Below are 72,089 nucleotides of genomic sequence, written 5' to 3' on the forward strand. Positions count from 1 at the left end.
ATAGTTTGCATTCTTCAATTCTAGGCCTTAAGTCCGATTGTATGACGAAACCGTTATCCTTGTTATAATACAAGATTGTGGGAATATTTCTTCCCTTCGTTGCACAACAAGAACAAACACTTATTGATCTTTAGAACAAATTGAAGTATTGAGTGTCCAGTGGATTGTTTAATTATGGTTGAAACACTGATTAATCATCCTTTCACCAACTTCTCTACAACTGACTTTGGTGAATGCTCGGCATCTGGATGCCACATGGTCGATCCATCACCATCATGGACGGTCCCTCTCATTGATGGTTGGTGTTCTCTCCATCATTGGTAGACAATCCATCAATCAAAATTAGGGTTATGAATCTAATGCTCTGCTGAGCATAGTTCTGAACAGGTTCAAATACCAATAATTTTTATATTGATCCAGCAATCGATATTTCGGTTAATAATTTAATATTTGGTCCAGATATCATTATTTTATTAATATTAATTAATTCACATTTAATTAATGTTCATTGATCAAGTAATATTTGCTCTGACTATCAATTGCTTTATCAAGCAATATTTCAGTTACATTAACTAGCAATATTGGAGAATTTCATATTGATCCAGCTATCAATATTTTATTGGTCCATCAACCAATACTCAATTGGTCCATCAACCAACTTTTGGTTTGTCAGTCAACCATTAATTTAGTATTATAATCTTTCCTTGTCATTCAACTGACTCACGACACATGGATATAAATGAACCTTATATGATCATCGAACAATGATTATTTTCATACGACTTCTTGTTGTTAGAGCATAGCTCGGTTGAACCCACCAAGCGTTGGTATGTCAAGTTTGGTTGTCATATTTTAGTGAATCAAAACTCATGTTAAGAGTCGCTTGATTATGTACTAGAGTCAACTTCGTATAGGTTAGCTTGGAAGTATTAGGATATTAGACATTACAAGTATTTTGAAGACTTGAAGATGTGAAGAAGAAAGGAGCTACAACGACAACAATCATCCTTCCAATTGAGGTTAGTGATATTTGACTTGAACTGTTTCATTCCCCAATGTCTCTTTCAAGTCGTGCACACTGAAAACAAAACTGCGAATCATGAACACTCTAGATAGACATAGTATTAAGGAATACAATACAAGGTTTATTGCTTAACCATTAAACTTTGTAGATAAGACATCGACATAATCGGTTGAATGCTATTATGATTATGTATGGGTATAAGGTGAGGATTTCATCCTAGGAAACAATGTTTTACATGTGTTTTAAGGAAGTAAGTTCATAAACTTGTTTTGTGAATCGAAAAGGAAATCGTCAGGCGTTATTGGTATTGTTATTCACTGCATATCTTGTGAACAATTAAAATGTGTGATTTAGTATAACCGCTCATGACTTGTTTGTGTTCTTGGTAAAACTATTCAGAAAGGCCTGACTTATGTATTGGTATGACTTTTATTAGTGAAACCGATCTTAAGTAATCACCTGAGATGGTATGATCGAGTTTGTGATTTTGTGTATGACCGACTCTGGGTAAATGCGAACCGATCCTAGTAAGAGGTGAAACACATCACAAAGGGGAATCGATCCTTGTATGAGGTGCAACAAGTTTGTAGCAGAAAGGGGAACTGATCCTATGAATATGTGCAACACGTTTTTAGGAAAAAGGGAACCGATCCTATGGACATGTGCAAAACATACAAGGTAGATATTATAAATATGTGGGAACCGATCCTATGGACATGTGCAACAAGGGGGAACCGATCCTTTGAACATGTGCAATCGTCCACAAAAAGTCTCAATCAAATCCGAGGACGTTTTGTGTTTTTGACACAAAAAATTATCCAATCGAATTTTCTATTATTCTAGAAATATTAGAGATACCAAAAATATATTTGGTTAATGGGGAAAGATGTCGACATACTTTGAACATGTGCAGTAACGTTTATCTTTAACTGTTCAAAGTTATTCCTTAATAGCTAAGGGAAGAGAATCCCAGGATCGAAACATAAATAAGTTAAGAATATTTTAATAAGGTTATTAATTTCATTTTTAGGAAAATAAGAATTAGTAATGTGCATTTACTAATTAAAGATTTTTTGAGAGGTTTCGATCATTATTTTTGGACAGAGCATTTCCGGGAATTATGGAAACCGAATTTGTGCTTTAATCATATCTTGAGAATATTTTCGGTTTTGGAAAATCCTTGGTCTCCAAACTTCCTAGTCTATAAATACTGAAGTTTGCATTTCTAGCAAACTAATCCTTCGTAACAGCAAACTACCTCTTGTTGTACTGGTGAAGCCGCCTAGTCGGAGAGGAGAGTAACCTAATTAGGTGAAATCTCTTAAGACCGCTCGGTTTAAAGTCTTCATTGGGATTGAGAATCTCTAGTCAGTACCGTTGGTGGGAAACTAGATAATTGCGGGTTATCTTTTGTTTTCATTGATTTGATTGACTAACGGTGGTTGAACTTTGATTGCACCTAGTTTGTTTATGCTTGAGAATATTCTCTTCTGATATAAGATTCACTCAAACTAGTTCAGAGTTTCGACATGGATCTTTAGACTGTTGTTAGTTCTAAAGACGATCTTGTGATAATCTATTGTTAACATACTCCGTTTTGTGCGTGATTGATCACAAGAGATTCAAGTGATTGTGTGCATGTAGATGGGGAAAAACGATTTGCTGATTTTTTACGGAATTGAGGAGACGACCGTGCGGAGGAGACTCCTTGAACAGAGCGAAATGTTTAACCTCACACAGATGCACTGCAAGAAGGGAGTTCTTAGATCCGAGAGATCAATCTGTAGGACTCTGGCCTAAACCAAGACAATGGCCGTTTCAGAGTCAATTCGGTCACAAGATAGGATGGGTCGATCTGTATGAGGGAAGCTGAGAAATGTGTGAGATCAATGGTGATCAAGGATTGTTGGTGTGTTGTGTATTTTATGTGAAAATAGTTTCTGAATGATTGAGTTTACTCAATTTAGAGTAATTGCAAAGACAATGAGTTCGTGTAGACGAATTTTCTCTTGTTTAAACGTTCTCTTGTTGGTAAGAATTGTTCTCTTTTTCAATCATCAGTTCAGAGAACTATTTATGTTGCAAAAGTGGTAGACACCATGATCCCAGTAAGTGTGACAGTTGCTGAAGTGGAAGAGTGGGAAAGTGGGGAATCGTGAAAAACCAGTTTCTCATCGTGCGGAGGTTTGGTTGATTGTCCACCCACTACTTCGTTAACTTCCTCAACCGCTTGCACGACTTAGTCACATTCTCATCGTGGATGAACACACGTGTCGTAGACCTCCAGACCAAAACCCTATTTAATATCCCCCAATGTGGCACGATTGATATCTCGTGGTTTGTGGAGTTTGCAAGGCAGACGTGTTTTAATTAGTCAGTTGTTGACTTGATGAGAGGATGAGTCTTTGTATTGATAAATCAAACATGATTTGCAAATGTTCTAGGATTCATCAATTGAACATGTCTGTTGAGACATAGGTATAATTCTCGAGTAAATGTTGATAGTTAAGGTGAGCAAGTATTGCTCATTCGATGAATTGTTGAATATTGATAGTTGAACCAATATTCCTTAGTCTGAGCGAATATTGTTCATTTGATGAATTATTGGTAACAGAACCAAATAAAATATTAATTAAAATACTGGCAGCTGAACCGAGTATAATTAACTAAAATGTTGATCATGAGATCAACGCAAAATTATTAGTGTTTGAATCTGCTCAGAATTATGTTTTGCAGAGCTTTGGATCTGAAACCCTAACTTTGATCAATTGATGATAAATTGATGATTTAATGAAAATCAACCATGGAGTGAAGGAGGGACCGGTTACATGGGATGAGGATTCGACCATGTAACGCCCAGATGCTCGAGTGAGCAAATACCAAAGTCTCTTGAAGACCAGTTGGTCAAAAAGATGATCAAATGCTGGTTTAATCATTTATTAAATTAAAGCTCCTCTGAGCGTTAGGTAGTAAAACCTAATTGTGGAGAGGTGAGGTCCGACCAAGGGGTCCTGAAGCCGTCCCTTGGTGACCGTGGGACCAGTTGCTGGTCGCTCGAGCAAGTCTCAAGTTAATTGAAGAGAGTTTGGACCCAATGACCAATTGATGGAAATTAGGTCAAAATTGTGAATAAGTGTGGGACCGGATTCTTACAATCCTTAGGGACGGCCATGGTCGATCATGGAGGCATGCCCGTGTCACCATGATGTCCGTGTCTCAGTCCTGAGAGTTTTGGTATTTTCTGACGAGCGTTTGAGCAACATTTTGAGAAAATACGAAGAAACCAGGGTTTTGTTGAAACTGGGAAACTTCATAAGATGAAGGAAATAATAATAAAATAAAGGATCATGGAATGTGGGACCGGATATGTCCAAGGCATGGCCACCCGACCAATAAGCCCTGTCTGTGACACTTTCCCTAATTTTATATTATTTTTCATGATTTTATGAAAATACCATGAAATCAAGGAGTTTGTTGAAACTAAGGGGTTTTCCTTGAAGTGAAGGAGTTTCCATGAGATGGGGGAAACAATAAAATTAATAATGATAAAATAAGGAGTATGTGGGACCGGCCATCGCTAGGGCATAGTCGGTTGGCTAGTGGCCCGGTCCCTGAGCCTTCCCTAATTTATATTATTTTCATAATTTGAAGGAAATATCATGAAATTAAGGGATTTCCATGAGACGATGGAAATAATTATTAAAATAAAGAATTACAAGGTGTAAAACCGGTCACGTCTAGGGCATGGTCTGCCGGCTAGTGACCACGGTCCCATGACACCTTTCCTAATTTTATGTAATTTTTGTATAATTTCCTTTATGTGAAGGAAATACCATGAAACGAAGGAGTTTCATAGGATTAAGGAATTTCCATGAGACGATGGAAATAATTAATAAAATAAGGAATTACAAGGTGTGGGGCCGGTCACGGCTAGGGCGCCCGGCCGGCTAATGACCACGGTCCCGTGACACCTTTCCTAATTTTATGTAATTTTGTATAATTTCTTTAATGTGAAGGAAATACCTTGAAACGAAGGAATTTCATCAATTGAAGGGATTTTCATGGGATCAAGGAAAAATAATAAAATATGATAAAATAAAGGAAGAAGCATGGGACCGACCACGACGGCGTAACCGACTGGCCGGTGGACTTGGTCCCATAGATGCCTACTTAGATATTTTATTATTATTTTCGCCATGGTTTGATCGTTCCTTCGTGTTATCGAATGTTCGTTCGTGCATTCAGGTGCTCATTAGTGCATTTACTGCTGAATACACTTGCACCATTTCCTTGGGGCTTACTCGATGGTAGCTCAGATGCCTGTACGTTGAATATTTTTTACTAACCCGTGGAATTCTGCTGGGAAAAGCCATAAATTGAAGTAACGAAATATTATACAGAACGTACAGTATTTTTTAGGAATTCAATTGATGAATATTACGACTAGATATAATTAATTGATGGCTCTATACTAGCAGGCATGCTGTCTAGGGGCATTATAATTATATCAGAAATCGAGGTATAAGCTAGCTGAAGCAGAACGCTCGATTTGAATGTTTATTCTGTAAAGTCAGGGAACATTGCGACGTCCTGAAGATGTAGTGCTCTATACTAGTGAATAATACAGCTAGGAGCCATCCAATCATTTCGATTCTATACAAAAGTGATTACTGAAATTGCTCAGTTAATGCAATATGTTGTGGTCTCAGCTGGGAGACTTCATACATATGCTCTAAGAAGTAATATACTCGATTATAGACTTTTGAAGATATTCTGAGAGGCAGTACGCTCGATCAGAGGTGTGGCATGAGCTTTCACGCTTTAGCGAGAGACATGAGCCTCAATACTCATCTGATTGTTGGACCAGGAATATGTATGGTTTTACGATTTTAGCCTTTGTCAAAAATCCACCATCTACATTAAGTCCCCTGCTTAGTGAGGGACATTCATGTTCCTCAGTCAGCACTGAATGGTGATTTTCTCATTACAGTTACAGACGAAAATAAGTAGTTGAACTTAGTCGTAAAATAAGATGTTACTGGATTATTGATTGCATGAATGGACCATGGATTGAAAGAAGATCCCAATGGCATGATAGAGCATCGTCTAACGAGCATAAATTGATGTACAACCGCTGATTTGGTGATGGAACCTTGGTGGGCCCGAGCCCAAAAGGAAATCCTTATGGAATTAGGTTTTGGAAACAATATTTGATATAAAAGGGATAAACACCTCTCTTTTTTTATTTCTTCTTCATAGCCGGCCATCACCTCCACTCCTTCACCACCCTCACGACAGCAGCAGGAGGAGCGGAAAATTTCGTCGGAGCTTCACCGTCCAGCCGGAGCCGCCACCGTCCGGCCGACGCCGACAGGTACGTGAATTTTTTTTTCAAGTTTGTTGTTTGCTCAGGAGTTTTTCATCATAAAAATCATATGTGTATATACATGATTTTGGACGTGAGTTTTGTGAAAAACCCTTGTTTTAGGAACGTACGTTCGTTCGATCGTTAGTTTAAGAAACTAGCAATAATCCATGATTTAGGAGAGATTTTATTTCAAATAGACCCGTGTCTAATGATAAAATTTTGTTTATGAGCTTTCATGAGAACCAAAATTTATCTTAAAGGCGTGAGCTTTCACAAAACTAGCATAAACCTTCGTTTCGAAGACAGAAGATCGTATGAAGGAATATTTTTTTTTATTATGAAACCGTGACATGTTCCATGAAAAATATATGACATATTTTATTCATGTGAGTTTGCTCACGTTAAATAAAAAAAAATTGAAATTTTTTTACGTAAATAATTCACGTTTTTTATTATTTTGTTAAAATCAAAATATAGGTTTTGAGCAACCCTTGAAGTTAGACAATTTATTTATGATGAAATATTGCCTTGGTGTGAGTTTTATAACTCAGTTGTGTATGTTCACACTATGAAAATTATGTTCATGATTTTATGGAAAATCAGGTTTCAACTTTCAAATAATAAGGCCTCGCTCGTTCTTGCAGGTTTTAAGGAACGAGCAAATTTTGGGGTGCTAACTCTTATATCACAATCACTACTATTAATGGAATCGTAAAAGGTAAGAGTTAACAATTACCATTTCGTAGATGCTAACATGAGCGTTTCCATCGTCTTATTGCACGATTCCATTGCTTTGTTGAGTTTTGTATCCTGTATTGATGATGTACTGAAATGGAGTATTGTGTGAATGACACAGCTGTTTTGCAAGGATGTTTGACTCCCAATATGATGATATATCCAATAATAACGCATGTATGGACGAAACTTCCATCGGAGAAGAAGAAGAGGAAACTCCCAGCATCAAAAATATTCCGAACACGGATGATACGTTCTTCGTATTTCAGCACAGACGTGAGAAACGTCTTGGGACTCCAGCGTTCCATCTTCTGATAAATCCTAGGGGTGTTACTCAGAAGAAATTAGTGACTCCTCGTGCAACCATCCGATTCTGCCTCCAGAAAGGGAACCTTTCTGGTTCAATCATAGAATTCAAATTTTCTCGACGACCTTTGGAAAAATTCTCCGGATGGGCAAGACATATGCTGGGTTTTCCTCATGTTCGAGCAATGCTGGATTGTACACGGGTAACAAGAGCTATTCAAATTTCTAGAGACTTGTTTATATATCACGATGTCCGAGCCATAGTAGCTCTGCTTGGTCGCTGGTGCATTCCAACCCATACTTTCATATGTAGATGGGGAGAATTCATCATCACTTTAGAGGATGTAGTTGCTCCATTGCACCTCCCAGTCACTGGTAATTTCCCCGAAAATCTTTCTACCGAGGAGGAGATAGAAGTTTCTAGCACCTTGACAGCTCAAATGGAAGAAAGTAATAAACTTTCCAGCAAGTATTATTTTTATCACTGGTTAACACATTGGTGGCCTCGAGATGGAACTCCTGATAGACTTGATGATGGTATGTTGTCTATCGCTGCTCGCTTATGTTTGTGGTTATCCAGAGATGTGTTTGAATAAACAGGGAATTTGTTGAAGCCTTTTGTGATTCCCTTTGCTATTAAAATGGCTCAAGATGAGCAACTCCCGATAGGTAGTTTATTCTTGGGTACTTTGTACTCCAACTTAGACTCCTTAGTTATAGACTCTAGCATCTCTAACAGCTTCATGAAAATCGAATTTTATGCTAATACGATGTTTCTCCAAGCTTTGATATGGGAACGCTTTAAGAATTATACACCCATTCCTCGTAATGTCTTACAAGGACCTAATATTGATGCTCGCCATGTTTTCTATGAAAAAGATAATGCTAGGATGATGCGCTGGCATACAAAGCAACCCCGAATGAAGCCACGTCTTGTCGATGTGTTAGACGATGAGTCTAAGTTAAACTTTCATCCATGGGTGTTGATTCCTCCCTGTGTTTCTCAGCTGAAAACTTTCAATACCGAAGAAAGTATTTCCCTAAAGTATGGTGCGGATCGAAGTGATGGAGAGAGATCTTTTATGTTGAGTTGCACTCCTGGTTACTTAGCATCGGAAATATATGGAGTATTTTTTGTGGAAGAATATAACATTGATAGAGCAGCCTGACAGATGAGTATGGACCAGTGTGTTCCAAATTTTCGGAAGAAGAAACCTTCAGTCGAACAGCTCATGCTCCATTTAGACCGTACCCTTGTAGAAGGAAGCAATTACTGGTTTCCTTGTTCTGGGCGAGTCGTGCACGTAACCCCTGGACATATAGACTTTTGGAACCAGCAACTTGACCGTTTGAACGATTTTGTGATGATTGTTCAGCCTTTAATCAAAGAACCTCCTTCTCTTGAAATGAGCTCCACTCGACCAAGATTGAGGTCCCTCTCTGGTGGCGATAAACGAAAGTCATCTCCAGGGTGTTCACCGGTATGTGTTTCTCTTGCGTTCTTTAAAATAAATGATAATTACATTTGACTATCTTATTAATTCTGTCGCAGAATGGTCGTATCGTGAGACCTCGAATTGATGTAGACTTCTCAGAGATGGAACAAGTCATTCATGGTGGAGAAGGCAGGAGCAAAAATTATAGGATGTTACCTAACACCATAAAGTCCCTGGTCATTTCTTTGGTGAGTTGTCAACATCTCTTTTGCCATGACTTCTTCTTATCCGTGTAGTTAGGATGAAAAAACCAATATTTGTTACTCCGTTACAGACTTTTTCTCCATCAAGTATTGACGGTCTTCGATTCTCTACTGCTGAACAAGTCGTTTCTGAATCAATTGTTGGTGAAGAAGTTGATGTAAGTATTCATTCACATTTTCGATTATAAACGTTTCGTGAACAAAGTATTAAACTTTGTAATATATTCAGAAGGATGTCATCATGGAAGCGGAAATCAATGATCGTTCTTTGGAGGATCACGACGAAGGGAACTCCCGAAGCTCAGTACCGAATAAAGATAGCGATGCTCCTGCTGATACGAGCAATTACAGCTCCTCAAATGCTTTGGATACCACCCAAGTAAGCATTCTTCTTATACTTCCCTTATAGAGTGATAATATTTATGATTTATGGATGAACGTATCATAATCCCTATGTATAAGTGAAAAACTGTATCGAAATACGTCATCAGAAAATTCAGAACTCAGTTTTTTAACAAAAATGATGTAGAATCTTCGTCCGATGTCGGATTTTCGTGGTCTACCCATGTATTTTGGTTCCCACGAAATTTCCAATCTTTAACATAGAAGATTTTTTGACTTCTAAGCATGTTTAGGACCCGAAACAGGCAAAAAGTAAACTTCCAGGAGACTTCCAGAAAATTTTCAGCTGGCATGTGATCCGATGTTTTGATCACATATTTTTACTCGTTCATCCAATTGATATGAAATTTTGAGATGTTGTAGATAACATCCATACGAAGATAATGGTATATAACTAGACTTTATATTATTCACCAATTGCTCCCAGTTCGTCTTTTTCTACAGGGTAGTGTAAAATCCTCTAAGACGAGCTCGTTGTAAAACGTGTTTTTATAAATTTCACGCTATTTGCTCATGTCTTGAATGCATAATGATGAACTTTGATGATGTTATACCACTTGTATGTTTTAGTTTATGATTCCATTTGGTTTCCATGTTTAGATTGCTCTAATCTCATGTAATCTTCGTATTAGGTACTAAATGCCGAAGTTGAGAATAATGGAACCGATAATGATGATTTGAACAACCCTGTGGTTATGAAGGGACAAACACCTCTGTACTTCAAGTCCGTGAGGGTATTGCTACTGAAACTAATAAGGAAACTGAGACTTCAATTGTTGTTGTTCTAGTGGCGGATGAAGCCGAACCACGAGTGGAAGAAACTGTCGCCCTGACTGCAGAAATTGCTCCGGTAATTGAGAATCGTATAGTGGTGCATGAATATCCGAGTGCGGGAGTTTCTTTCGATCCTCCATTTGATACACCACTCCCATACCACGAACTAGTTGGTGGATTCAGCGTTCCTATTGGGTATGCCGCCTTGTACGAGAAGATACAGAGGAAATTTGGTCACATCATCGTTATCAGAGATCCAAAGCGTGCTTATTATTTAACAATGCAAGTAAGTGTTATCTTGCGTGTTGTAAGCGATATAACAGTTACTCCATATGTACTCTTTGATTCGGAGTTCAACTTGGAGAATTCTGAGAGACTTGGCTTCAACGTGAAGTGGCTTCGTAAGAAGATAGATGCTATCAAGGACTCATGCGAGAATAACATACTCTTTCCCAATGATGCTGTGATGAAGAAGAAAGCGAAGATTGATAGGTTGACTGAAGAGCTGAATACGGAGAAGGCGGCTTTATAAGTCTTGAAGGATGCAGAGGAGCGAAAATATTTCTTTATTGATTTTATTTGATTTCCTTTCCATAATATATTGAACTTCTGAACTTCTGAGAGATGTGAGGTTTTATTTTGGTTTTGATTTTTTGATTGGTTTTGGACTGGTAGATGATTGAGGATTTTCTTTTGGACTTGATAGAGATTTTCTTTAAGTAAAATGAACTGAATTTTGATAAATTGTTGAATTCAAATACTGAATGCAAGTATTGCAAACGTTTTGGAGAGATTGAAATACAATGAAAGAAAATCCTAAATTCCAAATCCAGACGTCATGAATGTTCAAACGCCTAGTACCTCAAATGCCCAATAATTTCAGGCGTCAAATGCTTTAAGCCAATTCTCATGTATTATTGGCACGGACCTACCATCCGTGTTGATCAGCCTGTAGTATCCTTCAACTATGGATTTAGCAACCACGAAAGGTCCTTCCCAATTGGAGTTTCTTGCAGAATAAAGATCGCGCTTAGTTGCTTTGAGAACTAGGTCTCCTTCATGGAATTTGTTAGGTTTGGTCGTCCGCGCCTTGAATATCTTCTGTTGATTCGAAATTCCTCGTGTGGTGGGATTCCATGGTTGTGGCACATATGGACACTCATGCAACGGGGAGTATCCAGAGTACTGTCTGTCATGCTGAGCCATGTCTTCAGAAATAAACCTTTTGATAGAATGCTCAATTTGAAAAAGATTTGTATTCAACCATTTGGTGTAATATTTCCGTGGTGAGGCTATCCACTCATAGCACTTTGCGACGGCCAAGTTTTCAGTGGGAAGAAGTCCCCGGACCAGGGCACAATGATTAAACATTGGTAGTATAGGCGCATGAAGAGGAATCAGACTTGCCTGAGTACGGAACCTTTTGATGAAAGAATGTGCACTTTCTCCAGGTTTATGTGCTAATTCCACCAAGGCTTTAACTTCTTCCAGATGCTCGAATGATGGAGTATCTTTTATTTCTTCTGAATCAGAGCTTTCTTCGACCAAAGGCATTAGAGTCACCTTTCCAGCATGAATCCAAGGTCGTCCAAGAATCATGTCATATCCTGGATCTTCCCGGATTATATAAAACTTGGTCTCAGTGCAGACCGAGTTTTCTCTGACTTTGAGGGTGATGTAGTCGTATGAATCTCTGAGTGTCCCTTTATGGTCTCTGATTGACATGGGAGCATGTGTAGCTTCTTGTCGAGTAATGCCAGCGGCTCTGAGAGTTTTCAAAGGAATGACATTGATGGTTGTCCCAACATCAACGAACACTCTTCTGAATTCATTTCCCTTGAGATGCACTGTGGTGAGCATTCCCCGGTCATACATATCTTTGTCAGTGGCTGGAGGCTCAGGAGGTACTTCTGGGATCAGTAAACGTTTACCGGATACTATATGATTCAAAGTTGTGAACATGTCTCCCCTTTGAGCCTTCGACAGATAAATCAATTCGCAGACATGTTCGATCAACGACTGAACCGCCTCTTTGACTGGTTATTCAGAGATAGAGAATGTCCTGACTGGAAGAGGGTATCTGTGTACTCCTTCAGTCCCCAAGTTAAGTTCTCCTGATTCGACCTTTTCGTTGAATATACGCTTCAGGACCCTGCAGTCGCTGGTGGGATGATTGACGAATCTATGGAAACGGCAGTAGCGAGGATTCTCCATTTCCTCTTCAGTTGGTTCTTTTCTGACATACGAAAACTTGATTGAACCGTTTTGGATCCAGGCATCCAGCAGTTCAATGACCTCTTCGATACAGAGAGGGAAGTCAGGTTCTGCTGGATCTGTGTTTTGGGTTGGAGCTTGTGCGTCTCGGGTTTGATTACCCTTTCTCGGTGCCTTTGGAGGAGCTGAAGATGCAGTCTTGCACTGCGGTTCGGCTTTCCATTTACTCCCTTCTGCAACAACATTTTTGGAAGGCTGGATGTTGTACTGTTTGTTAATCAGACGCCTGCTACCTCGAGTCTCTCGCGGTTCCTCAGCTTTTATAGTTTTTTCTCTTTCCAGTAAAGAAGGTGTGGTGGTCGTTGATCTCTTAGCCGCTTCATGAAGTTCTGAAAAGGTATGGAACCGGAGATTTTCCAATAAATCCTTGTAGATCGAGATCATTCCATTGATGCACAAGTCTACAAGTTGCTGCTCTGTGACATTCGGATCATGAAAATCCAGGGCTTGAAGCCTGGACCTTTTCACATAATCATTAGGATGTTCGTTGCTCCGTTGAAACATCCTTCCAAGATCAGAGAGAGTGAATTCCTCTAAAACAAAGAAGTAATTTCTATAGAAAGCATTAATCATCTCTCCCCAACTTTTGATAGACCCTGGTGCGATATTGTTGTACCAGGTAAATGCCCTGCCTTTTAGAGATTTTGAAAATTCCTTAAGGCGGACAACATGGTTGTGATCATGTTCGCCCAACGCTTCCAAGAACCGAGATACATGTTCTCGAGCATTTCCTGTTCCATCATAAAGGGTGAACGTCGGAGAGACATAACCTTTTGGTAGAGGAATCCTTTGTGTAGCAGTAGGGTATGGAGGTTGGTGACGATGGACAGATGAAGTTTTATCTTTTCACGATCCTCCAATAGGCGCTCCAAGTCTTCACGAGTGATGAAACTTGATGATTCCTTCGATGGTGGATCGTATGTAGCTTTGCGGACTTCATTGTCATCCACCTTATGAACTGGAACAACTTCAGGATCAGTATCTAAAGACGTTTCTTTTCCTTTTACCTTTTCTTGAGTTTTCTCTGACATCTTGTCAGTGAGAGTTTAGAGATAATTGCACATCTCCTTCTGTGTTGCAGCCATGTCAGTCTGATTCTTGGAAAGGGTCTCTTGCACCTTCATGAGATCAGCTATGGTAGACGGGTTTTCTCTGATCTCTTCAGGGAAACGACCAAACAGGGGATGTGCTCCAATATTGGTCTGAGAAGGAGTGATATCACCGTCATTGTTGGAAACATGAATGGTTTCTGGAATACCGTCATTAGTGTCGTTGCTAGTGCTAGCATCGTTCGTGTTAGGATTTGAAACTGTACGCGATCTAAGATCAACCATCTTTGTGAGAATTGAGATTGCAACCGAGAGAATGATCTCTCACTTTGGTTGCCAATCTGTAGATGGGGAAAACGATTTGCTGGTTTTTATCGAATTGAGGAGACGACCGTGCGGAGGAGACTCCTTGAACCGAGCGAAATGTTTAACCTCACACAGATGCACTGCAAGAAGGGAGTGCTTAGATTCGAGTGATCAATTTGTAGGACTCTGTGTGAGATCAATGGTGATCAAGGATTGTTGGTTTATTGTGTATTTTACGCGAAAATAGTTTCTGAATGATTGAGTTTACTCAATTGAGAGTAATTACAAAGACGATGAGTTCGGGTAGAAAAATTGTCTCTTTTTTGAACGTTGTCTTGTTGGCAAGAATTGTTCTCTTTTTCAATCATCAGTTCAGAGAACTATTTATGCTGCAAAAATGGTAGACACCATGATCCCAGTAAGTGTGACAGTTACTGAAGTGGAAGAGTGGGAAAGTGGGGAATCGTGTAAAACCAGTTTCTCATCATGATGAGGTTTTTGTTGATTGTCCACCCACTACTTCGTCAACTTCCTCAACCGCTTGCACGACTTAGTCACATTCTCATCGTGGATGAACACACTTGTCGTAGACCTCCATACCAAAATCCTAGTTAATATCCCCCCATGTGACACGATTGATGTCTCGTGGTTTGTGGAGTCTGCAAGGCAGACGTGTTTTAATTAGTCAGTTGTTGACTTGATGAGACAATGAGTCTTTGTATTGCTAAATCGAACATGCTTTGCAAATGTTCTAGGATTCATGAATTGAACATGTCTATTGAGACAGAGGTATAATTCTCGAGTAAATGTTGATAGTTAAGGTGAGCAAGTATTGCTCATTCGATGAATTGTTGAATATTGATAATTGAACCAATAATCCTTAATCTGAGCAAATACTGCTTGTATGAGCAAATATTGCTCATTTGATGAATTATTGGTAAGAGAACCAAACAAAATATTAATTAAAATACTGGCAGCTGAACCGAGTATACTTAATTAAAATGTTGATCATGAGATCAATGCAAAATTATTAGTGTTTGAATCTGCTCAGAATTATGTTTTGCAGAGCTTTGGATCTGAAACCCTAATTTTGATCAATTGCTGATCAATTAATGATTTACTGAAAATCAACCATGGAGTGAAGGAGGTTCCGGTTACATGGGATGATGAGTCGACCATGTAACGCCCATATGATCGAGTGAGAAAATACCAAAGTCTCTTGAAGACCAGTTGGTCAAAAAGATGATCAAATGCTGGTTTAATCATTTATTAAATTAATGCTCCTATGAGTGTTGGGTAGTAAAAACTAATTGTTGAGAGGTGAGGACCGACCAAGGGGGCCTGAAGCCGTCCCTTGGTGACCGTGGGACCAGTTTCTGGTCGCTCGAGCAAGTCTCAAGTTAATTGAAGAGAGTTTGTACCCAATGACCAATTGATGGCAAATTAGGTCAAAATTGTGAATAAGTGTGGGACCGGCTTCTTACAATCCTTAGGGACGGCCATGGTCGATCATGGAGGCATGCCCGTGTCACCATGATGTCCGTGTCTCAGTCCTGAGAGTTTTGGAATTTTCTGACGAGCGTTTGAGCAACATTTTGAGAAAATACGAAGAAACCAAGGTTTTGCTGAAACTGGGAAACTTCATAAGATGAAGGAAATAATAATAAAATAAGGTATCTTGTGACACTTTCTCTAATTTTATATTATTTTTCATGATTTTATGAAAATACCATGAAAATCAAGGAGTTTGTTGAAACTAAGGAGTTTTCCTTAAAGTGAAGGAGTTTACATGAGATGAGGGAAACAATAAAATTAATGATGATAAAATAAGGGGCATGTGGGACCGGGCATGGCTAGGACATGGTCGGTTGCCTAGTGGCTCGGTCCCTGAGCCTTCCCTAATTTATTTTTTTATTTTCATTATTTGAAGGAAATATCATAAAATTAAGGGATTTCCATGAGATGATGGAAATAATTAATAAAATAAGAATTACAAGGTGTGGGACCGGTCACGGCTAGGGCATGGCCGGCCGGCTAGTGACCACGGTCTCGTGACACCTTTCCTAATTTTATGTAATTTTTGTGTAATTTCCTTAATGTGAAGGAAATACCATGAAAAGAAGGAGTTTCATAGGATTAAGTAATTTCCATGAGACGATGGAAATACTTAATAAGGAATTACAAGGTGTGGGACCGGTCACGGCTAGGGAATGGACGGCCGGCTAATGACCACGATCTCGTGACACCTTTCCTAATTTTATGTAATTTTGTATAATTTCCTTACTGTGAAGGAAATACCATGAAATGAAGGAATTTCATCAATTGAAGGGATTTTCATGGGATCAAGGAAAAATAATAAAATATGATAAAATAAAGGGAGAAGCGTGGGACCGACCACGACGGCGTGACCGGCCGGCCGGTGGACTTGGTCCCCTTAGACGCCTCCTTAGATATTTTATTATTATTATTTTCGTCATGGTTTGATCGTTCCTTCGTGTTATCGAATGTTCGTTCCTGCATTCAGGTGCTCGTTAGTGCATTTATTGTTGAATACACTTGCACCATTTCCTTGGGGCTTACTCGATGGTAGCTCAGATGCCCGTACGTTGAATATTTATTACTAACCCATGGAATTCTGCTGGGGAAAGCCATAAATTGAAGTAACGAAATATTATACAGAACGTACAGTATTTTATAGGAATTCAATTGATTAATTTTATGACTAGAAATAATTAACCGATGGCTCTATACCAGCAGGCATGCTGTCGAGGAGCATTATAATTATTCGGAAATCGAGGTATGAGCTAGCTGAAGCAAAACACTCGATTTAAATGTTTACTCTGTAAAGTCGGGGATCATTGCGACGTCCTGAAGACGTAGTGCTATATACTAGTGAATAATACAGCTAGGAGCCGTCCAACCATTTCGATTCTTTACAGAAGTGATTACTGAAATTGCTCAGTTAATGGAATATGATGTGGTCTCAGCTGAGAGACTGCATATATATGCTCTGAGAAGTAATATACTCGATCAGAGACTTTTGAAGATATTCTGAGAGGCAGTACGCTTGATCAGAGGTGTGGCATGAGCTTTCACGCTTTAACGAGAGACATGAGCTTCAATACTCATCTGATTGCTGGATCAGGAATATGTATAAATATGATTTTACGATTTTAGCCTTTGTCGAAAATTCACATAATGGTTTATGATATCCAGCAATCTCATTAAACCTATGTTTATCAACCCAAGTCATTCAACTATCATTACTGCTTCAGATAGCATAATGATATATCACGGTCATCAGTGACCTAATTCAACATTCATGGTCCACAAAGCATATTACTATCTCAGCAGATACTTCATGCTTCATCCATCATAATCGTGAACTATGAACTATGTTTAGTTCATCAGTTATAACTCATAGTATAACCAGGCCAACAATTAACCATATAAAATACATATGCATAGCATACTTTCACATGAGACACCAATGCCTGTCACATGGGGGGATATTTACTAGGATTTTGTTCTGGCGGCCTACAACACGTGCGGTGTGCAATACATCCATGATGAGAAATGTAAGTAAGTCATGTTGACAGTTGAAGGAGTAAATGGAATAGTGGATGGTCAATCAACCAAGTCTTCCATGCAAAGTGGAAGTGGTTTATGCACGTTCAACACTTACCTATTCTTCCACTCTGTTCGACCGTCACCACTTACAAGAGATCGATGTGCTGCAATAAATAGGTTTCCCAACCTATGATTTGATAACTAAGACAACTGAATCGAGTAAGACTCAACACACAACTGTCAACTATCAAACACTTACAGAGGATTTTCCTCGTCTACACAGAGAAATATTCTTCAAAGAAGTTCAACACATCACATCATCAATTGATCAATCTCCATTGATCTCCACACATTCTCAGCTTCCCTCCCTACAAACCGACCCTTCTCCTTCCTTGTGACCTAATTGAATCTGGAACGTCCATTGTCTTAATTTAGGTTAGAGTCTTGCATACTCCCGTGCAGTATATTTTTTAAAGGTTCAGACGACTTGCTTCATTGATTACTTGCCTCCTTCACCATTTTTTTTCCAGAAAACCATCAAATCGTTCTTGGCCGCAAACAGTGGGATGTTATAGGAGCTAATATTGGGCTCTATCTTCTCATGGTCGGTCACATATATCATTTGGAGAACGAATTCTCGTATGTTGGACCCTTTATTGAGCTTGTGAAGTTTAAGGAAGTTTATGCACGTTTTTGCATAAGCGTGTATGATTTAGACCCAATTTGCTATCCATGAGCGTGTTTGAGAAGATAAAAAAGAGTCATGTGCCTTGGGTGGGGCCTGTAACAAGACTATTCGGATGAGATGGTTCAGCTCGGATTATCATGAGAACAATTGAGGCTTAGCTCATGAGATTGAGTCTCTTCAAAGTCAGCTAGGATGTGTTCGAGATGGATAGTGAGGCTTGCGGGCCAAATAATATCTACATGAAACCGTGGATCACTTGTGTTTGACCGGTGTATCTCGCGGGGATGTGCTAGTCCGTATTATGGGGTCGATATGATCAATGTGTCTCACTGGGATGTTCTAGGAATTATTCAGTAAGTCGAGTTGGGGCCTAGAGTAGTCATGACTAGTTGTTATCTCGCCGGGATATACTCAGAATCAATCTCTAATCTCAAATAGGGGTGAGTCTTTCTTACAGGAGAGAGAGAGAGCTTCACTCATGCTAGTAAGTCAGTCGTGGACATTTTATGAGGCTGTAGAGCCTTTACGACCAGTGTGTCTCGTGGGGACGTTTGCTGGGAATCATGGATTCCCAACAAGCGTGTCTCGCGTGGACTTATGCTAGAAATCATGGTTATAAATGCCATGCATACCAAGTCTGAGTCTCTCTCGTGGGAGTTCAGTTCAACGAATTCGTCTCTTTTGGCGAAAAGGGATGAAGCTAAGGCTGAGCTTGTATTATGACGACTAGTGCTAAGGCTAGGGTTGAGCTTGTGTTTCGAAAATGAGGACTGAGCTAATATTGAAAATCCACTTTATATTCATTAGACCTTGATCATCTATGATTTGAATTTGCCAAACCTAAAAAATGACTATTTTTTCCTTGGCTCAAAACGTCATGAATTTAACAATCCACCCCCTAGTAGTAAAATTATCATTTTTCCATGGTTCGAAGTTTTGCTTGAAATGATCATTTTATCCTTTGTCAAAATTTCACCATCGACACTTGGTCACAACTTTACAAAGTTGTAGTATATCGCCTTAAATTCTGAGAATAGTCAAAACTATACTAGCTATCGGGGTTTTTCTGCTAGGAAGTTTTCCGCGTTAAAAAAATCTTTTGTGTGGTGTCCTTAGTTTTATTTTATCATCATAACGCGGAAAAAAAACTAGTGAACAAGAAATCTTAGACTTCTCGGATTGCTCCATGAACCTAAGTACGATCTAACCGCATATATTGTAAGTCATAAAAAAAGCAATAATAAATAAAGTACTCACGGATTTTACGTGGTTCAACGATATAATGTGTGTGTATTATCTACATCCACAAAACGGCTATGACCTATTTATTCATTATAGAATCAACTTAGAATTACACATCCTGATTGACTAAAACAATCCATCGATTCACCAAAACGTGGCCGAGCACAAGAACTCTCACAAACGCCCTACAAATCCAAAATAGAGTCTTCACCATACGAGATAATGTTTACCATATTATCTACCATAACGAGATGATTTTCTCTGCACACCCTGACATAAATTATTCTTGGACGCCTTCTGCTCAACACATATAATTTATTCCAGCACCACCAAGGTGATCTTATCCTCACATACGATGTCGTAAAAACACTACAAACGAATACTCCATAACGATATATCTTCCGACATCGATAAATATTCCATAAACCCATAATGATGTATTACTTTCACCATAATGGTTTCTCACATCCACCCCAAAAGGTGGAATGAATTCCTCACATCTCTAATGATAATTTTATTGATAATCATGGCTAAAATTCATAGCCTAAACCTCCTTTTATAAGAGTCACATTACTTATCCTACAAGAATAGGGTTCCTTAACTTAGATATTAAGATCTTAAACTTTAGATTTAAGTAAACTAATTAAAGTTTATCCCAAACTCTAATTATGCCAATATAATTAATTATCGACTATGTTTGGGTTATCCAAACCCAAAACTGACCGACGTTAACAAGTTTAAGTTTATCTTAAACTCAAACATCTTACTTACATTCCAAAAATTCTCTACCTTGGGACATGTATTTATGCATGAGACGATTAACATATAATCCTTCATCTTCTGAAAATCGATTCCACTAAATGCTTCCTTACGCATCCTTGCTACGAGGAATCAAACCGAACCTAGTTCACCCATAATGTTTTGTAAAACCTCCACCAGAAGAGACCAAACCAAACTTGAATGTCACTATCTCAATAGTTAACAATCCAACCTATTGGTGATTGTACAAATCTCCACCACAAAGAAAATTCCTGACCATATCATCACTCATCGTCATCCAATCACCTGCTATGTAACATCTTGAGATACTTCTTACTCCTTAATGTTCACAACTCCATATTAATTGCCATCATTCTAGGTGTAATGCATTCCAAATCAATCATACCATACACGATCATTGTCCATGTACCTTCGAATTTAGTTCAGTCATTATACACCTTTAGGCCTTTCATGCCTTTTCAAACTTGCTCCAACATGAGCCTAGATCCATATTGGCCTTCCCTTCTCCACCTAAGTTAATGTTCCGTTCCACTTAAGCCTTACTCCAACTAGTGCATCGTACCTTATGAGGGATGACATCCGTAACTACCCGATCAACAAATGAAACTATCACAGTATCCTCCGAGAGAACTCCTAAGCACCCTTAGCAGAACCATAACCTTCATCAACTCCAGCTAACTCAATCAATTTTTCAAAAAAATGATCACACACTTTCTCCTCTTTCGCCAGCATGTCCACCAAATTGAGTTAACGAAATACTTCAGGTTAGTTTATATAAAACCAACCTTCGTGTTAGCTTCCAAGAAACCAACCATCTTGTATGTATTAGTGCATGTTGAGCATGACTCCAATTGTGCACCAAATATAAGCAATCCAGGAATTGTTGTCACTGCGTGCCAATCTGGAGTTCATCTCTATGAATCTTGATTTACCCGAGCCTATCTCCGATTGGATCATGATTCTATGGTCATATATCACCAATTGAGTTTTACTTATCCATAAAAGCTCACCATACCTTGAACAATTGCATATATACCAAAAACAATAAAATGTGTCGTGATTCAAAGAGACTTCGACAGCTGACACACCATAGCTTTTGGCACCACTTCAGCAACCTCAACGGGCTTTGACATAATTTTCAATGTAGTCTTTTACGAATGTATTAGCAAGCATGTATTTTCGATTTCGCGAATTGTGACTAGCGTCGAAGAATTCATTGTTACCGTTGTAACAATGCATAACGCAATACATTATTTCTTGTGCATATCCCTTTCCCAATCTTGCTCCAAACTTACACCAATGTTTCGAAATATGATAATTTGTCTTTCACACAAAGACCCAATTACACCAGCCATATTCTGAAACTTTTAGCAACTTCTTCAATCTCCAAGCAATTAAAGACGTTGTTATGTTTACTTTATCATGCTTTGTAAAGAAAATAACTTGACGTAAAAAATAACGTTGTCTCAAAAAGAATCCCTACCTTCATCTATACGGGCTCTGTCACTATTGAAAACATAATTTTAATAATTGTAGCAGACAAGAAAACCCAACAGAAATAATCTCTACCTTCATCGCTATAATGTAGCTCTCTCCAACAGAAAGTCTCATACTGACCATCGGGAAATTGAACAACTAATGGATAATAAAGGTTGACGGAAAAACACGCCGCAATCGTAGCCTTTAATTCTCATATTCATGCACCATGTTTTCTCCAAAGTATTATGCGCAAGCTTACATAGACACACCACCATACACATTGAAGTATTGTGCCTTTTATTCTTTAAACTCTTGAAGTGTCCAAGCGATACCTTATTAATTCACGAAATAATTTGATCTATGGACAGCGTCATTGTGGTAAAGGTCGTAACGCCAGAGGCATTATTACCGCAAGGCATAGAGGGGGAGGTCATAAGCGTCTATAATTCCTCACAACGGGTCTTTACCAAAATAAGAACGTATCAGCAATACAATAGACCAACCTGTTTCTTCAAACGGTCTTGCACTTCAACCAGCTCTTATCAACTTTAAATGGTATATAACCAACGTACTCTTCGACTGAACATTATTGAAAAGAATCAAAAGATCACAAATTATCTAGCTTCTCTATCGGAAACAACACGAGAGAAACTCTAAAAAGAACATTGATTTACCAACAAAATGTCATATTCAACACAGAAAAGCAAACCCTACAAACTGTGTTGGAAAATTGGTTCTTATACAAAAATAAGAAACTATAGATCCACCACGACTAATATCGCATCTCTTCAAATGATCATTGTCCCGTGCTGCTACACATTTCAAATACTAAAACTGAAAACAATACTCTTCACATCTGGAACGTATCAAATATTGGCCAACAATCAACACTTCCAAAACGAACCTGCTACGATATTTTCTCAAATCCTTATTGTAACAAAAAACTAAGGAAGAACGAGTATGAATTCGTCTTTACATTCTTTAACTTCATGTTAAAGACAAATAACAACATGATCCAACTGGTGACGGTTGATATCGAAATTATTGTTTCCCTTGGCATGGAACAATAATGAGACTTTAACATTCTAATATTTCCATCTTTGCTTCTACCAATACACAAACAAATTTGTACCCTACTACGATACTTTTGCTTTATTTTGTCTTTCCAAGAAAATGCCAATTAACTGAAAAACCAATCCGCGCAGGTGTTTCAAACAGTTCACAAGAATCTCATACGGTGGGAAGTACAAAGCGTAATCACTTAACCTTTTAACTTTATAATATGGAAAAGAAAACTTACTTGAATCCATGTATAGGATTTACGCTCCAATAAGTATCAATGCCAAACCTCCAATGTAGAGCAACACAAAATCAAGACTGTACATCTTGACCATATCGAATGCAGATCACCTGATATAATCTCATTCCTTTAAAAATACGCTTTACTTTGCTTTGTATTCAAACTCTGGATCTTCGGTAGCTGTAATATCAAATCCACACATAATTGTTTAAACCAAATCCTTCGTTTATCAAAATTTCTGCCAACCAGAAAACCCGAAACTTCTTTCTTCGAATCTTCTATCCAACCTCAAGCTCTGATACCAATTGTTGGAGTTCAGAGCCATCTACACATGCTAATAATGCAGAAAACAAACTAGCGCACAAGAAAATCTTAGATTTTCGGATTGCTCCATGAACCTAACTACGATCTAGGATGAGAAAAAGAGAAAGAGAACCACACATATTGCAAGTCATATAACAAAAGCAACAATAAGTAAAGTACTCATGGATTTAATGTGGTTCAACGATATACACAATGTGTCTATATTGTCTACATCCATCAAATGGATACGACCTCTTTATTCATTATAGAATCAACTGAGAATTCACATCCTGGTTCACTAAATCAACCCATCGACTCATCATAACGTGACCGAACAAAAGAACTCTCACAAACGCCTATAAATCCAAAGTAGTGTCTTCACCCATACGAGATATTATTTACCATATTATCTACCATAACAGGATGATCTTCTCTGCACACCCTGACATAAATTATTCTTGGACGCCTTCTTCTCAACACCAATAATTTACTCCAGCACCACCAAGATGATTTTCTCCTTACATACAACGTCGTAAAAACATATACAGACGAATACTTCGCATAAATACTCCATAAACCCATAAGGATGTATTACTTCCACCGTAATGGTCTCTCAAAATCCACCCTAAAAAGTGAGATGAATTCCTTACATCTCTAATGAGAATTTCTTGAGAACTCATGACTAAACCTCGTAACCTAGACCTCCTTTTATAAGAGTCACATAACTCATACTACAAGAATAGGGTTTCCTTAACTCAAATATTAAGGTCTTAAACCTTAGGAATAAATAAACTAACTAAAGTTTATTCCGAACTCTAATTGATACCGATACGATTAATGACCCACTATGTTTATCCAAACCCAAAACTGACCGAACTTATAACAAATTTTAGGTTAGGGTCCGCGAGTTATAACCCCAAAGGTGTCACTATCCATCCACAAAAAACCCATCAAAACAAAAGAAACACAAAAACCCCAAAAAAACAAAAGTAACACAAAAACTCCAAAGAATTTGATGAAGCCAAAATTGGTTTCATCATAAAATTTGATGAAAACATCATAGAATTTGATGAAACCAATTTGGGTTTTATCATAAAATTTGATGAAACCAATTTTGAAATTTGGGGTTTTTGTATCAATTTTTAAAAATTTGAGGGTTTTGTATCAATTTTGTTTAAGATGGAGTTCTAATGGATCCCAACATTTGAATGGGGTTTTTGTACCACAAGTTTGGTCACCTTGGGATTTTATGACTAGTTTTGTTAAGGTTATCTTAAACTTGAACGTCTCACCTACCTTCCAACATGTTCTATATGCCAAAGACCTGCTTGTCTGGCTATTAATTTGGGGTTATTGCGAAGGAACAGTCTTGCCTCCAAAGGAGCGGATCTGAATAGAAGAATTTCCGGGTTCTGAAGATTGCGAAGGAACAGTCTTGCCTACAAATGAGCGGATCTAAGCAGAAGAATTTTCGAGCTCTGAAGCTCTCAATCAGAGAAAGTTGAGGAAAGAAAACAAAAAGTTGAAGAGAGAGAAAAGCTAGTTGCGGCTAACCCCACCGCTCAAGGATCCATTACAGAGATCAATTTATCAGCTACAAGATCTTATTTTTCAGAGGTGACAAAATGAACCACAACTATTGCAAGAAAATTCTAGTTCCAAATCTGAGGTCAGTTTTTATTTATAGTTCGAAATGCAGCCTTTTCTATAGCTCATCTAAACTTTTTGGGTTGGAATCTTTGGATTAGATGGTAAGCTATCTGAGCAAACCCATTTAGGTTGATAAATACTGAAATATACGATTATGTAAACCCAACCTATACGAATTCCCACTTCCTTTATTACACTCACAAGATTTACAGATAAACCTCTGTTTGGATCACAAGTATCAATTCATATAGACAATCCGTTGCTTTCAAGGCTGCATATTGAGGATATATAAAGACATTCGCAGTGCATCATCCAAAATATACAGTTCTGTTTTATCCTTCCATTCCTCAGCAGTCGTGCTAAACAAGCAACTATTATGTGAAAGGAGTGAAAGAATGGTGCAGTTTCAGAATCGAACACAAAGTGACAGACCAACATTGTCAACATTTACAAACTCATAAACACTCAAGCTAAAGATCAATTGAAAAAAATATCCTAAAACCAACCAGAACAATTAGTACAAACTGGAGAGGAAAAAAATACAGTGGGCTTACATTTTATACAAGGATTTTGAGCAGTACGTAACCAGTAGGAGCAGAAATGATTGAAGACAGCTTTGTTGCTGGTTCTTGACATGTAGTAACCGTGCTTGAAAACCCAAACTGGTTTAGCTTGGCTCTTTATCTCGATCTCCCGGTAATATACAAAGCTGAGGAACTGCATTAGACTAGGAACTTCCATGAGATCTCACTGATGAAACAGACTGTGCTGAGACAGATGCAGTCGGACTGTTGGGATCTCTATCTCCATTTGCGGCTCTAGTTTTTCCAGTCAGCCTCTCTATGGCTTCTTGAGCAAGGTCCATAAACCACTCATCCTCCGGCAATATCCTGATATAAGGGATTTCAATCTTAGCTTGAAAAGAAAATTAATTGCTATTCTAACAACTCACACTGGCACGTGTAAATCAGTATATGTACGACATATCTTTAAAATAATAAAACAGAGGATGAATTATTAATGACAGAAGAATGAAACTTACAGATAACACACTATATAACTAGATGACAAACAACAGGTTAAGTGGTCTCACTACGGCCTATGGGTGTTTGGTGAATCAATCTATAACACAACAAACAAACAAACAAACAAACAAACAAGAAGGACCAAAACTGCCCAAAAGAAAGGAAACTTTAAGGAGCCTGGGTAATGATTATGTTTCCATTAAGAAGCAACATAATTGTACACGTTTAGCTGATATCTATTGCAGAACAGTATATTCCAGCAGTATGACAACCATATTATCCCCCTCACCATCACAATGAAACTTCAGATCGACTATCAAATGTCAATCAAGAAACAGAGCACTATGGTAAATGGATACATTAGGTTATACGAATTGTAGTGGACAACTCTTGTGGGAAAAAGTTTCTCACAGCAACTATTGCACAGCTGACATGACAGGTGAAACTGCTAACAACTTTTTATATTGAATTACTGAACGCGCTGAAATGGGCCCTCACCTTCCACAAAAAAGATAACCATGCAAAATCTCTCATTCAGGATTTGCTTACTTTTTCCTTCATTTTATTACTATTTTCTTTTCGGCCAAACGGGATTTGACTGTTGAGCATTTTACCATGTTCCTTATTCAGCACAAGAACACATACATGCACACAATATTTTGACGACATCGCAACAGTGATTAGCTAGATATTTAGAGTTAGTTTCTTGACACATTCGGTTTAATGCTTTGAAGCAAGACAACATTCCCACTTTTGATATTCAAAGAGATTACCATAGGCAAAAGAAAAGACCGCTATCTGGTGTCACAAATTTCAATCATTAATCACTTAATCAACATACCTGTATGGATCCTTTCCAGTGGTAGCAAATGCTGCTGCAACTCTGGATATTATGTCATTGATAACTTGATTCAAATGCCGTGATAAGTAGCGTCCTTGGGATGAGAAATGAATGACAAATTTCATATCCAGATAGAACTGCAGATATAAATAAAAGGGGTTAGTATTCAATTATAAAGGAAAATAAATATGAAGGGCCGCCAAGCTAAATACCTGCTGAAGACCAAAAGCACCCAAAGGCCTTGGCCCTTCCTCCATATCATCCCAAAAACTTTGGTCATTTGAAAACCACAAGATGACGGTCTCTGTGAGTCTCATTAGTAGAATTGTAGCAAATCTTTCACGGCCTACAAACATCTCTGCTGCTATGGTAGCCATTTTGTTTAGCTTTGCAAAAAGTTCCTACATAACCAAGGAAAAATGACTATAACAAACAAAACAAAACAAAAAAAAGAGAATCGGCAGCTAAAAATGATGCATGTTCAACATTCAGTGACTACTAATATTACGTATCACAAAAACATTTTTTTGGAGCTATAACAGCTTTACGTCCAAAATATCGTAGACGGCAAAACATGTGGCAGATTACATGAGCGTACTTTCAAGTGAAATGAAAAGAGTGAAATGGCACTACTGTAAGGAGCATTCGTGTTTGGAAATATTTAGAATGATTAGTGCATGAATATTTGTTCTGAACTTGTAAGGTTCCTGGTATGATAAATACGAGCACAAGAAACAGGGACTGATGGGATCCGTTCCTCCTGTTCAAGCCATTGATAGGTTGATCTGAGGATAATGAGGGTCACAACTAAACATAAATGCATGAAGCTCGCCATAAATCAAGATTAAGAAAAATAGTACACACTCTAACGATGCCACCCATAGAAATGTGATACTATTTTAAGCCCACGTGAGGCAATTTTTAAGCATAGAGGAGGAAACGGAAGGCTATCTTATTCAGTGTATCACTTGAAATTACCTGGAAGATGGGAGAAGGAAACCACTCAGGTTCATCAAGACTTCCATCCATGTTCAAATACATCTCTGCTTTAAGGTGGGTGTCACCATCTTCTGTGAAAATGAGATTAAGAGCATGCTGTTGACAGAAAGCATCTCTTAACCTATCAACAGACCGTTGCAGCCGTCTTTTCCATTCTCGTTGCTCTGGGTGGCGATTCCTATCTGGTGCTCGTTTACGAGGATCATCCTTGATATTCCCCTGGTTCATCGGGGCAAGCTTCATGGCAGCACGTGGGAGCATCTCATCTGCTAACAAGGATGCATTAGCTAGCAATGCTATCTGCTGGGATTCTGTCTCAGCGAGCCGCACGATTTTATTTGAGGAACCTTCCATGTTTCCTTCATCCTCGAGAGATCCAGGTAGTGCATTTATGAGTAAGCTGATATATGAGTTGAATACTTGAAAGAGACCTTCCAATGTAGGACCTCCCAACTGCATACTTAGCAGTGGTCCTACATCCTCAAAGAAATCCTACAATGGAGACACAAAGCTATCAAGAGAAAAGATCACAAACATGCCAAGAAGAGAGAAATTATACCGGAAACCAACTAACTTTCGATATATATACATAAAAAAAAACGTAGATACTTATGTACTTTTTTATGAAGTAGGATTCCAACATACGAACAGTGAAATCTAAAGTTTAAACAAAAACGAAAATACTAATGGAAAGGCCAAAGAGTTTCTACAATGGAAACCGACTTCAATCTCTATCAATTAGAAAAGAATATACGAGAAACACAGAAGCCTGCTCTTCTACATAGATCTACTTGGCTCTCATTCTCTTTGTTCTCCAGGGTCCTTAGTAATATCCGCTTGCCTATCGGCTTTTCTTTTCCTAGCACAAACTTACTACTAGCTAAAACAAAACATGCCAACTAACACATCAACCATAATGACATAGGTTAGAAGTAAAAGCCTAAAAACCCACCTGGACCATCGAGTTGAAGCGATGGGCACTGCTCGAAAGTTTATAATGGAATGTAGCCGCCGTACCAAGACCAGATTGGCGGATAGCAGTTGGAGGATATACAAGTACCCACTCATCAGCAGCAGCTAGTGCAGCACTGCTCTCTTCAATACGCTTTAAATTAGCGTCCAATGCTTGTTCAACACTAGGCCTAAAAAGTTTTAGGAGCACGGGACACAGTGCCAAACCACGAGCTTCCAACAAAGAACAATGACCTAATGCGATTTGAACACATTCAGCAGCAGCTCTTAAACCACCAGCAGCTGCTGATGAGGCCAATGCATGTCTCTTTACAAGCAACGCAAAAGCCTCTGTTTGTTTAGTGGCCCAAACTACAAGTTCAGATGAATATTGTCGCTCATTACCAAACACAGACATAGAATCAGTAGCAGCTTGAGCAATCGCAGAGAAAACCAGCTGTGATAGGGCAGCTGTATATGCTCCTCCATATGAAGTGCTTGATGGACGAAGGCTTTGCATGTTGTACTGAAACCGCTGGTAATGAGCATTCAGCAGTAAATTATGAGCACGGGGGCCATCTCCAAGTCGTTTCAGAGCTGAAACAGCTGCACGAAGCTCCACACCACGGGTGGAAGGTTGGCATGCAGCTTCAGCGAGCTGATCAGCTAATTTTTGTCTTCTTTCAGTAATAGCAGACTGTAACGAGATGATTGCAGCTGAACTTAATGTTTTCTTTTCTTTCGCTTCTGCAGCTACATTTTCTCCTTCATCTAAGGCATCTAAAGCTTCATCTATTCTCCTCTCGGCTAACAAGACATCGAGCATATCAGGAAACTCTACTGACCACTTCTCTACGTCTGAAGTTTCTCTGTTTTCAGACTTGTGTGTCCCCCGTGATGCAGAATCATCAGAAAAAGTAGTTGACAGGGACTCGATTTGAACTCCCTCAGCTAAACCATGGATTAAGGCTGCCTGTGTGGATAGAAGATTTCTGATGGAAAGAAGCTCCCCCTCTAGATCCGATATCTCCTTCGATGTGCTGCAAATTCGAAAGAACAGACTTTATGAGAGAGAGTGAGTGATCATCATTAAAGTCAATCGCAAACTTTATGAGAGAGAGTGGGTGATCGTTCAGAATAAATTACAGAACCACGAACTTTATGAGAGGGGGTGTCTAACTACCCAAATTAACAAATAGTTTCTATAACTCGGTAGTTCACTAGGCAGACTGCGTATCCACTACAGAAATTAAGAAACGCCTCCTGTTCTAGAGCTTTTGAGAGCATATCTTGATAACCAAGTGATCAGCATTCCTTGACCAAGAGTGTGCCTTGGATGAAACAAAAGTATGCCTCGGGGAGACGAAAAATAAAGATTGGTGTAAACTGCCTAAATGGACCACATCGTTTGTGGAAAACTCGTTTTTGCTTTAAAGCGTCCAGCATAATCACAAGAATTGTGCAATTCCTTATTATTAGGGAACTATTATTATGAGCAGAACGAAGGAGACTAATAACTAGTTATCCAGTGCAGGTTCTTACCTATGTAGAAGAACATGTTTCAAATATTTCGATCGAGAGGACCATCAGAAGTTATGCAGTATTTACACTACACAATAATAAAATTGATTATCCCAGTATCTGGCTAAAAGAGTTTGAGCTTTGAAAATTGGCATCCAAGAAGCAAAATAACCAAACTATAAAGAAGTGATGTGCTTAAGAAGTTCAAAATCGCATCTCATAGCAATAATACTACAGAGCATCTAATAGTTACATGGCAAGTGATGATGCACTCACCGTATGAAAGCTGTATAATTGGCATAAACACTCTTACGCATTTCCTCAGCAGAAGCCTTCTTCAAATCATGAAGGTATGAGCATAACTGCCTTATTTCCTGTAATAGACGCAGAAATTTATTTCATTTTCCCACAGCATATAACTAGAGATTATGTGACGAAAGAAACCGCTGTAACAATTGCGATAACATATGTAAAAACTGAACCCTCTTTTAGTGTGTTGTGTGCAGTTAATGATCCAGTACGAAAAGAAGCTGTGATACAGAGGTATTATAAGGTCTACTGCACATAAAATGTCTTTATATGCATGAGACATTAAAAAATTGTTAACCATACAAGTTAAGGAGATTTTAGTTCACTAGATTGACTATGTGGGTCTAGTATTTTGACATTCTTGCAAGGTATTCCAATTGCATATGGAGTGGAATCCTAATTCCATCAAGGTACAAACATGATTAAACCCTCACTCTTGTGAACTCACCTAACCCCCATCATTGACAAAACATTCTAAACAGCACTGAGTTCTGATGTTTGGCTAATTTTTGTTCTCTCAACTAGGATGTATAGATAAACTTGGTACTAGATGTTTTGGATCCTGCAAACTGGAAACTTGGGACTAGATGTTTTCGACCATCTGCTTACCACTAGGCATATGGTGCAGATGAACCATTACCAAATTGAAAACAATTTCTGATTTTGGTTGAGACACATGGATCAATATTAACATAATTTCAACCTAATTAGAACCATCAAGACTCAAATTCAATCTATCTCTATCTAATTTAAGGTATCATTCCTTATCAATCAAATCACAACCAAATAACTGGGACTAGAAAATTTAATCAAACTACAAACACTTTGTAATTAAATCAACGCAAAAACTTGTAAATTGTCTAACAATCTAGTCAAACGAAATATAACAAATCCCAAAAAGGAGGAGGCAAACTCGTACCTTTTCATTCAAAGACTGACATTTAGATTGTACAAATGCTTCAGGCTCAAAATTATCATTCCTAAATACTTTGAGTTTATCTTCGATCTGAATACCATTTTCCACAACATTACCTGCCCCCTTTGATGGTGTTACTCCACCTGATACCCTGGACCTAGATGACTTAGCTGACGCCATGGTTCTTTCAATCCCTTCTTCGATCTAATTGATCAAATAGGGTTTACCCAATGATTTCTCTTCTTATAACAACAAACAATCCTACTATTTCAACAAAAAAAATAACCCTTTTAGGGTTTTAGATCCATTCCTTGTTTCTGATCACCAACCATTATTGAAGAAGAAGTAGAAGAAGGTGAGCTGGTGGTGATTACTTAATCCAGGTAGTGTTTTACAGAAGAGAGAGAAAACAAGTTGTTTCATTCGCTCGCCATTAACCCTTTCAATGTTTCTTTCTTTCTCTCTCTAAAAAAAAAAATAGAGAAGAAAAAGGAATATTGTGAAGAAACAGTTTCGAGTCTTTTCTTGACTGTTGATGACTCGGTTTTTACTTTTTACTTTCGCAGTCAATTTGCTCTTTTCATTTTTTTATCCGGGCAGAAAGAGAGGGAGAAAAGGAAGGATGATGACTGTTGTTATTTGTGTACAGAAAACTAAGGGGATGGGATTACTTTAGATTCTCACGAAATATATCCAAATAATGATTATTATAGATTCTACATTTACTCTAAATAAAGTTGTGTTATTGTCATAGTTACATGTAGCAAGCAAATGATAGACTCAAGAAAATTGGAATGTTTTCTAACTAATTGGACGGAGCCAAAATTATAAGATGGGGTCTAAAAATTTGCAAGGGGTGCAAAAAAAAAAGTTTTTAGGGGTGCATAGAAGCAAAAATAGGTTTGGATATTAAAAAAAAAAATCTTGTTGGGCCTAAAAAAGGCTTTGGAGCCAGCTGGGCAGGGGTGCAATTGCATAACCATGCAATGGGCTGGCTCTGCCCCTGTAATTGGAGATGAACAAGAATGTGTATAACATAAAATTTCAAGACTAAAAAGAAAGGAATTACTTATGGAGGCTTCTGCTCCAATAATTATAGTGAAGTAAGATTGTTCTCCCTAACGGAATAACTATCTAGTCATAGAAGTCAAGTAATCTATCATAAACAGAGGATGAAAAAACTGGGCAAAAACTACGAATGAAAACACTGTACCATTCTATTAGCTTGTATAACAACGTAGGAAAAATAATAAAAAGTCAATTATTTGCAAAGAAAAGATAGCTCTTGAATTACTAAACAAGGAGACATTACAGGAGAATCTGTACAATACTTTCAAAGAGAAGAAAAATCGATAACCCTATGAAAATAACTTACAACAAATCATCTATCTGGTTCCTTTTCATTATATGAGAAAAACAATGAAGAAGTATCAAGAAATCCATCTAAAGAAGAAATATGGGCGGTGATTAGTAAATTTGACCTCGTAGTGCTATTGGGCTTGCGGTTATCCATCCTCTTCCACATACATATGCTGGTCAATTATAGATGAGAGTTTACTAATCTTATTCTAAATATCTTTGAATCGGGTAACTTTCTATAATCGTTGGATAACACTAACGTAGTTTTGATTGCAAAAGTCAACACTCAACTGATGAAAATTACTTCCCTTCTAAGCTTTTGGAATTGATAAAAAAGATTGAAACACAACAAGCCTCCCCGACCTGATGAGTTTCATGTCAGTTTCTTTAAACATAATTTGTAATTGGGGGGACAACAGGTGATTAACTTGGTACAAAATTTCTTTGAAACAAGATATCTTCACCTTGAAATCAACAAAACCTATTTGTTTTTTTATCTCAAAAATTAATATTAGCGAGTAGATCCCTATTGGGTTATGCAATACTCCTCATATTTTTATTTCTAAACTTATTGTAAATATGATGAAAATGCTTATTGATAAACTAATATCTCGTTTCCACTATGCTTTTTTGCCTTCTAGACAAGTTTCTAATAATATCATAGTATCTTATGAGCCAATTCATACTTTGAAATAATTAAGGAGGGATTATAACAAGATTTAACAATGAATCTTTACAGTCCAAATCTAATTGATCGACACTTCTGATTTCTTGGATTATAACAACTATTAAATGTCTAGTTTTGGAACCATTTTAGGTTTGGTTCTGATACAGAATGAGAAACTTGGTTGATAATTCTAATTTTTCTTTCCTATTTGGCGCCTATTTTTTTTTATAAGTATCTTGTTTTTCCACATTCTCATATAATCCCTTAAAATGCTATGAGTGCATATCTCTTAACAACGGTTACTCTCACCAGAATTTACGAACTAGGATACCATCTAATAAATATCTCTGTTAACATGCATTGTTGCTAGATAAAGGGTTATTGAAGATTTTCAAGTTCCTTTTGTAGTGGTGAGGGTACTTAAAGAAGATAGGGAATAATCTCCATCAATATTGGTGATGATGAAGAACCACGATTGCCAGCTCGGACTCCTCCAAATAAAAGTTGTTTCTTAGCTCATAATGCACAAACTTACATAAAGAGGATATAATCTCAACTGACTTGATCTTTATGTTCCAAAAAGTACAAGAAAAAAACTAAGGAACAAACGAAGACTATTGTGAAATATCAAGATCGTTTATGGGACCATATGGAAATACAAATGAAAAAAATATATCATTTACTAGCAATAAGTGTTTAGAAGATGATATTTAAATAACAATAACCCGGGCAACCATGAGTGCGGAGCTAGTTAGAGCTACCAGGAAAACCATCTCATAACTTCGTGAGTCAAATTGAGGGAACTTATGGCGCGATCCAGAGGGTCCAAGTTAACACGTGGATGATGCGTGTCGTAGGTGCAACAAATTAGTGATCTTAATTCCACTAAATTAATAAGTAATATAATGGAAGTCAAGTTCGTCCTCACAAAAATCATGGAGTTTTAGTTGTCAAGTTTTTCGGGTTTGTTTTGGTTTTTAATTAAGAAAATCAACAAAGAAATTTAAAAGATTAAGTTTTGTAATAGCGAGATAGTTGATCGAGGAATCCTTCTTCAGTATGAGACTCTCATCAAGTTTTCCATTCATCATTAATCACAGATTATCACAAATTGTTGGATAACAGCTAGATCAGTGTTATCCCCAAAATTCTTTATGCTACTGAATACGGAAGTTCTCGACTACCAAATTCTATTCGGCAAGACCACCTAGTAGTAGATCACTTTAAGTGTAATTTGGTCGAATACTTTATATTTTGTGAATCTATAGGTTAATCGCAACAGTTATACTATTAGATAAAGGTCCACTTTCTAATGTCATTTAAATATGCAATGCTCCACGGAATCGTCTGAAAGGTTTTGTGTTTTTTTATCTATGTACGAATTATTAGACGATTACTTATCTCCTAACTCAATACTAGTATTAGATTAAATCACAAATCAACTTAGTTAGCCACCTAAATAATTAGTCATAACATTTAAAATAATTTAAACAAGCTATGGTCATACGAAGAACTTTAAAATAGATTCATATCATAACTTAAGTCTTGTCTAGAACTTAGAGTTCATCCTCAATCAAATATAGGTTAAGCTACTCATAGATGTGGAAGTACCCATGATATACTTAGGAGAAAAGTAAAAAGATGTTGTCACGATTGTGGAACTGCTCCGAAACCCTAGCTTTCTCTCTTTATGTTGTCATCTCCTCCAATACTTGCAAAGTGGTGTAAAAAGTGTCTTCTTAATGTCTTGTGAGTTTTCTTATACAACTCTCACAAAATTTACGGCTTAGAATCCTTCAAGAAACGATTTTCCTTGATTTAGAAATCAAAACGTGTCAAAAAAGGGACCTAATAGATTTTCTAAAAATCGACATGGTCATGTCCTAATGAACCGGGCTGACTTTAGGACCAAAATAGCTCAAAATCTCTGCCACAAAAGTTGTTACAGTCGATTATTAGTGTTGATTCTAGGAACTTTAACGAATGTTATGTCCAAAATTGTGCTACAGTTGGCATAGTTCCAACCTTTCCGTTTCTTGTGTTGTAAATCACTTTTTCTTGCTTTTGTTGTTATTCCATAACTTCTTCGTCCGAGCTCGGAATAACCTCATTATTTTTGTGTTGGCTTCGTAATTTCTTTCTCTACAAGATAGTGAGAAGAAATCATGTATTTGAATGAGTTCAATTTAGTCCTTAGTCCATCTCCGCTGGTAAACTTCAATTCCTTGCTCATTTTAGCACTTTATAGCTCCTTTTTGGATGATTCACCTAATGTGACACGTAAAATAGAAAAAAACGTAGTAACAAGTAATATGCAAGAATTACAGTTATAACAAGTTTGGATTTTACATTAGAAACACGTGAATTAAGCACTTATCAATCGACCACGTTTGGGTCCCATCAGTCACGCTCTTGAAGAAAAAGTCTCCATTATTCATACAAGTATATATAGTTGTGAAGGTATGTAAACAAATCACAACTTAATAAAATGGACATCCATGCTTCTGTAATCTCCGTTTTCACTGATTCTATTTAGTTCCCAAATAAATTCTCCGTACAATTTTTTTCAAGTTTTCTAATTGATTCATAACATTCTAGGTAAATGTTTAGGTCGTTTAAGCTGATATTAATAATCTGACGAGCTGAATAAGGCATTGTATTATCTTTGTGAAGGTAAAAATAGTAAAATAAGTTTATCTCCATTAGAGGCCATCATATATAGTTTAGAAATGATGATTTTAAGTTTTAAAATTATCTCTGACCATGATCTATATGAAACCTGACTTCGTATATTTGTTAAAATTAGGTCGAAAGTGATTTTCTTAAAATTTGAAGGTATTCACCAATTCTTGATGAGATTTTTCTTCTAAAGGATGTCCTTAATGATTCATATTGGTTATTTTGATGACAAATCGAATTCAAAAATTCTTTTACTTGAAAATTAGTTAGTTCATATGAAGGTTTCGGTAGATAAAAAATAGTTTTAATAACTTTAATTAATCAAATTTTTTGTTTTCTAGCTTGAAATTTGAGCATCTATGATGATTTCCTCCACAAATTGTGAAGAAACAAATTCATCTCAGTTTCAGTTATCTATCCAAGTGATTTCGATTTAATACAAATCACCTCATAATGAACATTGGGGAAGTTTCTTAACATAACTGTTTTTTTCACTTAATCTCGGAATTATTAATAAGTTTCGAGGATTATTTTATTTAGTTTATCTATAATTTGTTAGGGATAATCATGTGTTATGTTGCGATCAAAAATTTCTTGTATTGTGTAAGATCTTATTTGTAATTCAGTTTCTCGATTGTTGATCTTGTTTGTCATCGCTTTGTGAATTGATATTTCAGCTTACTTTATATTTACGGTATGAAAAGTGTGATATTCTCGAAAGTAATTTTTTATATTTCTCAAATCTATCAACATGTGTTTTAACTTGTTGTTTTTTGCAAAATCTGACGGTGTCTCTTCTTTTATAAAATTTATGTTGGTATGGACCTGAAAATATTGTAAAAATTGCTTATAAGCATGGCGAGTGTCAACTCTCGTTGGATAAATCTTGCTAGGTATATTGTTTGGTTTAGTTTTCGTACAATTTGTTGCAACGCAAATTTTGCTAGTTATATGATTATTGATTTTATATATATTATTAAAGTGAATACTTATAATTATCTTTATTCTTTGTAAACAAACAACCTATGCCTCCTAGAAATTTTAACACCTAGACTTAGAGTATCTTTAATACTGAGGACATCAGTTTCGAATAGCTTTTAACTAATGAAACATGTCTAGGATAGTAGATTTCAACATCAAAGTTCTGAACCTGACGCGACAACGCATGAGCATTAAATCCAGCTTCAGCTCCACTATTAAATGCACCAGTATCAACTATACCATCGCCATGTGTTGGACCTGTCATTTCAACCAAACCACCAATATATGTTATTACTTCTTCAATAGTTATCAGACCTGGCATAATTCCTATAATAGTATTGATGGGTAGAGGATCGACTCCTCCCGGCAATAAAAGACAACCTGTACAATTTCCTTCAACTCATGTGGTCCAGTTATCACATAAAATGTTTCAAGATATTTCGAGATCCATCAGTTCCTTAACTAAAAAAGTAAACCGATCAGAAACCTCATCTAAAACTCACCAAACAGATCCAGTACATATTTGAGCGTATAAAAAGAACCTGCCACAAGTGTGAAAGGTAAACCTAAACTATATATACATATAAGGTAAAGAGAAAATATATATCTTTGAGGCTACAAGATAATACATACATTTTGGGCAGGTGAAATATCGTGAAATCAAATCTTCTAAAAACGTATTAAGCCATAAAGTTCATAAGTTATCAAAATTAAGCCGTTAAAATTACTATTAAAAAGAGATGAAAGGCTCCAAAATTAATTACTGATAATTAACATTTTTAAGTGTGCATCACATGTATGATTCCGAAATTCATGCTCCATCCGAAATACAACATAATGTACTCAGTCTTTAATAACTCTATAAAGAGCACTATTATTAATCCATCTACTAATAAATTGACCATATAATACGCCAACCTGGATAGCATTGACGCTGACACAAACAAATTCTCAAAAAAATAGGAAACAGACACGTTATAAAATTAGTGATATTTCCTACTAAAATGTATCTATTATGAATGTAATTTCTCAATAATGCAAATAAATTGTTGATAATTGACAACTTTGTGCAAGAATAAACATATATACCAATGAAGTAATACATACATGAAAAATTAAGGCACTTTTAGTAGACATTTGTATCAAAATAATGTATGACATATGCATTATGACATATGCGGAGACGCATGAGTCCGACGCGGAGACGCATGAGTCCGACGCGGAAACATGACCATTTTAAGCGCGTTCGTGTTACCCAGACGCCAATATTCTTAGGAAGTATGTGGAAGAAAGTATCTACTAGTAGCGACAAAATACTTCTTTAAATGGGTATAAGAGAAAGCTCTGCTGGTCCGCATCACATCTAGAAATGTTATCAAAGTCACACGAGATTAGATAATCTGCAGAATTAGAATGCTATTATCACTGGTAGATGACAATGTATTCATGATGAATACCCTGCCGACATCTCCTATTGGCATTTCTTTGAGTATGAATGCCATGATGATATTCATGATTGTAGTTTCCAAAATTTTGTACGTACATATGTCGGCATGAAAACATGTTTGAAGACCATGTCGATATTTTATGTCGGTATTGTTTATGCCTTTTTGGTTTGTGCCTGTATTGTTTGTGCCTTTTTAGTTTATGCCGACACATATTTGTCGGCATGCTCGATATGAAAGCAACAGTTCCGACATTTAAGCGAAAAAACTTACGTTTTTGTCCAACTTGAAATATGTGCCGACATGCTCCATAAAAAATTTCAATGCCGTCAGTATAATGTGTAAGTACCTATATTTTCTGCACATTTTTTCCAAACTTCCGTAATGGTTACATATATAATACCAGCAAAACATTTAAATTTCGGGGATATGGTTTGTCGGCGCATGATATTCATATTCTCACTATGTCGGCACTGAGTTTTTTCAGGCATAACAATGGCGAATTCAATAAAAAAAACAAATTTCATGACACTAATTCGTGTACCCGTATTTGAAGTACTCGTATATTGAGCTTGTTTTACGAAGAAATCAAATTTCACGATTTAAGGGTGTTTGATCCATAAAAAATAGTAACTGTGAGTTGTAATTGTGAGTTGTTATCTAATCTATTAACTTAGCTAAATATAATTAATTACTACTCCCTTCATCCGGATTTAGTTGATAAAATTAGTACATTTTTATGGATAAAGGGCATCTAGGAATTACTATCTAAATCCGTATTTTATCTTTAAGTATATTCCAATAACTTATGCTTACACCCCAATCATTAGGACATTAAAGGAGCAACGAAAGAACCGAACATGTATAGGACCCACAAACCAACTGTAGTTCTTTTGCGTTAGTTTAAAATTTAAAATGTTTTGTTGCGAACACATTTGTATTGTATAAGATGGGTTGGGCAGTATTATTGGTGGGTGTATCTTACTCACGTCATGTATACATAATTTCTGTTTACACTGAAACTTCGATAAAATTAACAGAAATTAGGTCATTCGTCCAAATATTTTTAAAACATAGTTTTAATCAAATTAATCTATTTTAAATTAATAATTTGATTAAAATTAATAAGAAAATAATACTATGATTAAGCTATTTTTCTTTTCATTTTAATTTAAGACCATGTCTAACAGAGGGTGAAAGTCCTAAATTTATTTATTGTAAATAATTAGGATTTATAGATATAATTTTCTTAAAATTTCATCTCCAATAATCTTAATTATATTTTCACTTAGACCTTCCGTATTATCTTTTTGTTAATAATTATACTTAAAATAAGATAAACAACTTGTTGGAACAATTACCGATTTCACACCTGCAAAACAGAGATTAAGACACAAAACAAAGTGACGGCTGAGTCACGACCAGATCGCTCTTTTTAGGACGTTTCGTGGCTCTGCCTTGAATTTTGTGCAAGCAGTTCTTTTCCGTCACAACCCCCCCAGGATAAAACAACCGAGAAAAACTCTCTTTCGATCTCTCAAGCACACAATGAGAAATCGATCACTTTTACTCTCTCTATTCTTACTCAGTATTTTTGGTCTCTTGATTCTCAGAAAAACAATAGTGTAAAAACTTGTTTTTTCTTTCTGTTCTCAAAACTGTTTTTATAACCAGGCAGTAAATGCAGATTAATGGAGAATAAATTGGATTAATTGCTGCAATTAAAATTTCATTCGAAACAGTCAAAAAAACGGGTAAATAAATCATGCCATAATTAGCGCAAATAAAACATAATTAAGTGCAGTAAAAAAAAAACGGTTTGAATTTTTTTTTTTTAAAACAGCAAAAATACTGTCCATATTCAAGAGACCTCCCAAGGCCCCGCTCCCGGACTAATGTTATATATATATATATATAATAATAATATATGCACAACCAGTAGGGGGAGGGATTCGATCCTGAGACCTAACCCTCCAGGCCCAAAATGCTTAACCACTGGGCCAAGCTCGAATTGTTGATATAAATGTATAAAAGAATTATTTTAAAACATGTATCCCAACAATCCCCCACTTATATTTTTAAAATCATTGAGCAAGATTCGTATAGTTATGTGCATAACCAAAGGTATATTTCGATTTTGAACCTTTACATAGTATTAAATTCTATGAACTCTGTCACAGAGTGAACACATGTCTTTGAACTCTATGGAGAGAACAGATTACTTAACACACACACAACTATACTAAGAGTAAAGTCTTAAATGCCAGCACATTACGACCCTGTGCTTATCCCAGTTTCAATGAATGTTCTAGAGAACTGCCCATGTTCTCATAGAAAGTGGCCACACTTTCTCATTCACATAGGTGAGTCTATCAAAGGTACTTCTGTAGCTTGGTACTCCACTCTATACAGAGCTATAGACTTCATTAAGAGTTAAAAAACTCAACCTTAACCCGCTTCAGGATATCATGCCATGAGAAAGGTGCATGATTCTATCTCCATATCATTTGTGAATCGTTATTCACTTTGAACCTATTTCTAGGTGGGTATCCATCACAAAATGACTCAACTTCTAGTGGGCAAAAGTCCCATGCCTTTAGAGGTATATAATACCTTTTCCCTACAAATACTCTGTTTTTAGTAATTGTGTAAACATCAGATCCAATAGTTTGATACAGCCCAACATTGTTGAGAAGATAGCCGGAAACAAGATTCTTTCTCATTTCTGGAGTGTGGAGGACATCTTTCAGCATAATTGTCTTCCCAGAGGTAAACTTCAGTTCTACCGTACCAGAACCTTTCACAATAGTGGTATGGGAGTCTCCCAACAACACTTTCTTATCCTTGATTTCTGCATAACTCTTAAATAAGGACCTATCAAAACAACAATGGCGTGAAGCACCACTGTCTATCCACCACCCATCGGTTCCACCAACCATGTGAATCTCTGGATCAGAAACCATGGCAATTGTAACGCTTTCAGCAGCATTAGCTTGTGCGTTATTCTTTCCTTTGTTATTCCTGCAATCCCTAGCCATGTGGTTTGGTTTACCGCAGGTATAACAAAGGAACTCAGAATCAGAATTCTGAAATTTCCTTGATGGGTGTGGGTTCTTGTTTTGATTAGGTTTTCCTTTCCTTTGGTTCTGGTCAGGTTTCATCGGTTTTTTCTTAGGTCTCAAACTCGGTTGAGTCTGATTCTTATTATTGGAAACGATAAGAACCTCTTCCTTTATGTCTTGTTTTCGTGCTTCCTCTTCAACCCTGAGATTAACAATCAATTTTTCAAGAGAAAATTCCTTAGTTTTATGGCGCAAAGCATTACGAAAACCTTTCCAAGATGGGAGTAATTTATCAATCAATACAGATACTTGAAATTGTTCATCAGTTTTCATACCTTCCGTCATAATTTCATGAGCTATTTTCTGAAGTTCATGAGCCTGGGCAACGACTGATTTTTCATCCACCATTTGATATCTCAGGTAGCGGTTTACATCATATTTCTTCGATCCGGCTTCTTCAATATCATATTTCTTCTGTAAGGCATCCCACACATCTTTAGCAGTATGAAATGTGGAGTAATATTCATATAGATCGTCAGACAAATCATTCAGCATATATAGTTTTTACAATCAAAGTTATTATCAATCCATTTTTCATAGGCTTTTTGTTTTTCTTCAGCAGTTTGGGTCACAACAGGTTCTTCAGTTGGTTGAGGAGTTGCACTTGTTGCGGCCGGAGATGCTTTTTCTACAGCTTCTGCATCTTGTGGATCAACTGGTTTGATGGAGGTCACCATCATGTGCAACTTCATCAGTTTGAGGTAGAAAAACAACTTTAGCTTCCATCTTCTGAAGTGAAGTTCTTCAAACTTGAACGGCTTGTTGATATCAGCAACTGTTTTCTTTTCAGATTCCATGGCAAAAAGAAACGTCCTAAAGAGAGCGACATGGTCGTGACTCAGCCGTCATTTTGTTTTGTGTCTTAATCTCTGTTTTGCAGGTGTGAAATCGGCAATTGTTCCAACACAACTTATAATTTAAGATTTTTAAAATAATTTAAATTTCATCCACGTAATTAGTTTTAAGAGTTAAATCCTTATACTATTTAAGATAGTTTATTAGCTGTAAAGTCTATCTCTAAACTCTCCTAACTAAAGGTCCCAAAAAGACTTCCACATATGATTTTTTAGAACGAGATGTTTTAAGTATTTTTTTCCCCAAAAATACTCTAGTTAAAGTTATGACTAGATATGGTAAATATTTATCTTTTTTTAAATAAAAACACGAATTTCGTCGAGACATAACAGTCAGTTATAAGAATTCAATACGATTGACTTGTTTTCTGCACACTCTTTAAAGGAATGTGGACAAAATTACACTCGCAATCCTTGATTGAAAAATGAACTTTCAGATTATCCTTTGCTTTTAAGAAATTAATGGTTTTGAATTTGGAATATTTTTGTTTAAAATTTATGGATAATTTAAACAATACCTTTCTAGGAAGTCAATACGTTCCTAGTTTAATAGAATATAGTGATCCCATGGTTACCAACTTATCAAGGTTTTACTATACAATTGAAGTTTTATCTCCAGTATTGAGATTTGAATTCGAAATTTGTGGGCATTTAAAACGGATTAATCTGTTTACACTGTCAACGGTAACTGTTGATTCATACATGTACAGCTATAAGCTGGGAAAATGCAGGTACCAAATGCAATACTGCACATATCAGTACGCACCAAACAACATGTAACTCAAAGTTACAATGGAATGAACGAACAGTTACAACTAATCCATATCTAACTCGACGAGACAAAGGTGAAGGTAGATTTGGTGATTTGGTGTGCCTACCACAATGATCATTAGGTGCATTTTTTCTTTCTTTTTTTCGGTGTTTAAGCAAGCTGTCACTTTCTAACTATAATCCCACCACCGAAACAAGAAGCCTAAAGCCAAAATACTTGACTTGATTCCCGTTGCGCCGTAAAATCTTAACTGTCAGTAACGCTCCATAACAGAATTTCCAAGTAGTGTACATGAACGAGACTATTTAACAGGAGAGGACACTACTAAACTGGCAAAACGATGATATATTTTGATTACAAAACTTTCCTACATTACATTCCTTTTCTTTTTTCTTTATACAGAAGCAAAAATTTACAGATTTCTATGTTAACATTGTAGAAATTGTTTTAAACATTCTTTAAGTTTTGGAAGATTAACAGGTTTGGATATAAATGAGTCCATACCGTTTGCTAGACATTCCGCAGCACTCTCTGACTCGGCATTTGCCGTCATCTGCAGTTTAAAAAAAAAACACTAAAAAATCAAGAACAAGAAGAAACTGCTGAGCTATTTTTGTGCTAGGGCATAAGGGAAACCAGGTTCAAGTGAGTTACGCTACAAGTTTCGATTCGCGACATAGTAAGTACTGGCACACATGGACCAGCACCCGAGCACTCGTTTGAGGTCATATTCATACAAGTGAGCGAGTACACTTTATCAACTGGCCCTAAATTACCTGACCGACTCCATAATATTTTTCGGCATGAGCTAACGTTTTCCTACTGGGCGACCACAGAACTAAATTCTTAGTAAAAGAATATTGTCAATCAGCTTAGTTATCTATTAGCCAGTGGATACTAGTTATCTCCTACACAAATGGTGGCTTCTTGCCATGCCCTATGCTAACGGGACAAAAGATACAATAAGAACTGAATTGATATTGATGTTTTGCAAAATCGGAGTGTTCATACCGCGACGATGGGCAGCCGCCTCTTAGAGGCCCTTGAATCTTGACCATTTTGTGATGAACCTGACGCGGGCCTTTCAATTCCAGCCTCTACAGCAGCATCCCAACTTCCAGTTTCCTCAAAAGATCTTATCAGCCTTGTTGCTTGAAGGCCTCCCATGACGGGCATGTAGACATCCTGCATATATTATGAACACGTTGAGTAATGAAAAAGTTTCTAGACCAATTTTGGGTTTTAACAGCACTAAAACCAATTTATATTTAGGAAATTACCATCAGAACAAGATCGTATCGATGATTTTGTACAGCCCGAATAGCTTCTGCTCCATTATTCACAATATCTAACGTGTGACCTAACTGCTTCATCATTTTATTTGCTACAAGCACATTAATCTTGCTATCTTCCGCAAGAAGGATTTTAGGTTTCCAATTCGTTTTGTTTAGTTCCGCACTACCATTACATTTCCCTCCGTCATGATCCTGCCTCTGATCCGTATCTTGCATAATCTTATCTGTTTCTACCCACTTCCTTTCGCTTCGAGGGGATTCCGTTGCATAATTCTGCTGTTGGAGGGAGTTTGATTCGTTATGACTGGAGTCACTTCTATGAGATCCATTTCTGTCTTGTTCTAGTGAAGTTCCAGGTTGCGAAAACGGCCTTGCAGCATCAGTCGCGGAACTGGCATCTTCGAGTGAAGCCACCCCTCTGGATGTACAGTTGTATTTAGAATTGAATGCAAATGTATCCTGTGAGAATTTGTTAAGTTTATTCATACTGTTATATCCCAATTTATTTGTTGATGATTTACTCGTTCTTGAAGACGATCCATCGGATGAGAACAAAGAACTCAATGTGCGTGATTCAAAGAGATAGACGCCAGAATCTATTTCATCGGTGTTTCCATCGCATAAGGAAACAACTTCATGACCATCCATATCTTCAAAGTCATCGGATGGCTCTCTCTCAGGTGAAACCTTGTAAGGTAGTAGAAACGTAAATGTTGAACCAGAGTTCACTGTACTAGTCACTGTTAGATGACCACCCATCAACTCCACCTGTATCAAACACATTTTACAATTAGACTTGTAAATTTCTTTTCTCTTCGAGTCTTTTCACATCAAAAACAGAAAAACTGCGTTGATGAAGAAAACTGCGTTGCATTTCCATTTACAACTCTGAAACTTTTTGCATCAGGGTAGTAAAATGATGCACCCTAAAGGAATCAAGAGCTTTGCGTAGGATCTGCATCACTGCCAGGATTAAGAAATGAAGCTGTGAACAAAATATTAAGAGCGCACGGGAAAATATGAGCTCACCAGTTGCTTACAAATTGCAAGGCCAAGTCCAGTCCCACCATATTTTCGAGCATGATCTGCACTTGCTTGCATGTATTTTTTAAAGAGTGTAGGTATTGCCTTTTCTGTTACAAGGTAAGAGGCAATGTCAGCCAAACCAACATCCACAGGAATCAAAACAGGAAAAATGGTCAAAAATCATATTTTAAGCTTAAACAGAAACTTTACAAAAAAGTCTTCTAATCCAACACAAAGCACAATGAAGATAGCTTAACAGTGCACCTGGTATTCCAATTCCCGTGTCATATACATCACACTTGATCCACACGGTGTTTTCATATTTCTGAGGATTATCCTCCCTGTATTCATCCTCAGCCGATCCTGTGTTTTTTCTGTCATTAGGTGCACCATTATTTTCTGAAACTTCACCATTCCTGAGACAGTGCAATGGCTCTGAGACCACCGAAAGGTCTATCCCAACGCTGCCTTCGTGGGTAAACTTGACTGCATTGCTGAAGAACAAAGAAGTGGATTAATTTGATACATTCCCATGCAAAATAAAAGACAATGTAAATCATGAAAGAATTTTCACTCGGTGAATTCTTACCTGATCAAATTTGTAAGAATTTGTCGAATCCTTAGAACGTCACCAATAACCTAAAGGTCATGTACATTCAAACAGAACATCAGGGGAAAAGAAAAATTATTAAAGAAGTAAAAGACAGTAACATTGATGGAAGAAACAGTAAGTTCTCACCTCCAAAGGAACCTTTTCTTCAACATGTCCTTTCAGGGTTAATTCCTTTTGCAATGATGCTGCGGCGGTTTGAAGAACATGTTTTACCACTTCTCTAGGTCGAAATTTTGTAGCCTCTAACTTCATAACACCTAAAAGAAAGCCAAATAAAAATTTCTTAATTACACTATGAAACTGATACTGCAAGCAACCACACACACACACAAATATTCTACGCCTACTTGGCATTATTAAAGAAACTGTGAAGTGATGAATTGCATACCTGACTCGACCTTGGAGAGGTCAAGAATGTCATTGATAAGTGCCAAGACCAGGTCTCCAGAAGACATCATGACATCCAACAATTGCCGTTGTTCACGATCTAGTCTCGAGTTAGAGAGAATCTCGGCCATACTAACAACCCCTGTGAGGGGAGACCTTATCTCATGAGACATTGTTGCTAGCATTTGTTTCGCTCGCATTGTTTCCTCTGAAAAAAGAAAAACAAAAAGTAAATATACATTTAACGTCAACATTTTTTGCCAACTTAGTAGTGAAGATAACTAATAGATGGAAGATAAACCTGTAATGTGAATCGTTTTGTTAAGTTCCGTTTCCTTCGCTTTTTGTACAGCTATTGCCTCTCTAAGCTTTGCAACCTTTTCTCTTTTTATTACCTATTTGCCCAATTAGGATCGGAAAGAATGCTTTAGTTTCTACATTACTGAGTAACTTCAAGTAAACATCTGAATGATCAACTTTAGATATAAGAAAAAAGAAGAAGTGAAGGGGGGAAGGAGACGGTATATCAATTAAGACATGTTACCTGATCTGTTATATCCATTCCCATATAGTTCACACCAAGAGTTTCTCCTGCCTTATTAAATACAGGTTCCACATGTATCAAAAATGTCTTTGACCCAAATAGTTCAGTCGAGAACGTGATTTCCCGCTTTGCAGGTTTACCATGTTCCATGACTTCTCTCTTGAAGTCTTGGGATTCCTTAACACCAGTTCCACTAAAAATTTCCACATCTGTTTTTCCAATGATATCCTGATAAACCAACGAATGTGAAGAGATGTATTGGAATCAAAGCTCATAAACACTCTACAAAAACTATACTTTTCTGCACTGACGGAAAAATTTAATAAAACATGCTGCTAATCTTGTATGAACTGTAATCTATCAGGTTTTATTTTACATAAATGATGTTTTAGCTTGTGAATCTATATGATTAGAATCTACAACTAGTTACCTCCTCTCCCAAACTTGGAAAATGATTGTAAATGAATCGATATCGCATATCTTTGTCCTGTAATGAAACGATAACAGAAAAAGAAAATCATTTTCGACAATTAAGAGCTCAACAAAACAGTTCAAAAGAATAAATAGAGACATTGACATATGGAAAGGAAACAATCTCTGAACATTACAAGGCAGTAGGATACTGTACACAAAAAAGTGGACTGTCATATAAAATGTGAAGGTTTTAAAGAATTGTATCAACAGTTTCCATCTTAGTTGCATATCACAGTTACATTATCAACATTGTAGTTTTATCAATGAGACCCGGCAAGTAGTAACATACACCAAACTTGGAAGCATTTGTTACTAGAAGATTCCTTTCAAAAAAGAGTTTTACTGGAAACCAGCAACTTACAAGTTTATGCTGGCTTTGTATTCACTAGACATACCGGAAAAAAATTCATGCGATATTAGGAATTATATTTGGGAGATTTTCAATACTTAAGGTAATGTACTTCTTGCATCAGCAGACATTACTCATTGTTATTTTTTTCTTCATGCTAGTGAGTCAACAACATGCCCCTGGTGAGAAGGATATGACTTGGGAAAGTAACATACTCTAAAACCCACCCACTTATATACAATTCCTATATTTTAAACGCACAAGCTATATTTGGTAATATGAATTCTGCTCAGGTTCTTTGTCTTGGTTTGTTTTTCTTCTCTAAATAATGAAACAGAACCACGTCGAATATCTACATACTCAAGTTCAGCAGCATGAGCAAGACGAATAAGATCTTTTCAGTAAAAAAAACACTACATGACCATGAACCATGCTCAATTTCCTATATAGGAGCACCGCCAAGATCTCTTGGTTGGTTGGGAGAAGGACCCCTACGAGTCAGATTCTGCTCAAACTTCGGAAATGGAAATGCATATTACCTGGTGGCCGATGACAATTGGTGCATTCTGGAGAACAAAGTGTAAGAAATTGTCGGCTCTTTTTAACACCTGGGACAATTCTTCTACTGGTGATGCTTGTGTCTCGAGCAATTTGATGTTTTCTTGTAGCTTCTCTTCTAATGCCTGCTCTCTCTGCAAGCTTTCCTCTAACCATTTTTCTAGTTGCTTTGCCTTCAGCTTCCAGTACTTAACGGTGTCAAACTCAGCATCTACTTCGACTCGCTTTTCTTGAACAACAATATCCAGTCTCCTCCGAGGTGCAGCGTCCCATATATCATAATCTCCTTCAAATATAGATATTGGCCGCTTATCACCTAGACTTGCTTCGTCAAACCGATGTTCCTCTTGAATCTCCAATTTTTTGAGCTCAATTTCTTTCCTTTGTTTAATTAAGATGACACGCTCTTCATTGAGTAGGCGAACAGCATTATTCTGCTTATACTCCCAGCTCTTGACAAGGTTATTCAACTGAATCGACCCTTTCTCGCTGTAACTTGTCAATTCATAAAGCCGCTTAAAATCCACTTTGAGAGCATCCTCCTGGGTTTTAACCTGTTCTAGCATACCTTGATCCAATCCAGGCTTTTCTATATTAAATTTTCTTCCGACTTCTTTATCAAGATCTTCAGGCCACATGGAAGAAAGAGGTACTTCCATGTCCACATCTTCAAGATTGTCGTCCCCCATTTCGCAAACCATCAAAAAAAATCTATAACATCACCAAATTGTTCAAATTTATAACCAAAACATACACTTAACAATCATTGACTTGAAAATGGAACACCTTCACGTGCAGGACTTCTTCAGCTCAATTCTCTCGTTCTTTGTAAGCAGTGGCGATGAAATGAACGTGTTGCAAACACCTGAAATTCCTGCGAAAATTGTTCAACCTTGTTCATATTGAAATTTTAATGTATGACTCATAAACCAGCACAACAATTATAACAGAGAACAGTTACTCACTTTTATGCTGGAATAAATAAAATGATAAATACTAGCTAGTAGTACTGTGCTACTTAATGCCCATAACGAAATATTGCGGCTACTTGGAGCCAATGATCATACATACTTTACAGCACAGACTGATGTCAAAATCACATTTCCACAGCCAAAAAAAAGAAACACCCAAATTTCACAAAAACCCATTCTCATTTCAAAGGTCTTGATATGAAAAATCAATCAATTACCTGATTGAGGCTGCTCAACTCCGAATTAAGTAGTCCCGGTTCTTAAAACTAATTGATCAAAACATAATCTGGGTTTTCTGAATTGAGTTCGAAAACACAAACAAACCGATGATTAAGATTTGAAAAAAAAAAAAAAAACTGAAATGTATTTTCATAACTCAATTTAATTGGTTTCTGATTCGAACATTTTGATTACAGATTTCCACAAAAAAAAAGTCAACAGGAAAATAGAATTCATTCCATCATTTACAAAGATCCTGTGAATCCATCAATCAATAGAAAAGGAGAAGAGAGATTTCATTCATGCAATCGATCATCAGAATACAAGATACATAATGAAAAAGAACATACATTGCTAGAAAAAGGAGGGGAAATAAGAAGGGAGGGAGAAATACCTTAAATGAAAACGAGAAAAACACGATTTTGATATGATCTTTTTGTGATCCAAACCATCAAAATATATCAATCAAACAGTAGCTAATTGTTGTATAATTAGTATTAGCAGTGTAAGATAAACAAAAGTTTTTATATTTTTATGCAAAATTTTCTCTCTTAATAATGTTGATCCCAACACGATTAGATAGATTTTTTCCTCCTTTCTTTCTGAATTCTACAGAAAAAGTCTTAAAACTCAGTACTAAACTACAGATTAGTGAGAGAGAGAAAGTGATTAATTAGAGATTAAGAGAGAGAATGCATGTGAGGGGGGTTAAGGTTTTTGGAATTAAGAAATGTGGGTTTTGGGGAATAGAGATGAGAGAAGACCTCCCTCAAGAAGAAGCCATGTGCACTTTAATATAAATGTCAAAACTAAAATCATAAACAAGAAAAATAAAGTTATACCAGTAATTTTTCAGAGATTTAGTAATGTATATGTATACTAGTCTGGGTTTTGGTTGTTGAATATCAAATTCAGACTATATCGTTATTCTTTCTTATTATTATTAGAGTTGATGAGTTGAAGATGATGAAGCTAGCTTATTATTCCGTGTAATGTATTTAGCACAGTTCGTTCTTACGAAAAAACAGAGACAAGAATTAAAATAAGAAGAAAAAAACAGAGAGGAGTGAGAAAGATTCAGTTTACTTTTTGTTATTTAAAGAAATGAAATTCCCCGCCCTTCGTGATGTGTTGGGAGAAGTGTCGATTTAACGTGAAAAGTCAAGTGACGGGTTGGTTACTGTTACTTGACACAAACCCCACACTAGCCGCAACCTACATCCCACTTATTTAACTTCTTCCAAGTTTTTGTCCTCTATTATCACCGTGTGTTACCAAATTACACGAGATTACCGATTATCTTTTCTTGCAAGAAAACAATTAGCGAACCCAATAAGCCATTAACTCGAATATTAGGATTTTGGTCAGGCAAACAAATGTCTGTCGTGTTGGACGATTTTTTTTTTTTTTTTTGGTTATTCACGAAGATTATTTAGGATTTTTTGATAAAACAAATAGGATGTCAGACTGATTTTGATATTATTTTTCCTATGAAAGATGAGACAAAAGTATATGTTTTGGAATTTCAATTAAAGAAAAATCTTAATTTTACTGATGTGATAGTTCAGAGGGATACCATCAGTGATCAACAAGTCGGTTTGGGAATGATCAAGATATTCTTTAGAGCATTATTTCTCTCACTTGTAGGATCAAAACCTCTGTTAGTCTCTTCCGGGTTATTCGGCTTTACGTAATCTCAAAAATCGTAATAAATTACATTATACAATTGTTGTATCACTATCAATGTACAATGATGAAACAAGAGGGTGTGTCTATCTACCACCTTTTCTGTGTAATCCTTCAAACCTCAATGTGAATAAGGTAGTTTAATAAACAAATCTTAGGGGCTCTTCGAAGCTCCTCATTCCTTCAACAAAAACAAAACAAGTGGAGTGTACGTGTATTGCACGTCGGCAAACTATAGTTTTTCATACTATTTTTCGTTTTCACAAAAATATGACACCCAAAGTTTTTTTCCAAAGTTCGCTACAACATACAATAAAATGAGAAGATCATGAATCTATTTAACCCTAAAGATAAACATAATTTTAATAAAATAATAATGCGAGGCATATATAGCTAAAATTGAAAGAACAAACAATCTAACAAAAGCTTGGCTGATGTCCCTTGCAATTAGGGATGAGAGATACTAGCTGAAACAACATCAAAATATATAACCTCATCCTTGACAGTATACTCAATGGTGGTAACAAATGACCCAAAAAACCTGGGTTTGGTGTAAGATTAACAATTCTCCAATTGTGTTGATGATATAGTGAAATTGAAGAAGAAGAAGAAGAAGAAGAAGAAGGAGGAATTAATGGTTCACTTATTGGGAAGACAAAAAAAAAAAAAAAAGAAGTTATTTTTATGGAATTTTAAAGAGAGAAAAAAAAAGGGTTACAACAACATCATCATCATCATCTTGGTTTATTTCAACTGATTTTGATTATTCATATTTTCTTTAATTTTTAAGTACAAATTGGGGCTTTAGGGTTCCAATTCCTTGCATATCTCTCTTCGTTTCGATTCCATCTTCTTCTTTTTTTCCTTTTTTGAAATCTTCAATTTAGGATTTCAATCTACTGAATCCCCAAACAAACCCTAGACTTTTGTTCGTCTCTCTATCTCATCTCGGGGAAAGAGAAAAGAATTTTGGGCGGAGATGATATTAAATTGGTTCTTCTGTTAAAATAAAAATAAAACGAGAGATCTAACCGCTAATTTCATTAAATTGTTTAACCGATGAGATTAAATGTGCGGACATTGAATTAGGCGGTGAAAGAAAAATTGGTTAAAGATTTGGTTCATCCCTTGTTAGAGCATAGCTTGGTTGAACCAACCAAGCGTTGGTATGTCAAGTTTGATTGTCATATTTTAGTATCAAAATCATCTAGAGTCGCTTGATTAAATACTAGAGTCAAATTTGTTTAGGTTAGACTAGAAAGTCTAGGAATGTTAAGACGTACAAGTATTACCCCGAAGACCTGAAGAATGGGAAGAAGTAACGACTACAACGAAGACATCATCCTTCCTCTTGAGGTTAGTAATATTGACTTGATCTTGTTTACATTCCTAACGTATCTTTCAAGTCGGATTATATTGAAAACATAACATGCAAAGCTGTATATATATAATACTCTAGTGGTTAGACTTGGTCATATCATTATGGTCAAAGTGTCAAGGAATTGATTGATTTATGAAGTATAAATTCTTATCTTTTGGAACTTCGTAAATACGACATCAACATAATCTTTGTATTTAGTTACTTGATTGAGTGTAAGATAAAGGTGTGCTTTCAACCTAGAAAACTATATATTATTACATTAGTTTAAGAAAGTAGATGTATGAACTTGTTTCATAATCGGAAGGGAAATCATGATTGGTTCAGTTATTTATTGAATATCTTTTGGACGACCAATGCAAAATGACAAGGTAGAACCTATCTTAACTTATATTGAGAATTGAGGTATAACCAGTCATAGCCTATGCTGTGTAGCATGTTATAATCGGTCAAATCTACTTTTTGAAGTATGGTGTAACCGGTCACAAGTTACATTGGGAAGTTAGTTGTAATCGGTCACAAGCTACCTTTTGGAAGAAAGGTGTAACCAATTACAATCTAATTTGGAAAGTTAATTGTAATCGGTCACAAGCTACTTTGGGAACCAAGATGTAACCGATCACAAGCTAACTCAGAAAGTAAGGTGTAACTGATCACAAGCTACCTCTGGGAAGCATGGTGTAACGGGTCACAACCTAGTTTGGGAAGCATGGTATAACCAGTTGTTTGTGGGTGAGAATCGTTTCTGCTGATTTTGGTAATTTTAGGTGTGTGGGTGAGAAACAAATCTAAACCCTAAACAATGTACTGCACGGGAGTACTTTTGATTCGAGAGATCAATCCATACAATCCTGTCCTAAACCAAGAAATGGCCGTTCCAGGCTTGCTTCGGTTACAAAGTGAAGGAGAAGGGTTGGTCTTAGGGAGGGAAGCGAAGAAAGTGTTGAGACCAGAATAGTTGATTCCGGCAGTGTGAGTGTTCCGTGACTTGTATCAGAAAGTTGAACTGGCTAGCTGAATGAAAAGCTATCAGACTATTTCTGGATGTTGTATTGTTCTCCTGACCAAAACTTGTTGTTTGGTGGAAAAAAGGTGAGACCTATTAATACAAGTCGCAACAAAACGTACCCTGGTCTCGTGGGAAATGAAAACGATTGAGTGGTGGAAGAAGGGAGTAACGGGTAACGCCTGGAATTTATGTTTCCATAATGAAAGATACGTTTAAATCATTACTTCTTGGCATTACTAACCTCCCCGCTTTATGACACTTTCTGTAACGGGTGTATTGCACGCCGCACGCTGTAAACCGCCAAACCAATACCCTGATGAGTATCCCCCAGTTTGTGACATGTTTTGATGTCTCGAGTGTTTTCGTGGAAAACATGTAGCAGTTTGCTACATGTGGAAAAAAATGAGAGGCTTTCCGTAGGTAAATAGCATACGTGATGCTAGGATCGTTTTGGCTAGTTGCCTAAAACTTGTCACGTGCTGAACGGCTCGGTGGCGAATTTTGATGGCTGAGATTATATCTCATGAGGAAGAGTGGCCTTTGATTATGGCCGCATCTTGTTGTATAGCGAAGTGGCACCATTGGCATAGTAGCTCCTGGTGGAGCCATGGAATAACAGCATGCTAGTGGCTGTGGCATGACGGCATGCCAGTGGCCGCGGCATAGCGACATGCTAGTAGTCGTGGCATGGTGGCATGCCAGTGGTCGTGGCATAACGACATGCTAGTAGCTGTGGCATGGTGGCATGCCAGTGGCCGTGGCATAACGACATGATAGTAGCCGTGGCATGGAGACATGCCAGTAGTTGTGGCATAACGACATGCTAGTAGCCGTGGAATGCCAGTGGTCGTGGCATAGCGACATGCTAGTAGCTGTGGCATGGTGGCATGCCAGTGGCTGTGGCATAGCAGCATGTCAGTGGCATGGCCACGTCTGTAGTGTTGTAGCATGATCAAGGTTAAGATTTGGCTCCGTGACTAAATTTAAGGCTTGGCGGCATGGACAAGGTTGGGGATTGGCGTCGTGGCCAAGGCTAAGGTTCGACACTGTGGCCGAAATTAGGCGTCGTGGACAAACTGGTATTTGATGCCGTAGACAAAGGTTTTGGCGGCATGGTCGCTCAAAAGTTGCCACAAGCCTGTTAGTTTGGTGGCGAACTTGGATGGCTGAGATTACATATCAGGAGGAAAGGTATCCGTCGATCATGGCTACCTTTAATTGGAAGTGGCGCCTTTAACTTGTGCTAGCGGTATTTCGGCGGGGCTGACATGGATGGCGTGGCTCGTGCATGCCTTTAACACGGTTGCGCACGTATCCATAGCCACTGAAATTTTGGCACGTTGGTGTGGAAGTCTTGCCTAAATTAGGGTTTGGCTTGTCGGAACCCTAATTAGCCTATATGGAAAGTCGCATGGGGTGAGTGGCCATGTTTGGCGCGTTTGGCATGTGCATCTGGCATGTGTGCCTGGTGTGTGCGTTTGGCATGTTTGGCATGCTGCTTGGCATGCTGGTGCGTTTTTAGGAAGCCAATTGGCTTTGCGGACATCTGGCGCGATTTTCTTCTTTTCAACATTGTGGCGAGTTTAAAGTAACCTGATTGGTTAATGTAAGAGGGACGTCCAGGCATGGGCGTGGCTACACTTCTGTGTGAGTGTGGCTGATTTAAAGCGACCTGATTGGTCGATGGGAAGTGGGGCCGGCAAGCTAGGGCGTGGCCACATTTCCTGTGCGCTGTGGCGGATTTAATCGCCTAGTTTGGCTAAGCATAGTTTTTCGACCAACATGGTCTAGTGTACTGCGCGGGGCGCGAAACCCTAATTTTGCAAATTAGTCGGGTTTATGAGTTTTTTGTGAGTTATCACAATAATTGGTTGGATTTTGTATGCTGCCACAAAAATCCTTATCTACAGAATGCAGTGTGCTTTCCGTCTGAGTATTTCGTGTGATGGCCTTAACTTTGGTACTTGGAGGTTCATGCTACTCCGCTGCGAGTGAACACAAATCCGTCATGCCATACCGATATTAAGGGTTCTTCCGGGTAACATGGCACAGGAAAGTACTCAGTGAGTCTTGTATTGGCAAGGTTCCGAAATTTACAGAGCGTTTGGGATGGTTGCTATATTCGCCAGTCTGGATAAATTTCATGTAAATATATTGAATGGCTCAATAAATATGCTGGTGGAGAGGTTAGCACTCACGACACGGTTTCCTTGCAGTGTGACGTCAGATATAAGGTTTTACGATTTTAACCCTAAGCTAAAAACCGCCATCAACATTAAGTCCCCTGCTTAGCACGTAACAGTGGAATTGTTGTGGGATAAGCATGAGATGGTGACAGACAAGAGTAAAATCGAAAGAGAAAGATGTGAACAGATTGCCAAGGAAATTCAACTAACCTTTGGTGGAAGGCATGAGAAATCCGTGATCCTTGTGTTGGCAGCTTTTGCATAAATTCGTCTTAGCCATGGGATGTTGGCACTAGTGCGGCGTTTTTGGCTACTGGTTAAGGAATGGTTCATGGCACTGCTGGCTAGGACATTGGTTAGGACGTGGTTGGATTTTGCTTGGGCTGCAGATGACACTTGTCAGGAGCGGAAAAGTTGGCGCTGACAAGGATGCAAGCTGTTGGTGATGGCTAGAGCATGGAGCCGTTGGCGTTGCTGGCTTGGCTTGACTTGGTCGTGAAGACGTTGGCGTTGCTGGCTTGGCTTGGGCGTGAAGCTGTTGGCATTGCTTAGGACGCGCGCTTGGGACAGAAGGATGGCACAGTCTAAGTCGTAGAACGGTAAGGACGGCTGCTGACTTGGATGCCAAACCCTAATTATCCTGTATAAGCAAATATCTAATCCAGCTGGTATCACGCATTTGAAGCCTTAGTTCACGACTGGTAAAAGGGTTTTCCTTCTCAGGCTTCATCAATCCGCTGAATATAAGAGGTGATCTTGAACCCTTCATTCATACAGAGCATCGCAAAATCGCGTCCACCCTCTTCACATGTACTATCTTGTGTTTCTTCTCCTAGTTCCCATTTTGTCTTCTTCATCATGTAGGTTGTCGGTGCAGACATGGTAAAACTTTTTTTTGTAGCATATAATGGTATCTTCCAGTGACGATCGTACCTCTTACTCTTCGGAGAGAAATTTTGAAGTCAACAAAACCCAGTTTTCTTCTCATGAGGAGGCATTAGACAGAATTGATTCTCTGTTCCGTGAGGCTGGCGAGATTATACAAGGCATGTCTCTCGCCCATCTATGCAGAGTGCGGACGTGTGTTCAGACTCTCATGGCTTCGATGGATATGGAGGAAAAGTGGAGATATGATGAAGCATCTCAGCGTGTCGGGAGATCTCAGAATAATGAAGTTTCTCTACAACCCAGTGCTAGGGCTGGACGATTCGCCTCTTGGTTGAAACAGCGGAATACTGAGTCCATGAAACATTTAGGTGAGATCCAATTTAATTACCCTGTCCATGATGGCATCGTAATCCTTGACTTTGATGCGGACGAACCGGGACATCCTCAAGAAGCTGCTGGAAAATCTCCCAAGGAAGATGTCGACACGGTTTGCGAAACTGGAGCAGCTTCTGGAGTGGACGCCGAAACTATTGTCAAGGACGTTGAAGCGACTGCCGAGGATGCCGTCGAGGCGGACGAGGATGCGGAGGCAACATATGTTGGAGCCATTGGAGAAGTCATTGAAACATACGCTGGGACTGCTGTTGAAACAAACGGCGGACATGATGTGGAAGCTGCTGCTGCCGAAACGGCTTCTGGATGGGATGCTGAAGTTGCTGCTGCTGAGGCGGCTTCTGGATGTGATGATGAAGTTGCTGCTTCCGAGGCGGCGTATGGATGGAACGTTTGCTGCCAGAGAGGGTGCTGGGGAAAGTGCTTGAAAAAGATCTGATGGAGGCGTTATTGATCCCGGCATCTGCCATTGATGACAATTTTTTTTTTTTTTTTTGCTATTTCTTCTCGGCGTGTAGCCTCTTCTGATATTTCAAAGATTTACTTTCACTTTCTTATTTTCATGGTGGAGTTAGGGCTTCGCCAAGTAACATTCCGTTATTCAGCTCTTATGGTTTCACATCTCTGAATGAATTAATAAAACCTTCATACTGAAAAGATCCAAAAACCCTTTATGCGAAAAATAAGTCGCTCGACCCTCCTGGCCATCCAGTAGACGGATAGACGCCATACACAAATAGTGTGGATGGAATTTGTCGCATGTACTAGCCGGCCTGCTGCTTTCGTAGCCAATGTCTCCGAACGCCGACATCACCCATAGTAACTCAAAACAGGGGAAATAACAACAATGGTTAAAGGTTCGACCGACCTGTTTCTTGGCTCTCCCTTGTAGCAGCATCGTTGTCACACATCCCGAAAACCATAGGAGCGTTAGGTGAGATTTGAAGCCGGATATTTTTGAAGAAGATATCTGTTCTGCCGCCTGATGATCATCTTTCTTGCATATTCCCTTCTTCAGTATTTTTGAATAGATATTTTTTTTTTGTTGGTTTGGTTTCTCTGGTTTTCAATAGACGGGTAATGACTCCGTGAGAGTTTGGGTTTACTTAGTATTTTTCCTTTAAGATGGTTTGGGAAAACTTTTTAAGGAAAGATGTTCTTTAATTGAAATCGAAAACTCTACTCATGAATGCAAGCAGTGCAATCATTTTAGAGAAGTTACAAGTATTGCATGAAAAGGGGAAATGTCGAAGGAAATGCTGAAAGGGGAACGCTGGAGGTGAAGGTAGCACAGCGTTTTAGGTATCGAAGGGTTTGAGCCATCGCGAGTTAATCGTCACACCTTCCAATTTTTCGGCATTGATGAGATTGCAGTAACCACCCAAGATAACATCTGCCACCAGATATGTCTCATCTTCCTTTTCTTTGGGAGGACCGGGTCGAGTGGCTATCTTCACTGTTATGTTTCCAACTTGAAACGAGGTCGTCTTGACTACTATATCTCCAATTTGAAATGGGTTTGAGCGTTGCGCAACCACTTGATTTTTGAACTCGTCATCTTTGACTGTGACAGCTTCCAAATTTTTGACAAAGCACTTGAAAGGCCCAACGTCCTATTCACATCTCCTAATGACGTCTGGGTTGATAACTGGACCGAGTCCCCATGCCTGGCCGATAGGATAGGTGACTGGGTACAGAAAGGGTTGTTTAACCAGACTTACTTGTGTTCGTAATCTGTGGATGAACGTCGACGGGCTTTCTCCAGGCGATTGAGTTACATTGGTAAGTTGTTGATATGGCAACATGTAATATTCAAAGTTGGACGGCTTGTTGGAAATTCTTTCGGGTATCGACATCGGCATAGGGGATACTCTTAACTTCTCTTTGTTGTCGTGTACCCATGCGGGCCCCAGAATCATGTCGTAATTTGAGAGTTCTTTGACAATGTGGAATTTTCCATGTGTTAGATTGTCTCCCACCTTGATTTCAAGGTTGATGTAGCCATATGCGTCCATCGCCTCTCCTTCCAAGTTTTTGACCATGGTTGGGGAACGGGTAGCCTCCTGCTTCGAAACTCTTGCAGCTCTCAGAGTTTTGATGGTAACGATGTTGAAGTCAGAGGCCGCGTCGATTAATGTGTTGTCGAGCTCGGCGTCCCTCAGATAAACCGTGGTCAGCAGTCCCCAGTTGTATTTTCCAGCACCGCTTCCCGAGAGAGTTTGGGGTTCTGGCGTGGTTTATTCAGTAGGAAAGAGTCGCTTGCCCGATACAACATGATTAAGGGATGTGAAGATATCTTGACGCTGTGTCTCGGAGAGATAGAGAATTTTGCACACATGCTGCATCATGGATTGCATAGTTTCATGTGCAGAGTCCCCAGAGACCATGCAACTCCTGACTGGAACTGGATCCCCGTGAACTCTTTCATTGTCCAGTCGAAGCTCCCCTGCTTCTATCTTTTCTTTGAAGATATTCTTTAGCTTATTGCATTCACTGGTTAGGTGGTGGAAAAATATGTGGTAGCGGCAATATTTGGGGTTTTCCATTTCCGCTTTGGTTGGTAGGTTCCTGGTAGGAGGTAGCCTGATGGCGTCGTCTTGGATCCACGCTTCCAAGAGTTCAATCACTTTCTCGATTGGGAACGGGAAATCCAAGACATTTTCTCCAGCTTCTTGATATCGCATGAGAGCTTTAGCGGTGGTCTTACGTGGCGGAAATTCCTGTCGTGCTGGCGCTACACACTTGGATTGTTGTTCTGCCGCTGGAGCCTTCCCGTTTCCTCCTTCGTATACCACGCTCACAGAGGAGGGACCAGTATTGTATTGCTTATTGATGAGGCGTCTATTTCCTCAAGTTTCGCGTGTGTCCTCGCCTCTGGTTGGCCTGTTTCTTTCCAACAACGCTGGTGTTTGTTGTGGACGAACGTTTCGCAGCTTCATGAAGTTCAGAGAATGTATGGAATCGCAGATTCTCTAGTAAGGCGCGGTAGATGGGAATCACGCCATTGACGCAAGAATCCACCAATTGTTGTTTGGTCACGTTTGGGTCATGAAAATTCAGTGCTTGAATTCTGAATCTTTTGACAAAATCATTCAGATGTTAGTTGTTTCGTTAGAATATCCTTCCTAGATCTGAGAAGGTAATTTGCTCAGACGCAAAGAAGTACTTATTGTAGAAAGCCGTAACCATATCAGACCGGTTGGAGATGCTTCCTGGCGTAATGATGTTGTACCATGTGTATGCTCTTCCAGTAAATGATTTCGAAAATTCTCTCAAACGGAGAACGTGATTGTATTCGTTCTCTCCCAGGGACTCCAAGAATCGAGAAACATGCTCACGCGCATTACCGGTGTCGTCATACAGAGAGAATTGAGGGGAGGATTACCCCCTTAGAAGAGGGATTCTTTGTACTTCCGGAGGATACGGGGGTTGATGCTGATGCATTTCCATGGAATCGCTTTTGTCCCGGTTTCGGAGAAGTCGTTCCAAATCTTCTCGCGTGACAAAATTGGACGGTTGATTTCTCTCCGCTGGAGTTCCTGCGCGAGTCTCTTCGTCTACAAAGGTGTGCCCTGTTGAGGTGCTGGCGCCAGGGGTATTGGAGGTGTTCCTCATTGGCTCTGGCTGGCGTGATTCTTGTGGTAGCCGTTCTGTTAGTGTCTTGAGAAAAACAAGTACCTCCTTCTGAGTTGAGGCTATGTCCGTTTGGGCTCTAGCGAGAACCTCCTGTCTTTCCATCAAATCAGCAATAGTAATATAGGATCGGCTTCCTATGGCTCCTATAGTTTCTCGTCCTGACGGCGGAGTAGCTGCGGCTCTGGTGACGGTTGGAGGTGTCATACTTGACGAAAAATTGGGAGCGGCAGCAACGACTCTGGCTCTGGTGATTGGAGGTGTAACACCTGAAGGAGCATTTTTCGCGGCAGAGGCTCTGGCTCTGGTAATCGAAGGCGCAACGCCTGAAGGAACATTCTCCATGTTGCTGGTGTTGACAGGTGGCGTATTAACACCACTGGAAGGAACGTTAATACCGGGAATAATTTCAGCGCCAGTGTTCTCAGGGTTTGTTAATGATCCGGACCTGAGTTCTACCATCTTGATATCGGGGTTGAAAGATAGAATCGGGAATTGAGAAATTGATATTGTAACCGAGAGATTAATCTCCCACTGTGGTCGCCAATTGTTTGCGGGTGAAAATCGTTTCTGCTGATTTTGGTAATTTTGGGTGTGTGGGTGAGAAACAAATCTAAACCCTCAACAATGTACTGCACGGGAGTACTTTTGATTCCAGAGATCAATCTGTACAATCCTGACCTAAACCAAGAAATGGCCGTTCCAGGCTTGCTTCGGTCATAAAGTGAAGGAGAAGGGTTGGTCTTAGGGAGGGAAGCGAAGAAAGTGTTGAAACCAGAATAGTTGATTCCGGCAGTGTGGGTGTTTCGTGACTTGTATCAGAAAGTTGAACTGGCTAGCTGAATGAAAAGCTATCAGATGATTTTTGGATGTTGTATTGTTCTCCTGACCAAAACTTGTTGTTTGGTGGAAAATAGGTGAGACTTATTTATACAAGTCGCAACAAAACGTATCCTGGTCTCGTGGGAAATGGAAACGATTGAGTGGTGTAAGAAGGGAGTAACGGGTAACGCCTGGAATTTATGTTTCCATAATGAAAGATACGTTTACACCATTACTTCTTGCCATTACTAACCACCCCGCTTTATGACACTTTCTGTAACGGGTGTATTGCACGTCGCACGCTGTAAACTGCCAGACCAATACCCTGATGAGTATCCCCCAGTTTGTGACATGTTTTGATGTCTCGAGTGTTTTCATGGAAAACATGTAGCAGTTTGCTACGTGTGGCAAAAAATGAGAGGCTTGTTGTAGGTAAATAGAATACGTGATGTTAGGCTCGTTTTGGCTAGTCGCCTAAAACTTGTCACGAGCTGAACGGCTCGGTGGAGAATTTTGATGGCTGAGTTACATATCATGAGGAAGAGTGGCCATTGATTATGGCCGCATCTTGTTGTATAGCGAAGTGGCGCCATTGGCATAGTAGCGCTCGGCGGAACCATGGCATAACGGCATCCTAGTGGCTGGGGCATGGAGGCATGTCAGTGGCTGTGGCATGGTGGAATGCCAGTGGCCGTGGCATAGCGAAATGCTAGTAGCCGTGGCATGGTGGCATGCCAGTGGCCGTGGCATAGCGACATGCTAGTAGCCGTGGCATGGTGGCATGCCAGTGGCCGTGGCATAGCGACATGCTAGTAGCCGTGGCATGGCGGCATGCCAGTGGTCGTGGCATAGCGGCATGTTAGTAGCTGTGACATGGTGGCATGCTAGTGACAGTGGCATAAAGACATGCTAGTAGTCGTGGCATGGCGACATGCTAGTAGCTGTGGCATGGTGGCATGCCATTGGCCGTGGCATAACGACATGCTAGTAGCTGTGGCATGGTGGCATGCCAGTGGTCGTGGCATAGCGACATGCTAGTAGCTGCGGCATGGTGGCATGGCAGTGGCCGTGGCATAGCGGAATGCTAGTATCTGTGGCATGGTGGAATGCCAGTGGCCGTGGCATAACGACATGCTAGTAGTCATGGCATGGCGGCATGTTAGTAGTTGTGGCATGGTGGCATGCCAGTGGCCATGGCATAGCGACATGCTAGTAACTGTGACAGGGTGGCATGCCAGTGGCATGGCCACGTCTGTAGTGTTGTAGCATGACCAAGGTTAAGATTTGGCTCCGTGACTAAATTTAAGGCTTGGAGGCATGGCCAAGGTTAGGGCTTGGCGCCGTGGCCAAGGCTAGGGTTTGGCATTGTGGCTGAAATTAGGCGTCGTGGCCAAAATGGGATTTGATGCCGTGACAAAGGGTTTGGCGGCATGGTTGCTCAAAATTTTCCACAAGCCTGTTAGTTTGGTGGCGAACTTGGATGGATGAGATTGCATTTCAGGAGGAAAGGTAGTCGTCGATCATGGATACCTTTAATTGACAGTGGCGCCTTTAACTTGTGCTAGTGGTATTGCGGTAGGGCTGGCATGGCTCGTGCATGCCTTTAACACGGTTGTGCGCGTAGCCACAGCCACTGAAATTTTGACACGTTGGTGTGGAAGTATTTCCTAAATTAGGGTTTGGCTTGTCGGAACCCTAATTAGCCTATATGGCACGTCGCATGGGGTGAGTGGCCATGTTTGCCGTGTTTGGCATGTGCATCTGGCATGTGTGCCTGGTTTGTGCGTTTGGCATGCTTCCTGGCATGCTGGTGCGTTTTTAGGAAGCCAATTGGCTTTGCGTCCATCTGGTGCGATTTCCTTCTTTTCAACACTGTGGCGAGTTTAAAGTAACCTGATTGGTTAATGTAACAGGGCCGGATAGGCATGGGCGTGGATACACTTTTGTGTGAGTGTGGCGGATTTAAAGCAACCTGATTGGTTGATGGGAAGTGGGGCCGAAAAGCTAGGGAGTGGCCACACTTCCAGTGCGCTGTGGCGGATTTAATCGTCTAGTTTGGCTAAGCATAATTTCTCGACCAACGGGGTCTAGTGTACTGCGCTGCGCGCGAAACTTTAATTTTGCAAAGTAGTCGGGTTTATGAGTTTTTTATGAGTTATCACAATAATTGGCTGGATTTTGTATGCTGCCACAAAAATCCTTATCTACAGAATGCAGTGTGCTTTCCGTCTGAGCATTTCGTGCGATGGCCTTAACTTTGGTACTTGGAGGTTCATGCTACTCCGTTGCGAGTGAACACAAATCCTTCATGCCATACCGATATTAAGGGTTCTGCCGGGGAACATAGCACATGAAAGTACTCAGTGAGTCTTGTATTGGCGAGGTGCCGAAATTTACAGAGCGTTTGGGATGGTTGCTACATTCGCCAGTCTGGATTAATTTCATGTAAATATATTGAATGGCTCAATAAATATGCTAGTGGAGATGTTAGCACTCACGACACCATTTCCTTGCAGAGTGACGTCAGATGCAAGGTTTTACGATTTTAACCCTAAGCTAAAAACCACCATCAACACCAGTCAAAACTTACATTGTGAGTCATGGTAGAACCGATCCCAAGGAGCAAAACCGAGTTTCCAATATTTACATATCTCTTCATGTTTGCTGAGAAACTTCTATATGTAGACATTATTTGAACATGTACACAACTATTATCATTTATTGTTCAAAGATGTTCCTTGATACTCAAGGTGATCCTGAACTGAAATATTGAAAAGCATTTAATTATGATATTCATAATATATGTTTTAATTACCAGCATATCCTCTGTAAAATATTATTAGTTAATCTGCTACACTAATAATATAAGTTTTCTAAGAGAGTTTTTGGAAATATGGTTTGGTAATTATTGGAATAGGAAAACCGAATCTTGAGAATATTTTCAGTTTTGGAATTTCCTTGTTGTCCAAACAACCTTGGTCTATAAATACTTGAGTTTGCATTTCTTGCAAACTATACTAAGATCCAGGAAAACTTCATTCATGTTGATTCTTATGAAGCCGTCTATCTGGAGAGAAAAGTATCCTAATTAGGCGAAATCTCTTACGACCGATCGTTTAAAGACTTCTTTGGGATCAAGAAGCTCTACGAGTACCGTTGGTGGGAAACTAGATAATTGCATTGTTGTTTTAGTTTTCGATTATTGATTTGACTGACTAACGTTTGTTGAAACTTTGATTGCACCTAGTTTGTTTATTCTTGAGATCTTTCTCTTCTAATATAAGTCTCACTCAAATTAGATCAAAATATCGACGGGATCTTTAGAACCATTTTAGGATCTAAATACATCTTGTGATAATCCATTGTTAACATACTCCGTTATGTGTGTGATTGATCACAAGAGGATTCAAGTTGTGTTGTGCAGATTATTATTGAAGACAAACGAAGATTTGAAGACGAAAAATATTTTCTTATTAGTTTCTGTATCTTGTGAATTTAGTGCAAAAACCTTGGTCGGCTGGGATCCAACTAGAATCATATTTATCTTTGATAAACTTGATTGTCTAGTTGCGTGAGATCAGCATCACTTTATAGTTTCTCTTAGAGTCTAATATTGATTAGTTGCAAATATAGAAATTGGTTATTTCGGTAATCAATGTTTAGATTGATCTAACTATACAAAGGAGTTTATTAGATTAAACGGAAGAGCCTTTGTCAACGACTCATAATATCTTATTACCAAAGACTGAATAGAGTGGTTACCAAACAGTTTTATCCCTTACTGTTTGGAATACGATCAAAAGGATTGGTGATTCATGTGCGTGACTCTAGAAGTCAAAGGTGCAGGGATACTGAGGAAACTAAGTATCTAAGGGTATTCTACTTGGTCTCTACTATACGAAGTTGGCATTAGATTTTGTATATCGACTTAATTATGAGAGTATTCAAAACTGGACTAGGTCCCGGGTTTTTTTTGCATTTGCGGTTTCCTCGTTAACAAAATCTTTTTGTGTCATTTACTTTATTTCTACATTATAATTGTTATTATAATTAAGTAAATTACACACATATGTTAACCATAGTTACTTGATATTGATCCTATAGTGTTCCAGTTTTATACCATACCTATTATCAAGTGAACACTTTGTTGTTGTACTGTCTTGATCTCGTATCCATAGACGATCACACAACGTGTATACCATAGTTTTTGTATTGCCTCGACTTTGTCCATAAACGATCACACTTGGTATCAGACTTATAGGTTGATATTTAAAATATTGTGGTGTATTTGGGTACCCTCGTCTTTTCAATTGGTATCAGAGCAAGAAAAAACGAAAGATCTAACAATCTGTGTTTGGTGTAATCCAACCTATAATATTTGAATCTATGGGAGATTCTGTTAACGTACCACCAAGATTTTATGGCACAAATTATCCATGGTGGAAATCTGCTATGAGATCTTTTCTTCTGTCACGCGATTTTAGTACTTGGCTATTAATCGAAGAAGGGTATAAAAGACCGAAAGTAAAATATTCAGAAACTGAGTTTAAAAGCTTAGTGTTCTATACTAATGAAGAAAACACTATTGCCAAGTAGAATTTGATGGTTTGAATGCCACAATACATGCAGTGGATCGAGATCTTCAACATCATGTCTCCTCATGTGGAACTTCCAAGGAAGCCTGGGATACTCTTGAGACCATTTTCAAAGGTAATAATTTAGAAAGAAAAGCTAGACCGCAATCTCTCTCTTCCGAATGGGAATACCTTAGAATGGATGATAACGATACCTTTGAGGAGTTTAATATTAAACTTTATGAGATTGTCAATGCATCTTTCTCACTTGGAAAGACTATACTTGAAAAGGAAACAGTATGCAAGATTCTCAGATCGTTACCATCCAGATACGAGTCTAAGAAATATGCCGTAATGGAAGCCAATGATCTATACTTTTTCAAAGCTCTCTTGCAGGAAAGTTTAAGATCTTTGATAAATAAATTTTGCTGAAGAACGGGGATGTTGGATTCAATGCCACAAATAATACTAAACAATCTTCGAAATAAGTGAGTATAAATTGGGCTAAGGAATGTTGTAAAGAGGATAAAGCACTTGTTGGAAAATATCTTGACTCAATACTTGTACTCCTAACACAATGGATTAATAATCTTTTATTGAAAAATAAACAGGTTCTTGACAAAAAATCATTCAGTTAAAAGGATGATGAAAAAATCCAATGTTTCAAGTGTCGTAGTTTCAGACATATGGCCAAAAGTTGTTCCACCAAAAGAGTTCATAAGTGCAATAAAGCTTATCACACTACCCTGGATGGTATTTCTAAGGAAAAGGCCTATGAAGGAATATCCAATTGTGATGCACTTCTTGACAAAACTAACAGTGGTGATTTTAGTGAGTCCAATCAACTCCTAAAGGACTGTTTAGAAAACTTGAGTTGGTGACTAAAGAAAATCAAAAGTTAAAAGGGGAACTTGATAACTTGAGAAAATATTTGTCTGATAAAACTCAAAATACAAAATCTGAGCAAGAAAAACTGGTTGACACAATTGTTCTAAAAGATAAAGAGATTGATATCCTAAAAGGGGATTTACAACGTCTCTTAGGTAGTTCAAGCAAAGTTGCTGCTATGCTTTTTAGACAAAAAACTTTTGGAAATTTTTGCGGTGTAGGGTGTGCAAGAAAACCATGTACAAGTAACAATAAGTTTGTTTCAGCTCAACCAGCTTTGTCAAAAGTTTGTTAAGAAAAAGATGATACTTTTCAAATTCTTGCGATCTTATGATTTGTTCCTTTTGTGGAAGAAATGACCACAATGTAAACTTATGTTGGGATTCCAAAAGGAATAATAAATTTATAAAGAGAATCTGTAAGGGCATAAAAAATTCGGAGTTTGATCTTAATAAGTTTACTAGATCCAAAAGGGAAGTTGCAGACGCTTGTAGAGTCAAGAGTAAGGTGTAACCGGTCACAACCTAGTTTGGGAGCACGGTATAACCGGTCAAAACTTACATTGTGAGTCATGGTAAAACCGATCCGAATGAGCAAAACCGAGTTTCCAATATTCACATATCTCTTCATGTTCTGTGTGAAGCTTGGAATTAGGGTTTGCTGAGAAACTTATAGATGTCGACATTATTTGAACATGTACATAACTCTTATCGTTATTTGTTCAAAGATATTCCTTGATACTCAATGTGATCCCGAACTGAAATATTGAAAAGCATTTAATTATGATTTTCATAATATATGTTTTAATTACCAGCAATCAAAGCATATCCTCTATAAAATATTATTAGTTAATGTGCTACACTAATAGTAGAAGTTTTCTAAGAGAGTTTTCGGAAATATGGTTTGGTAATTTATTGGAAATAGGAAAATCAAAATTAGGTACTATAATGCATATCTTCAGAGTATTTTCGGTTTTGGATTTTCCTTGTTGTCGAAACAACCTTGGTCTATAAATACTTGAGTTTGCATTTCTTGCAAACTATCCTAAGAGCTAGGCAAACTTCATTCGTGTTGTTTCTGGTGAAGCCGTCTATCTGAAGAGGAAAGTACCCTAATTAGGCGAAATCTTTTACGACCACTCGTTTAAAGGCTTCTGTTCGATCAAGAATCTCTACGAGTACTGTTGGTGGGAAACTAGATAATTGCATTGTTATTTTAGTTTTCAATTATTGATTTGATTGACTAACGATTGTTGAAACTTTGATTGCACCTAGTTTATTTATTCTTGAGAACATTATCTTTTGATATAAGGCTAACTCAAACTATATCAAAGTATCGACGGGATCTTTAGAACCATTTTCTGATCTAAAGACATCTTGTGATAATCCATTGTTAATATGTTATTATTGAAGACAAACAAAGATTTGAAGATGAAGAAGATTTTCTTATTAGTTTTCTTATCTTGTGAATTTAGTGCACAAACCTTGATCGGCTGGGATCCAAATAAAATCATGTTTATATTTGATAGACTTGATTGGCTAGTTGCGTGAGGTCGGCATCACTTTATAGTTTCTCTTCGAGTTCTATATTGATTGATTGCAAATCTAGAAATTGGTTATTTCGGTAATCAAAGTTTAGATTGATCTAACCAGACAAAGGAGTTTATTGGATTAAACGGAAGAGCCTTTGTCAACAACTCATAATATCTTTGAAAAAGCGGGGTTCTAACAACCACACCCAATATTTCGCTTAGCAATCTGTATGGACTAACTCCAATATACTTTCAAGAGAATCAACTAGACAGTCAGACTCAATCTTAAGAAAAGTATATTCAAGAGTTATATCTCAATTTCTCAACTTAATCTGCAATAAAACAAATAGGAATTTGCGAGCCCGATTGAATATAAGAAATAACTTGGACGGTATCAAAAACCAATATCCAAGTGTCGATAAATTTATTTAACAACCCAAAGGTCGGATTCACAAACTGATTGAAATTACGCACAACCTGTGATATTTCAATTATATAAACAAATATAATGCAGAAAATAAATAATACAAACACCAGAAAATTTATTAACGTGGAAACCGCAAATGCAGAAAAACCCCGGACCTAGTCCAGATTGAACACCACACTGTATTAAGCCGTTACAGACACTAGCCTACTCCAAGTTAACTTCGGACTGGAATGTAGTTGAGCCCTAACCAATCTCACACTGATCAAGGTACAGTCGCGTTCCTTATGCCTCTGAATCCCAGCAGGACTCTGCGCACTTGATTCCCTTAGCTGATCTCACCCACAACTAAGAGTTGCTACGACCCAAAGTCGAAGACTTGATAAACCAATCTGTCTCACACATAAAAGTCTATTGAATAGATAAATATGTCTCCCACAGAAATACCTAAGAGTTTTGTTCTGTCTTATGATAAATCAAGGTAAAGCATGAACCAATTGATACACCGAACTTATATTCTCGAAGAACAACCTAGTAATATCAATCACCTCACAATAATCTTAATCGTATGGTAGCGAAATGTTAGAGTTATTATAGCTTACGTATTAGTCAAGTAATAGTCTTTCTATATTTTAGGACTCTAGGTTTCTATTTTTAGATGTTTACCTAATATGGGTCGGATGCTTAAGTATTTATATATGTGACATGGAGAGGCTGCAGATTTTCATCTCCGCCTATTCTCTTATTCTGTTCTTCTATTCTCTTCTACTTTATATCTTCTTGTGCTCTGCCAAGTTTAACTTGGTATCATAGCCATCTTTTGTCCTCTTCCATTGTTGGTAGGCTACCTCCAATCTCTAATGTTGGTAGACTATCATTAAAATCAGTTTTTTTTTATCATGTGTGATGTGTTAAAACCCTAAGATGTGTGTGTATCTAGGGTTTGTTATGGTTAGTTTGAAGGTACTGGAAGATAAGTTGTGGTGAAGATAAGTTGTGGTTAAGTATTAAGGTTTGTTACATCTTCTAGTACTTGAAAGTCCAGTTCTATGTGTTTCTAGTTTTGTTACCTACACAGTTGAGTTTTCCATGGTTATAGTCTTGTTACGTGAAGCATATCTGCAGTAGTGATCAGAAGTTGTTTAGCTTAAGATAATTTTTTTTATAGATCATTTTTTAGATCCGTTAGTAGTTGTGATGGGAGAAGACGACGGTAAGCAACCCTTGACAGAAAGTAAAACTAGTATCCATGTAAGTGATGACATGGGTAGGCTATTACTGCTGTTAAATTAAACGGAGGAGATAATTTTTCTTGGTTGGCAGAATGCTGTTAGAGTCTTTCTAACTAGGAAAGACAAACTAGACCTTATAACAGGTGAACCACCTGCTAAAGAATCATCTAGTGGCGGTATTTGGGTTCGAGATGACGCAATAGTTCTTGGTTGGCTATGGAACAGCATGGAACCTCATGTGTTTCGAAACTTTCAGTTTATGAAAAGTGCTAAGAGTGTTTGGTCTGCCTTAGAAAATTTGTACTCTCAGGCAAAGAACGGTTCGAGAATCTATGAGATTTATGAAAAGTTGTTTAATAGCCAACAAGCTGAAAAATCTCTGATGGAGCACTTTTGGTTATTGCGTGGTTTATGGGAAGAACTTGATGAACACCAGCCTCTGAATACTTCTTTGGAAGAGATGAAAAAGCAACGTGAAGAGTTTCACGTGGCGTTGTTTTTATCTACACTTAACTCCGAGTATAGGGTATTCAAAGAACAAATTCTTGCAAGTGAGACCCTTCCATCAGCTGCAAATGCTTTCTTTAGGCTTCAGCGTGCATCTTTGGGTGCTGGTTCTAGCTCTTCATCTAGTCAACAAGAGTCTTCAGCTTTATATACTAGTGATGGTGGTCGAGGAGACTATAAAAGTGGTCGATCTGGTCGTGGTGGTCGTGGAGGTCGTCATGGAGGCCGAGGAGACTATAGAGGTGGTCGAACTGGTCGTGGTGATTATAGTGGTCGCGGGTATGGTCGTGGTAGCAGTCGTTCATGCACTTATTGTGGTCTGACATGCCATACAGTTGATTTTTGTTGGGATAAAAATGGAAAACCTGCAACTGCAAATCCTGTTTGTAGTGAGGCAGAGCTGTCATCCTCTTTTTCTGATCCTGAAGATAATATTAATGACGGTTTATCAAGCCAACTTGGTCAACTTATTCAGCACTTGAAAGAAATAACTCCATCTGGTTCATCATCTTCTACTGCTACATTAGCTCATCAAGGTAACGTAGCTTGCCTTGCAGGAACTACTGCTCCCTCTACTTGGGTTATCGACTCTGGAGCTAATGCTCACATTTCTGGTATTCCCTCTGTCTTCTTTAAGTTTCAGTTAAATCCTTCAAGTGTTGTGTTAGATGATGGATCCACACATTCTGTTGTTGGGAAGGGTGACCTCCATCCCACAAAGAATCTTCATTTATCATCTAGCTTGTTTGTTCCCAAGTTTCCGTTTAATCTAATATCCGTAAGCCGGCTAACGAAATCCCTGAATTGCTCAATCACATTTTACCCTACTCATTGTGTTTTCCAGGCTCTTTAGACACAAAAGAAGACTGGTTTGGAACATGAAATGGATGGGCTTTATTATCTGGATGTTGATAAACCTATTGCGTCAGTCTTTAGTGCTTCTGTTTCTCCGTGTCAATGGCATTGTCTTCTTGTTCATCCTTCTATCGAGAAGTTACGTTCTGTTATTGGTAACTTAAGTTCAGTTTCCAAGTTACAGTGTGAATCTTGTCAACTTGGCAAGCATCACCGTAGTTCTTTTCCTAGTAGTACTCGTAATCGCCAGTCGAGTC

General features: G+C 38.2%; 2 protein-coding genes across 6 annotated transcripts; both read right to left on the bottom strand.

The window, feature by feature from the left end:
• Positions 1–25,117: 25,117 nt before the first annotated feature.
• LOC113301331 (exocyst complex component EXO84B-like) lies at positions 25,118–31,984 on the bottom strand. The gene is made up of 7 exons (XM_026550096.1): positions 31,515–31,984; positions 30,563–30,660; positions 28,767–29,805; positions 27,794–28,306; positions 27,028–27,216; positions 26,816–26,952; positions 25,118–25,839 (listed from the first exon to the last, which is right to left on the bottom strand). The coding sequence occupies exons 1-7, from the start codon at positions 31,689–31,691 to the stop codon at positions 25,677–25,679; spliced, it is 2,316 nt and encodes a 771-aa protein (XP_026405881.1). The 5' UTR covers positions 31,692–31,984; the 3' UTR covers positions 25,118–25,676.
• A 10,510-nt stretch (positions 31,985–42,494) lies between these two features.
• Positions 42,495–50,700, bottom strand: LOC113304582 (histidine kinase 5-like). Of its 5 annotated transcripts, none has more exons than XM_026553722.1 (14): positions 50,221–50,700; positions 49,826–49,902; positions 48,618–49,510; positions 47,686–47,742; positions 47,256–47,483; positions 47,013–47,106; positions 46,713–46,919; positions 46,451–46,581; positions 46,301–46,350; positions 45,976–46,205; positions 45,715–45,818; positions 44,671–45,453; positions 44,402–44,575; positions 43,622–43,943 (listed from the first exon to the last, which is right to left on the bottom strand). In XM_026553722.1, exons 3-14 carry the CDS (start codon positions 49,335–49,337, stop codon positions 43,818–43,820), a joined length of 2,904 nt encoding a protein of 967 aa, XP_026409507.1. In that variant the 5' UTR covers positions 49,338–49,510; positions 49,826–49,902; positions 50,221–50,700; the 3' UTR covers positions 43,622–43,817. The 5 variants fall into 5 exon arrangements, with proteins under 5 accessions (XP_026409510.1, XP_026409507.1, XP_026409509.1 ...); XM_026553724.1 differs by lacking the exon at positions 49,826–49,902 and having other exon boundaries at positions 48,618–49,303; positions 49,423–49,510; positions 50,221–50,699; XM_026553725.1 differs by lacking the exons at positions 43,622–43,943; positions 49,826–49,902 and adding an exon at positions 42,495–42,633.
• Positions 50,701–72,089: the final 21,389 nt, after the last annotated feature.

This window comes from Papaver somniferum, chromosome 8 (assembly GCF_003573695.1).
Source record: "Papaver somniferum cultivar HN1 chromosome 8, ASM357369v1, whole genome shotgun sequence".
Lineage (NCBI taxonomy): Eukaryota > Viridiplantae > Streptophyta > Magnoliopsida > Ranunculales > Papaveraceae > Papaver > Papaver somniferum.

Excerpts from the sequence above, each read along its gene's own strand:
- LOC113304582 (XM_026553723.1), bottom strand. The coding sequence starts at position 49,337 with ATGGTTTGCGAAATGGGGGACGACAATCTTGAAGATGTGGACATGGAA. Across the intron at positions 46,351-46,450 it reads AAGAAAAGGTTCCTTTGGAG|GTTATTGGTGACGTTCTAAG; the intron begins GTGAGAACTTAC and ends CATGACCTTTAG. Across the intron at positions 44,576-44,670 it reads GATACGATCTTGTTCTGATG|GATGTCTACATGCCCGTCAT; the intron begins GTAATTTCCTAA and ends TAATATATGCAG.
- LOC113301331 (XM_026550096.1), bottom strand. The coding sequence starts at position 31,691 with ATGGCGTCAGCTAAGTCATCTAGGTCCAGGGTATCAGGTGGAGTAACA. Across the intron at positions 30,661-31,514 it reads GTCAGTCTTTGAATGAAAAG|GAAATAAGGCAGTTATGCTC; the intron begins GTACGAGTTTGC and ends CGTCTATTACAG. Across the intron at positions 25,840-26,815 it reads ACTGGAAAGGATCCATACAG|GATATTGCCGGAGGATGAGT; the intron begins GTATGTTGATTA and ends CCCTTATATCAG.